At 35.3% G+C, this 72089-nt stretch overlaps 2 protein-coding genes across 3 annotated transcripts; both read right to left on the reverse strand.

Annotated features, from left to right (window-relative positions):
- Window positions 1-3741: 3741 nt before the first annotated feature.
- LOC118276122 (spondin-2) lies at window positions 3742-58580 on the reverse strand. 2 transcript variants are annotated; one of them, XM_035594304.2, is made up of 8 exons: window positions 58364-58580; window positions 31142-31401; window positions 13456-13655; window positions 8475-8579; window positions 7992-8171; window positions 7414-7634; window positions 6725-6909; window positions 3742-5903 (listed from the first exon to the last, which is right to left on the reverse strand). In XM_035594304.2, the coding sequence occupies exons 2-8, from the start codon at window positions 31326-31328 to the stop codon at window positions 5692-5694; spliced, it is 1290 nt and encodes a 429-aa protein (XP_035450197.2). In that variant the 5' UTR covers window positions 31329-31401; window positions 58364-58580; the 3' UTR covers window positions 3742-5691. The 2 variants fall into 2 exon arrangements, with proteins under 2 accessions (XP_035450197.2, XP_035450198.2); XM_035594305.2 differs by having other exon boundaries at window positions 58333-58574.
- Window positions 42446-43624, reverse strand: LOC126912871 (uncharacterized). The gene has a single exon (XM_050707189.1). It carries the CDS (start codon window positions 43622-43624, stop codon window positions 42446-42448), a length of 1179 nt encoding a protein of 392 aa, XP_050563146.1.
- Window positions 58581-72089: the final 13509 nt, after the last annotated feature.

Here is a 72089-nt window from a genome sequence, read left to right on the forward strand (position 1 = left end):
GAAACTTCACCTTCACAGTTTCAATCAAATCTTCGAATCCGACGTGAAAATCGAACAGATATAGGGTGATTCACTTTAGAACAGACAAACTGAATTGACTCTATCTATCGCTTATCTAGACTTCACGGTCTATTACCTTTATGAGATGAGCTGAACTCAGCTTTAGAATCAATCCTTGATAGATACTAAACTGGAGTCTTTGGAGTAATTTTAGCGTTGTATTGATTTTTTTAAGATTTCATTCTTGTTATTCTTTTTATTTAAAAAAACGTTGCCCCACATTAGGATTTTCTCCTGTGTCGTGGGTGCGTTTACAAACATACAAGTTCACATACACATGACACCCAGACCCGAAACAACAATTTATGGATCACACAAAGAGTTGCTCCGTGCGGGAATCGAACCCGCTACCCGTTGCGCGGCAGCCAGTTGGCCAGCCACCGCACCAACCGAAATCATTGTTACTCTGTACGGTCGTTTACAACCAATAAGTATCGCAAAGGACATCATCATGTATTTGCTTAGACTTAAGAAGATTAAATAATATTACCTAATATGTATTGTTGATGGTTTGTTTAAGATTTCAGCTAGAGGACTACTTTTTTATTATATAAGCTGGTTAACAAGCTTACCGATCACCTGATGGTAACCAATGGCCGCTGCCCATGGACACCCGAAACACTGGAGGCGTTTTAAGTACGTTGCCGGCCGTTTTGGGGGTTATGTTAATTTAAGGGTTGTTGGAGAATAGGAGATTGGAAAGATTGGGAATAGGGAAAATTGGGCCTCCAGTAACCTCACTCACACAACGCAAGCGTTGTTTTACGTCGGTTTCTGTGAGGCCGCCGTATCACTCCGGTCAAGCCGGCCCATTCGTACCGAAGCATGGCTCTCCCATACTTCATATCTCTCTACTCAACTAATTAACGGAATAGCTATAAACTTACATTTTCTGAAATATCTCCTCTAGCGCCTAATCACGTGGACGGTGTTCGCATATTTTTTCACAACCTACGAACGTCCGATAAAATTGGGTCGGCTAATTATGTTTCCTTTGATACTGAGACGTTTTTAGAAGAAAATTAGGACACGGAATATAATGAAAAGCTAGGTAATTTGCTAAGTATATACCTAGGTACTTATATTTTTTTAGAAATTTGGATGATATATGGAAAGATTTGTTTTAGTTCGCAGATTGGTCATGCACATTTGCACAATAAGGTAATATATAATTTCATTTGGAACTGTCAAATTTTCTCGCCAAGTTTAGTAAAACTTAAAAATTGTCGGCGCTCTGATTGGCCAGCTCGAATAATAATATAAATACCAGACTATCAGAGCACCCAAATGTGCTTTTGTTTCGATTACTTTAAACGTAAAACAAATTCATACTAAGTGTACAGAAGTACCTAAAGGAACATTGTGTTAAAAACATTAATAACATATGAACATTAACAATATACGAATATAGACTACACACATAAAACCCTATTAAGACAAATATGCGTTCATAAAAGACATGAGAAACTTACATAAGCCCCACATCGTTATAGTAGTAAACATTTTCCCTCACTACGCTAACATCAAAAAGCATAAAGATTATAAAGTTATATTTCTTCACTACGAAACTTCACGAGCTACCCTCATTAAACCTTTTGCTTACAAATTATAGACACCCACACACATGCAAAAACTTTTCATATAAAAATTCTCTAGCATTCTTCCTTAGGGCTGGTAAAAAGGTAACAAAAATACGTTACATTTTATTCTACAGAGTAAAAAAAAAACCTATTAAAAGTTGGGAGTTTAATGTTGTGTTGGAATAGGGCAATTATCCTTCACAAATGAAGATACTTTTTTTTAAAGTGCCAGTTTCGTTTTTTAAAAGAGCGAGTGTAATTCGAGTCGCGAGGTTGTGTCATTCAGGTGAGATTCATTACGAGAAAGGTTGAAAGTTTCTTGGAGACTCGCAATATTTCTTGGGTCAAAAAAAATAAAAACGTGTTTTGCGCCTTTACTTAGCCTTTTGACCGCTTTTGGGTCCCAAGCTGTTTTAAAACAGCTTCCTTGTAACTTGTTGTCGTTTTACGCTATCTTAGAAGTTTTAAGTTCGTCATAACTCAGCTGCGAGTAAGGATGCTTTTCCACCAGAGATGTGCTATGCTACGTTGTTGTGGCTGCGTTTAGCTTCCACCAATCATATTCATTGGTACACATAGCTTAGTACTGGTGGAATAGGACTCAGTTAAGATATGTTTTTTATATGGAAATATGCGTGCTATTGATGCGTGCTATAGATGTGTGCTATAAATGGTTGGTTGGCTTTCATACTATCGATACATCGCATACTCGAGCTGCGCATCTTCCTCGAACAGCTACATAGCTTAGTATTAGTGGAAACGGTCAGCTTAGCTATTACGTCTTCGTAGCATAGCTACATAGCACATCTCTAGTAGAGAGACATACTAACGGTTGGGTGTGTTCTTGAGTATATGACTGTTTTAACATGAAGTATGTTAAAAGCTGCCTTAATGGTATCATTGTAGGCCACAGATGCTTAACTTTAACACATGACAAATGGAATTTTTTTAGTTCTTGTATAAACTTACTGCCTCGTATTTTTAGGTCGGGCAAAGTGTTACTCTGGTTTTATTTCGGTTTTTCGAAAATTTCTGACGGAGTTATTATTGAGTGCTTATTGAAATTGTTTATTTTTTGTCGATTTATACTTACCATTCTTCAAGTGAGAATCGGCAATCAGTTGCATAACTCACTACTCTTTAATGATCATGATAGAAATATACCAGAAGATCCATTCAGAGAATTTATCAGCATAACAGAACGACTCTCAGCTGCAAGACTTTTGAAGTCGTTTAATAGAACAAGATAACACAACTTACTCAAGATAACAGATATCTATTATAAAGTAGTAACAGGTAACAGGTAACAAGCGTGCCCACTTACTCGACCAGGGATGACCTATTTTCTCGAATACTTTTCTTTTATTTCTCATTTCTATCTTTTCCTTTTAAAGTGCATTCATGCCCTGATTCTTTTGTATAGAGAATATTATTCCATTTGTTATTTTATGAGCATTGATGTAAGAATTTCTTTTAGGTGGATGGTTATTTAAAGAAGAGAAATAAAGTTAAGATTTTCCTTTTCTGTGTTTACGGTGCCATTGTGAGTTTATATTTGTTGTTTGTATTATAACTTTCGTGAGACATACTAAATTAATTATTATGTTTTCCAGCTTACTCACGTAATTATTTGAAATCTCTCTCTACTCGGAACTCGACTAGTTGCAAGCCGGGCTAGAGGCTCGTATTCTAAATATATGTTTGAAATCGTCAACTCGCTTTGAATAAGCGTGGTGATTAATGCTCAGGGCTTCTCCGTGCAAGAAAAGGCATTTGGTCAGCAGTGGTCTACTTCTAGGCTGTTGGTGTTTACGTGATAACTGTACCCATAAATATACTCGTGCCCTTCCTCCTAATAAAAAGGAACGAATTGAAAAGCCTCTCCAGTCCCTGTTTTCAAAAAGAGTTCAAACTAGAAAATAAAAATTTTGTGTTACGAATGAAACTTTTCACAAACAACAAAACAACATCATTTTATCCGAGAGCTCGCAACAGAAAAATGCAGTCTCTAAATCCGAGTCCATAAGTCAAGAGATTGACCTATATAAACCCGCCATCTTTCCTCTCGTCAAAGGCAACAATAAAAATAAAACAATCCCCGTTTTTATTCAAGATGTTTTATTACTGAAATCAGAATAATTTACATTGTAAAAAATACACATACTCCAAGTTTTACGCTAAGGTTAACACTTTTAGCTTTTTGGCTCTATTTTACAGTTTAACTATAGCTTTAAATTTAAATAACTAGATGTTTTGACGTTCTCTTTGCTTATTGTAAGAGATCGATTCACACATCAATTAATTTATGATTGGTGGTTGGTTGGTTTATTCGAGCCGGCCAATCAGAGCGCCGAATGCACTCTCGTTTCATTACTTTAAACTACAAAATAATTTTGAGCAAAATAAAAACAGTTTTAGTTGAGTAGAGTTCTTAAGATAAACAATTTATTTAATCACAATGTGTGAATCGATCTTCGAGAAATATCGATTGAAAATTAAGTCTAACTTAGTTCTTTGGCATTCAAAGCAAATCGCTAAAGAGTTTTCTATAATGAGATTTTTTAAACACTAAATTGGTGTAACAGAAATGCTATTACAATCGCATTTTAATGAAAACGAAGCAGAGTGGAGTCTTTCGTACAATATAAAAGAATGATGAGAAATGCTAACTCGTCTTTTAACAATCCTCTGCTTCTATGAATGGCACTATACAACATCTACTAAGCACTGTAATCCCAAATGTTCATAATAATTAAAATCTCAAATGAAATTCATAGTTTCACAGAAGGCTTTGTAAATGTCTATTATATACTTATCTAAGTACAGACTTACTATAATACTTATCAGTAGATAAAAATAAATAAACTCCTCTCCCTCGAACGCGGTCTGAGAAGTCTCTTCATTTTTATTTCTCATTAAAAGATTTTTACACTTATTTGTATGAAAAATAAAAAGCTGCATCTTTGGATATTTTTAACACTAAAATAATTGCTACACATTTTATTGAATTACTGTCACAAAGTTAAATACTTAAGTAAACGATATGTATGTTTTTTTTTTCTATTATTAACTTCCCAAAGTATTGTCAGGGATATAATGTTAAGAGTAGAAATATTGAAAATGGATTATGGATATATTGTTAATAAATTAAAATTGTACATATTACATTTATTATTTATTTATATGTTTATTCTCATTAGTGTAAGACACGACATCGTTTTGTACTAGAGCGAAAATCTGTAATAATTAATTTTACAGAATAGTATTTTAGAAAATAAATCTGTTATAATAATTATGTTTCTGGATAGATAGCATCGATTTAAATAATTTTGGAAGAGGTTTTAGTTTGCATTCTTTTTTTAATTTGCAAAAGCATTCTTTTTTTAAATGATGTTACTAGTTATGTTAGGGCCACATTAACGGAACATGCTATTACTTATAATGGGCATTGACGTAAAACGTTAGTGTGGCCCCACAATGACGAAGTGAATAACGGCATGTGTTTTGTTTTATCCTAAATCTTAGTCACTCTTAACAATAATTGACCAACAAACGAAACGAAAAGAAGCTCAATTAGGTACAGCGACAAAGAATCGAATACTATCTATTATTTTCCAACATTGACAGTCATCTCTTACTATTTTTATTTTATACAACATTTTTTATTATATTTTTACACGCCACACCAATTTACATCCAAAATAAATTGAAATGCGAAACGAATGAATGGAATCGAAACAAAATTATATTTGGACGGACAGACACAGATGCTAAAATAATAAACAGTCATTATAAATAGATTAAAGGAAGGTTTTAATTAATGTATTAGAATGTGGCTAAAGAAGAATTGGGTCTTGTTAATGATATCATAAATACATGGTTTGGAGCCAAGTTTGATCTAACATTTGATTGATGGACCTATCCCATCTTTGGATAGAACATAGATCAAACACTGGCACAAAACAATTTACATCATCAACAAAACCAACTCTAAATAGGTACAATAAATAAAAAAGAAAAGAAAATTCGAAAAACGAATTCGAATTTAGAATTACGTGAGATTAGTCCGCCAGTCTTCGTGTGGTTGTGGTGTGGAGCAGTTGGTGGCGCACCATCTTGTTAGGGCGGTGGGCGGGCATGGCGCACCTCCTGGCCTTTGTCGTCTGATTATTCGGCGTGTACGCATAGCTGAGCCTACACAACCACCGTCACTGCGACATGGGCTCCATTCGCTCCATTCTGATACCCGACAGTCTAACAGTCCTGTGGAAAATAAATTAAACATTCTGGAAAATGTACACAGGAAAATTATCACTTGTTGCTATTTTTAACTCACTAAGAAATGGCTTTACAATAATACCCATCAATCCTAATACTAAAAGCAAAAGTACAAAACTCAAAGATAATTCCAAATTGTCTTTATTAACGAAAAAAATGTTGAGCGTAAAATATGAAAACGTAAATTAACGGGACAGTTCTAAGTAAGCTGAGTGAAAATAAATAAGAACGGAGACGTAATAATGTTCATATCCATTAACACAGTGAGAATATTTTATGAAGAGACAAGTAATTCGTGCCTCTTTACGGATTATAAATGGGCGTAAGTAGGAGAAGCCGACCTCTGCCGTCGCTCACAAGTTAAATGATCTGTGCACCAAAATATTCTGGGTATTTGGAAAAAAATATACGATATTAAGTCAACGAGACCCAGGATTAGGAAAGTCAATGACCTGAGATTAAGTAAGGTCGACTCAAGATGCGTATGTTTAATCCCGACCTTCCTAATTTTCTTCTCTTTTATATTTGTCTCAGAAGCTTTTACGTTGTCGTGGATGTTGTTTAGGTTAATCTTACATTGGATAAGACAAATTACTTTGACAAATGCCTTAAAAAAAAAATGGAATTCCACAGGAACCTCCTGTGGACATTCTAAGAAAAAACAATACTACGATCTGCAGTTTTTACAACATACTCGACATGTCTACAATCCTCTTTCATGTCACTTAATCCAAATTTGATTGACACATATAGCAACTACTTAAAACAATTCCTATAAGACTGCGTAATTATTAAAAAAGTCTCACTAGCTCTTTTCCGCTTCCTCCGCTCAGCCGGGTCGGTGCTATCGGCGCGGAGCTTGCGTCGCCGTCTGGCCCTGTATCTACGGGCCAGGCTCCGAAGGGCTGACCTCTCGCTGGCGGCAGGAGCCGAAGTCGGGAGCTCGTTAGCCGAACGAGGCTCTTCGGTCGTACTCGATGTCGTGTTCGTTCTACAAGAAAAGTGCAATTAGAGTCCATCTTGAGTCTTTCCAGCTTACAGTTCCCTTTAAAAATCATTGTGAATTCAACAAGATGAACCGAAGTGAAAAGTAAATCGATTGATTGCATTAAGGTAACAATGTGTTGAAATAAATATTCAAATAGTGTACAACGGAATCCATTGTGGATGTAAATATAATAAATTGAACTGCACGACGCGACCGTTGTTGACTCCAAATTGCTCTGAAGTAAAAAAACGATTTCTGAATTTGATATTGTAGAAAAATATGCTTTATTGCATTCGTTTTAAAGTGTAGCTACATAACTTTATGTTTGAAATTTTATTCGGAAATAGTGTTTTGTATTATTGAGGAGTCATTTTGTATTTTACATCCACGAAAAGGAATCTTTGTGAAACTCGAAGACCTGATTATTATACGAAGGGTTTTTTATACAATTTTTAAGGTATTATGTTTTATTGTGACCTGTCTCTTAATTAATCTTTGCCAACTTACATAGAATAATACGAATAAGCTCCATCAGGTGTAGTCATGGATCCTTCAGAATATATCCTGGGTGCCTGCTCAGCTCTCTCCACTTCCTCTGCGATGGATAATGCTCTGTTCCCATCCAATACATCTATGTTATTATGGTTCATCTTGTCAAGTTGTAGTACATCGTATCTTCTATCGTCTGTGTTGCGGTGGAATACCTCTGAGAGTTCATATTCGCGTAGCTGTTTGAGAAAAAGATTATAAGTGAAGTTATTACCCATAATGAAGTCTCATTTTCGGACAAGAAGCAGTTGTGTAACGTTATTTATTATTTTAAATCTGGTTTCTCAAAAAGTTGCTGCCCGGTATTTGTAAAATATAGCATCCCTCAGCAGATTCTTACGATACCCACGACAAGAATTGGAATGGTTACCCCAAAGACATGATAATTGTTTATTGGATAGTTTTAGTTAACTATTACATACTCATTAGTTTAATAAGTTAGTTTTTATTCCTATTTTGGTAGTTTTAGGTTGTATATAAATTGTAGTTTATTAATATAATTAAACTCTCATTAGGTATAAAAATACTATAATTACCTTTATAAACTGGAACGTGGCAATAGGCGGTAATCTTCGTAGATGTGGGTAGAAGAAGGAACCAGCTGGGTGTGATGGATATTTGGACGTGATGCGGTATGCGACTCCTTGTGGTGCGGTGGGCCAATTGGGGGCGGTGAACGTAAACCCGTTGTCAGTTCCTGCGTCTAAGGGATCCACCTAATAAAGAATGTTCAATTATTTCTACGGAAAAAAATGTTATTATAACTGTTTTGTAGTCTATTAATTACCCATCTGATTTAGTAGTAGGTAAATCACATTTGATTACAATTGTTACTTTAGCAGATCTTGATGTAGTGCAATACATCACGCTTGTCTGCCATATGGGTAACCGCTAATTGCTAGGAATCATACATACTTCTTTTGTGAGAGTGTAGATGTAGTGCAATAATTTTACAAAGTATTTTTTTATCAGGCTAAGTTAATTTGACACTCCACATTGTTATATATTATTATACTTACCTCAATAGTGATGCTGTCCAGCCAGTTCCCATCGACACAGAGGTCGAAGCTGTCGATTCCAATGAACCAATCAGGAGACGGTATCATGCGAGCCATAACTGACACCTGCGACAAAATATTGATGTTTAAATTACAATGATCACAAAATAAAATAATAAAGAGTGAATTGTACAACATAAGGACATATCCCGTGTTTAAAGGAAATTATTTTTTTTTTGGTCTACTGCATATATTCATATTATAATCATAACACTATTGATGTCAATGGTTTGACTCATGTTTGGATAGGAATATAAATTAACTAAAAAAAGCTCGACTAGTTTCGAGTCGCAGAGGGTCTCTTCCTCATGTGTAGCGTGAGTAGACGCGGCTACGTCGCGCAGTAATTTATAAATATGTAGTTAATTTAGTAGATCTTAGGACAATTATTATAAAAAAATAAGAACATAAATTACAAAATATATTGTAGTTTAATCGTTCACTGAAAAGTTAGGTAAGTCTGTCTGGTATCGATATCATAATTTAGATATCAATCAATCGATCTCTTTTTCTGATGCTCGACCAATTCCTAACTAACCAAAAAACATAACCCCATAACAAAACAAAACACAATAATTCACAAAAATTCAAACAACACGCTAAATTGAGAGTACAACAAAATGAAATTAACCATTTAGCGAAGTTGTTGGTAAAAGGGCAACAGAGCAATTAGTTGTAAGCTCAGTGAGACGTAGTCTGTCAACAGGGTAACAGGCTACAGACCTCACAGACTAACAGGCTACTGTTACTTACGTCTCGTTTGTTAAGAAATTCTTACTTAACTAGAGAATTTAGCAAAACGAGAAAAGCTCTTAATGGCAAGGAAACTGTATTGTACGTTGGAGGAATTGCAAGTCATTGAGTTGTGAAATGTGATTTAGTTTAATTTTTATTGTTATTGTTTGTGAGTTGGAGTTTCTATGTTGTTCCTGTTTTTGGACTGTTTTCTAAGTTTGCTTTTTGGGTTATTGGAAGCATAAATATAAATAGCTAATATTTATACTTATGATGGAAATATTTGCGATTTATTGAAATAATAATAAATGAAGCGAGTACTGAATGTTGTTCGACTTGGCTCCGATTCATTGATCTCTGGTTGATTTATAAACTTATTAGGCAACGATGGGACTGGCATACGCTGTGCATCTCTCAAATTAAAAAGAAAAATATATATTTTTTTCTAGTTAGTGTAGGTTTTTTTAGATCCGAGCTAAAACTTTATGTTCCAAATACAATCACGTGGTTTAAACAAATATATTTAGTATTTTCAAGTATTCGGTGTTTTTAAAGGTTTTAGTATAAAACAAAACTTATACAAATGAGACTTCTACAGCTGAGTAAATACTTCAGCAGAGAGTATTTTCGTTTGCAATAATAACATCAGACCATTATTGAAATATTCTACTGACAGTCTAAAAATAAACACCCACATCTATTCATGGACATGTTTTGCAAAGAAAATTTCTTCATAAAACTTATAAGTACATAATTTGCTAAAGCAGATTTCACTAATGGGTTCTTTAAATAGAAGTATTTTTTCTTCGTTTGTGTTATATGTAAGTAGCATTTATCCGACAGTTTCACTTGTTAGAATTAAAATACGTTAGTCTGAAGTAAGTAAGTAGATACTCGTATTTACTAACCGTTAATAAAATATCAAGACAAATAGAAATGTTGTGTTGTGTGTTACTCCCTAAAAAGCATAATTTCCTATGGAGAACTGTTTTTAAAGCCCGTCCAATAATTCCAATGCCTAAAACTGTTGTTTTAGGCATTGGAATTATTGGACGGGCAAGCGGGCGGACGGAAAGTATAAAGTTTTGTTAAACTTTATACTTTATAATACTATAGTCCCTATATGTAGGTACCTGAGGAAAAATATCAAATGATACTATTTTTGTCAGACGTCAATTATCAGTAGAAAATCCTCGTCAATTTTCAATAGAAAATCCTCATCGAAAACACTAACGAGGTTGTACGGGCGAAAGTTGGAGCGAAATCAGGTCAAACTGATTTGGATCTTCGATATGAAATTTTTAAATATGATATTTTAAAATAGATATTCGATAATGAGGCATTAAAGGTATTATAGGTGATTAGGAGAATATTTCGTCAATATAAAATCCACAAAGAGTTTTTAATAGTTCGATTTTCATAAAGGAGGTTTTATATTTGGTTCTATTGACTATAGATGACATGCTAATTGTACCTCTGAATAACATAACAGCAGGCTCATCCTCTCCTACATTAATTAATTAATGAAACCCTTATAATAATTAACGAATAGTATAAAAAAAACTTTTTTATGGTATAAGCCGGTAAACAATCAGACGGATCACCTGAAGGTAAGCAATCGCCGCCGTCCATGGACTCCCGAAACACCAGAGGCGTTACAAGTGCGTGACCGGCCTTTTGGGGATAGGGATTTAAGGTATGTTGGGGGAATCGGGGATTGGGACGATTCACTCACACAACGCAAGCGTTGTTTCACGTCGGCCCATTCGTGCCGAAGTATGGCTCTCCAACACTTGTTAACCAACCTCGAAATAGAGGGTACCTACGTTTTAGATCAATTTCATAACAACTTCAATGGACCAAAATTACTGACATGAACTACTTCACTAACTACTTATATAAGATACTGACAATTATGAACTTTATCTGGTTATAACTGTTCGTCAACTTAACTTTCCTAATAATAATGTGGTTTGATAAAGGAACACTAGTTCAATTTAAACAAAGTTTAAATCCAAAATATGTTATTTAATATATGTTATTATTATAGGTTATTATAGGCTTTTGAAACGTTATTACTAAATTAATCCAAATTCCCTCATTAACGAAATTCGCATCCGATGTGAGCGAATACCTACGAAATAATTAAATTAATTATTCACGAAACAATATCATAATAAACTTAAATACTTACACGACCGGACACAAAACCCTTCATTAATTAACACACAACAATTACCTCAAATAAATTCATTCGATAAATCGATTCCCACTCATACCGATTAACGAGTAAAGAATCGAAATTAGGCTTAACTGGCTGAACAACAAACATGATTCTCGATTCGATAAAACTCCCCTTTATTGCTGGAATCGATTCGGTTCTTTTATTTGTCCGTATCGTTATTGGTGTTTGCTCTGGAAGCATTAATTAGTGATGAAATACGATATTTTGGGGCATTGTTTGCTGGAGAGGCTACGAGTGCAATTTCACTAGTACAAATAGCTTCGCGCCGTAAAATTATTGTAGGGTGTTCCTTGTTGGGCGACATACTTTACGTCATGGGGTCATTTGTTTGTTTTGTGAATGTGTCCTCTGTTTTGCCCTTTTTTCGTGTTTTTCTTGATATCCCTTTTGTACAACATTTGGTTAGTTTTTTTGTAATGAAGTGCTATTATTTATTTAATGTTGTATTGTTATAATTATTGCTCGTCTTTAAGACTGTCAAGTAAATAATTAATCTCAACGTACACTAAGATTTCATTGACCGGAATGCACGTTTATACCAATAATTACTTACTCTTATAGGTACAAAACACGACATTAAAATAAATAGCATTCAAAAATTCCGATGCCTGGACGCACGAAACGAGAATGTACTCGTAACTGCGGCCTTATCACAAAATTGCGCTGTCCATTGACGATTTTAATTGCAAAATTATTGGAGCTTCATCTTTATTGCATTCGATTACGACTGCACTCGTTCCATGGAATAATGATACTAATAAAATCAGACAATTTGCTGTGATTCGTTTATATATCTGTGCGTCAAATTGTTTCGATAAACCCGGTATTTAATTGGTTTGCGGTATAAATATGAAATTTAAAACGTTGTAAGGCTTAATGATGCTGTTATTGCTGTATATGTTCGGGATATTTTCATTTTAATAGCAATATTGTTGGGATCGGTTCCACCGAGTGTGGTATAAGATTTTAACGACAGTTACCTGGATAGCATTCCATTATTTGAATATTGGTATTCGATTTTGGAAATAGAAATGAATGCATATCAACCTACTTCAGTTGTCATTCTCTATTAGACTTTATAACTAAACATGAAAGTTGAAAATCCATTATAAATATCTATCAAAATGGTGTATGTTGATATGCTGGCTTATGTATGAGTATATTTAAATACATGAGCGTTCGGAATGACATTCAGATTTGAGGGAAAACTAAAAGGAACATGATGTATGGGTTTAGTTTGGACGAATTTACCCTTAGGGAAATATAGAATTGGAATAGTAAATTTTATATAGGCGTTTTCCTGTTATAAGTAAAGTGCTGTGAAAATATTTCCGCGGGTATGTTATACTACGTACTGAGATTGGTACCCACTTAATGTTTATTTTGTGTTACTGGATTTTAATGGAAATTAAGATATTATTCGCTAGAGGTATAAGGAAATTGGAATCTGGTTAAACAAGTGCATATTTATTTATATGAACATTGATTCCGCAAAACTTATAAGGTAAGTTTTTCTATTTATGTTTTACGCGGAGCATTCTGCAGTCGAAAAAGTTAAAGTACGATTACAGTTAGTAACCAAACAAATAACTAAAGTTAACTAGTGTGGGAGACCCATGCTTCGGCACGAATTTGCCTCTATGTAGTCAAGTACAAATCATAGAACATTTAATTTGACTGCACGGTTAGTGCGGTGGCTGAGCAACTGGCTGCCGCGCAACGGGTAGCGGGTTCGATTCCCGCACGGAGCAACTCTTTGTGTGATCCACAAATTGTTGTTTCGGGTCTGGGTGTCATGTGTATGTGAACTTGTATGTTTGTAAACGCACCCACGACACAGGAAAGAATCATAGTGTGGGGCAAAGTTTAAAAAAAAAAATATTCTTCTCTACTAACTATAAATAAAATAAATAAAAATAAATCACCTAAAGCAGCTTACTAAGAAAATGTAACAAAACTTACCCTAGAATGATTGCCATCAACAAAGAACTCGGCCTCAGTTCTCCCAGCCCCCTGTCCAACAGCGGGTGCCCCGAAAACGTCGAGCGTTCCCGGGGCCGAGCCCAGCGCGTCAGACCGGCCCATCTCGGCGAATTGTCGAACGGAGCTCGACACTCGCGTCCCCAGCCGGAACAACGTGTATGATCTGTCATGTGATACACCTGGGGACAATGGAGATAGAAAATTCAGTTATGAGGTTTTTGGACAAGTTGTCAGCATGTCGTATCTTTCTTGAAATCGTGTTTAGTACTCAGTGTAAATTGCGAGCTAAGAGAGAAATGTTTTTTAAAGGTTTTCAGTTGACAACATTGATTCTTAATACCCAATAGCTCGGAGTTTGATAATGTATCTCTTGTTACATGAGACTCATAACAACATTAACTGGTATAAAGTTGACGTTGCATTGTGTATTTAAAATAACAACATTACCAATGTATATCTACCTAATATACGCACTTCTCTAAAAATCCCTTTAGGTTTAAAAGGTGTCCATGACATTCGGTTATCGAAGTAAATATGACGTTCAATATGACGTGACCTTTACAACAATGTTAATAGTAACTAATTCTAAGTAACATTACACCTACGTTCAGATATCGTGGAAATTCACCTACTATGCTATGCGCTATTTCATGGAAAAGCAGCATAAATGAATAAGTATGACTCCCACGCAAGTACAAATGTTTATGTAAACAAAGTTCCACAAAGTTCATTTTATTCATAAACATGGTTGAATGACAGGGTCAAACAATAAGAAAATATTAATAGTTTATTGTACGTGGAATTTCTATTCCAGTTCCAATAATGATGTATTTTATTTACCCTGAATATTATAATACTAAAGTTTTGTTGTTTGTTGTGTTTGTTCATTCATGCCAAAATAGATGAATGAAATGGCAAAGTTAGTTATAGGACTGGATTACGACATATGTACATTTTTTTTAAATATATTATATTTTTAATACAAATATTATTGTGGCGACACATGGCACATGACAAATGATAGATGACAGCTCACTCACAATCGATTATCATAGATATACAATCGACGAACAAATCAAGAGATGACGTCTCAAATCTTACATCACACGTGTGATATTTACATCCGATAAGTAAACAAAAAATAACTTCGGTTAATGTGTCAATTACCACATGCTTAATGCTTATAGAACAACGAGAATAACTTGCAAGGAACCAACTGCGAGAATTGACTTATCGTCATTAGGTAAAAATATACTAACTCTACAACAAAGAGAAATCAAACAAGAAAACCTTTATCAAAAGCATAAAGTAGAATAATAAATAATGTATAACATTTAAGTACGTACCTACACAGCTACCAAACATCCGCGATTGCCTTATTTTTTAACGAAACGGTTTACTTAATGAAGTTTTATGAAATTTTAGATAAACTGTGAAAAGGTTACAAGGGGTAACAAATTACTTTGCAAACAATTTCTTGGAAAAAATATTATACGGAGGGCCTAATGCGAGTTTTTTTACGATACCGCGATTGAAACGTTACCGCATTTAGCTTTCTGATTGGTTGATTGATTGGAGCTACCAATTAGAACGCCGCACGTCTAAAAGTTGTCGATTGTGTTAACGTAAAAGAACTTGCACTAGGCTCTTTGTAGTTATTCCGTATCCCTAGGTAGGTGCCGCACCGGTGCCCATTACAGGTGCCCTTTGTAGTCGTTCATGAATCTTCGTTAAAGAGTTGTAACATTTTTAGGGTATCGCTATCCAAATTGGAAAAGTCATTGCGAGTGTTACTTGAGTATTGTGTACGGGTTCCGTATCTGTCGTTTGCTTAGTAATTAGAAATGGATATTAAGGGAATTGAGATGAAAAGTTTGAAGTTATTTAATTAAGATCGAAAATAATTATGATTTAAAATGAAGTTTGTAAACTTGAATAAACTCTCTCTCTCTTTCTCTCTCTCTTGAAAGACAGGTGTTGTGTTAAAGGTACAATAATATTTAAAAAAAATACTTTTATACTGTTCAATTTTCTTTTCAAATACCATACGAATTACCTATAGATATTAAATTATCTGAGTAATAATTATATGCCTAATAAAGATACAGAAAACCGAATATTAAGATACGTTTAGGTACAATTATTTTAAACACATACCTACATGTACTTACTAACAAGTAAAAAACACGCAATTTATAAAACTTATTTCAACTAATTTTATACTTAATTTACGCAAAAAGAAAGTCCTTAATCGCTGTCAAGAAAGATATATGCGATGGCAATCACTTCATTAATTACTTTAAATCCGAATCACCTACAAAAGAGACAAGAAACGAAATTAAAAATAAAACTGCAATAAACAATACTGAGTCATTGTTCGCAAAAAATACAAAAAAAAGTCAACCTCGCTCTAATTTTGAAGGTGGAAATGCTAATAAACATTTTCTTTGTAAAATACAGAAATGCGCTAGTGTTAAAAATCAATATTTTGTTGAAGGAGTAAGAAAGTTTAGACATAGAAGTTTACACAGTTTTTGCTAGTACGGGTTAAAGTACAAGTTAAAGGGTGTTTAGTTGTGTGAGTGAGGTTAGAGGAGGCCCAATCATCACCCTTCCCAATTCCCGATTCCCCAACAACCCTTCAATTCCTAACCCCAAAAGGCCGGCAATGCACCTGTATCGCCTCTGGTGTTTTAGGTGTCCATAGGCGGCGGTGATTGTTTATCATTAGGTGATCCGTCTGTTCGGCATAAAAATCTCTCTTAATGGTCCAATTCTGCTACTATGAGTAGATTGCAGTATAATCTTGGTGACTGATAACGGCACCACTCGTCGTTGATCCGATTTTCGATGATTTAAAAATTGCTTTCGATTTTAATGTATTAAATAAAAAAAATCGGTCTAGATTAAATATTGTTTTACCTGTACCTTGCAATTTACTTGCAACATAACAAATATATAAAAAAAAAATATTACACCCATTTTTGCCAACACAATGTACCCAAAAATAAATACACCTTTGAAAACCAAATTAAATCATGTATGAAAAGGATTATGCTTGAATTGACGTGAAAAGCTGATTCGTTGGTAAAAGATTCACTATACTATAGAAAATATTTCGGACCTCGGTCGGGAGTGGATGGTCGGTTGAGTAAATTGGACCAATATTTTATACCTCTTTATTACAAACTGTACATGAAATAGGACGACTCGGATATCCAAACGTCACTAATAATAAAAATGTTTTTATTGTATCACTCATTATTTGGAGTTCCATATGTAATTTGTACAAGAATAGTGGTTATTATTTCAGGTGCGGGAGAGCCACGCTTCGATACGAATGGACCTGCTCGGCCAGAGTGATACCACGGGCTCACAGAAAACCGACGTGAAAAAATGCTTGTGTTGTGTGACTGAGGTTAGCCAGGGCCCAATTATCCCCCTTCCCAATCCTCGATTACAACCCCTAAATTCCTAACCACCAAAACGCCGACAACGTATTTGTAACGCCTCTGGTATTTTGGGTGCCCATGCCATTTACCTACTGATCTCATAAAGCAACTGATGACAAATAAATGAGCAAGCAAGCTATGGGTCTAGCAAATGAACAGGTCATAAAGTACAAATTACCTTGACATTTTATTTACTTATTTACATCAACTACTAAATAAATAAACGCTAAACCAAAATGCCAAAACGATTACAAAAAATAAACTTTACACATTAAAAGCCCACGGAACCATAACGTAGTAGCGTACGAGTGATTCATACAAACGTTATCGAGTGTACCAGTAGCAGTTGCCAACTGGCAACCTCGCAACATTTGATAAACACTGCAATACATAATCTTGTACTCTTGTAGTGTGGAGGAATACGGAGACAGGTGTATTTCTGGGATATTGAGAGATTTGAGACTGAGTCAGCGAAGTATTTCGGGGTTTACGGGTTTTGATTGCTGACTGGACTAGACAGCTTGAAATTGGATTTGTGTCTTAATTATTAGATGTTATGAAGAAATTTTTTGCTATAATGTTGAGTAAAAAAATTTGTTGTTAGTCATAGTCAGTTATTGACAGGCCCAGAGCGTCGGAAGTCGATATGTAGGTATATAGAGTGGTTAAGTTCATTTTCTTCACGCATCATTTAATGGAATTATGTGTTTAAAAACAAAACCAAGATGGGTGTGTAATGGCAACTCTATATAATTCCACATAAAGAGAACACGTGCAGTCTCCAGCACTATGTAAAGACGACTGGCAGACCTTTGACTGACAGGTGACCGCCGCCGATTGCCCGAATTGTTTTTGATTGTGTATACCATGTTATTGACTCCTATTTATTTCGAACAAGATACAAAATGCAAGTGTAGCCATTGTTTAGGGCTATTACGCGGTATGCATTATTTATTTATTTACTTAAAGTAAAATTATTAATTTGGGAGTACTGTACATACATAATATGTGTTATTAATCATGAGACATATCTTAGTCTTAGTCTATTAAAGCGAATGTACTAAAGTAATTCAATATTACGAAGCGATTTTCTATTCTGTCACACTCAACACGCAGGCTAGATAATTCCACCGTTTTTATCAAATTTAATTTGATAGAAAGCGTCAAGTGTAACAGCTATATCACAGGTCATTGAACTCCAATTCATTTATTTCGCTGTCTTATGATAAATTGTTTGTGAATGTCACACTAGCTTGTAATGAAATAAATATAAAATGAAGATATATTTTTTTTAATAAAACTAGAGATTCCTTTATTCAGAACCTTGAGTTTTTTAATAAGTAAGTTCATTGAAACTCCAGTAGAGTTTTTATTCGTAGAAAATACTATTACTTGGTCATCGTTCATACATACTTCATACTATATCGTTACATAATTTTCAATCAGTTGTCAGAGAAAATTAATTTTGTCTAATTATTTGTCTAGTTATTAGGTACATAGCTGCGGACTAGGAACGGGGTGGTTTTTAGTAAGTAAATGTCTGAAACTCCCTGTCGCCTCGCCCAAGGCGGGAGAAGTCATTGGATGATTTCTCCCCCCCTCCTTAAAATAGGTACATAGAGTCCAAAATACTAAATTAAGACTTCCGTTATTATTTTTAGTACATACCTACAATAGTTAATGGTTATTACATTACTGTTCATTTTTCTACGTCACCACAGTAAATGTATTATAAATTACAAGACAAACACAGGTCTAAATTACCATTGTACTAACCACGTATCACTCTAAAACCAACTTTACTGTCATGATGTTAAAGTTTATTTTCCAGTCTATGTGGTATATAAAGAAAAGTACCTAAAGTTGAAAGTCTAAAACCAATTGTATTCTTATAGTCTGAAAGGCGACTTTCCTTTGTCTACCTAACATATGAAGAATAGTACATAATGTTAGCAATTAAGGGCCGGCCCACCTTACAAATGGTTTTGTTATGCCTAACCCGACGATCCTTTTCCAATGGAACTATTTTTTTCTCAGAAAATATACTGGCAGCTTAATGGCTACTTTAATTTATTTTGTGATTATAAGAAAAAGGGAGATTGAGTATAATAAGTGTTTTGGTTAGAATTTTCTTTGTTCTCTTTAATGTAGTTTTTGTGTGATTTTTTTTCTGAATATAAATCTTGTGTATTTATAACGTACATTGTGGCTATATTTATTTACTATAAAGTTACTATTATTTCTAAAATCCCAATTCCATTTATTACCGCTCTACTAACGACCAATAGGTGCAATAGTTTAAGGGTGATTTTCCTACGAAGATTTAATAGCTAAGTTATGAAACTATGTGTCAGTTTTAACAGATACTAAGCTATGTAGCTGAACTAGTAAAGTGTGCTACGAAGATGCGCCGCCGCAAGGTAGCTGTATGAGGAAGATGCGCAGCTAGAGTATGTGATGTATCGACAGTAGGGAAGCCATTCATGGCATGCATCTTTCCATATAAAAACATAGCTTAGCTAAATCCGTTTCAACCAGTGCTAAGCTAAGTGTATCAATAAATATGATTGATAAAAGCCAAACGCATCTACAGCAACACATCATAGCACATCTCTGATGGAAAAGCATGCTAACACACACTATGGTAGATAATAAACAAATGAACACCATAATCTGCACGATCACATAAATGCATCAGATACTCACACTAAGGGATTAGCTCACGTAAATTCATACCGTACAGCATATACTAGCACTACAGGTGTGTGGGAGCTTATTAACACATGGCCACACATGCACCTGCCCGAGCCATGATTAGTTTGGTCTATTTGTTTCATAACTCTGTATATAGAGTGGGGAATAAATTAGAATAGACAAGGATAAAAGCGAGGATGGTTGTTAGTGATTTTAACAGGTGTGTGTGTATTTTAGCTTCTTATGTAGGTACTGTTTCATTTTTATTTGACACTGACTATGACTAACAATACCACAATTATGGCACAGATGCTGTCGAAATAATTCTATACTAATATTATAAAGCTGAAGAGTTTGTTTGTTTGTTTGAACGCACTAATCTCAAGAACTACTGGTCCGATTTGAATAATTCTTTTTGTGTTGAATAGTGCATTTATCGAGGAAGGCTATAGGCTATAAAACATCACGCTATGACCAATAGGAGCCAAGCAGAGCGGGTGAAACCGCGCGGAAGTAGCTAGTTTATAATATAATTGGATAATTGCAACTGGCTGCCGCGCAACTGGCTATCGGGTGCATTACCGTACGGAGCAACTCTGTGTGATCCTAAAATTTTTATTTCGGGTATGGAGCAAAGTTTAATAACATAATTTGATTTTAATACTCTTTCGCAGTTATTAACCGTTTAATTGGTGATTATTGAACAGCTTAATCAATGGGTTATCAAGATTAAATAGGGTGGGTTTAAAGTATAGAACAACTGAAATTATACGAATCTAATATAAAACGCAATAAAAAAGTATTAATACGAATCACTGGAATAATACTGTATTTTCATTATCAGTAATTTTCTAAAATATCGTAAAGATAATTAATAAATTTTTATTACAACCAAGGTCGTTGAATATTCAATCAGCGTCCTGAATCTGTCTATAAAACTCTAATGAAGTGATCAAAGCCAAAGCCTAGGTAATTGACTTCAACGATTATGTTTATTATAAGATTTCTCTTGGCCATCCAATTATACGAATGAGCTCCGTTGGTATAATATAGTCCTAGGAAAAATATTATGTTAGGCTTGTTAAAATAAAGGTCTGTCTGGGTTCCTAGATAAATGCTGATTAGTCAGGAACGATTCCATTTCTTTGTTCTCATTAATATCTTATAGTTTCTGCCAGCGGCTTCGCCCGCGTTCCCCGGAGTAAAAATATATGTGTATTATTCCAGACTCTACTACAAATTTCATCCCGATCCCTTCAGCCGTTTTGACGTGACTAAATAAAAAAATATACACTTAAACTCACAAACTTTCGCATAGTACACATACAAGTTCCTAAGAAAAATATTTATGGTGGAAAAAACAAACTGCATAGTTGCGCAGAAGCCTCTATTTAGACTCTATTTTTATGACGTAGGAGGCAAACAGGTATAGGGATCACCGGACAATAAGTAATTAGCGATGACGATGACACACGTAACACTAGACGAGCTACAAATGCAAATATTGAAATATTCTTATTTAGATGCCCTGATTTTACGACGTGGAGGAAAAAGTAGGTATTAGATTTTTATGTATTTCCTAGGAACATTTTCTTAAACAGACTGTAACGTCGTAAAGACTCGGGTTTTATTGTTCCGTACTTTACTGCCTGCTATTTTCTTAGAGTGTGATTGTGATTCGAACATTACATTTCAATTTGGATCGAAATGGAATCACTTTTAAAATATTACTTACTTCATATTTTTTTTAAAGGTTATTCGGTTGATCTTTAATTTGATTGATTCAAATTGATGCTGATATAATTCAAATAATATTTAGTAATTTCATTTAGATTAATTTTGAATGTTATATTTTTTTAAGTGTAAACAGTGCAAATACTATCGTAAGATATGTCAAACAATTTCTAGAAAACCGAGTGATTTGAAAGACAGGTTTAATTATTGATGTAACCTATAACATATTTTGAGCGTGTTTGCAAAAAATATACTAAGTTTGTAACGGCTACGGATGCCAAAGTCATGAGATTGCATAATTAAACGACTACTACAATTTTTAAAAGCAACTGCATATAACCACCACATAAAGACAAAAGGCCAAGACAATCGTAAAAGACAAATAAAATTGTGTTAACCTAAATAAACATCGTTACAATAATGAGAGGTTGTTGACGTCAGTGCGGTCAAATAATCGAATGTGTGGGCGGAAAGTGCTTGGCAAAAAGACGAATGTGAACCTATTTCAGGTTTAGTGTTATTGTCAGTCCGTTTTGTGGTTATAGCTACGTACCTACTACCGAATCTTTGGGTTACGTATTGTAATAAAGTTGGATTGTTAAATTAGGTGGGAATGTCTTCGAATACTGTTGTAGTGATCGATTTACAAGAAGTGTAAGTTAGCAAGCAGTGGAACTGTATTTATTGATTGGCTGTTGGTAATGTTGTTCGTAATTTTGGGTTTAATTTTATTATTGTGTCAGGCAAATATGTCATTTAAGATTCTGTTTTGCTACTACTACTCCTCCTGCTTTTCGAGCCGGAACCGAGATAAACCGGTAATTTTCTATGTTTATTTAAATAGCTAAGCTCATGGTCTGAAATGGTGATCGGTATTCAAATATTTTTATGATATGGCAAGAAAGTGGATGTTCCATAGAAAAATTGCTCTTTTTTAACCCACCTTGGTCATTTAGGCATTTTAAAATCATATTATTATGTTGGGTACAGACACAAACAAACGCACAAAGCTCTCATAGTACCTAACTGCTTCTCAAAACTCCTTAGTTCCTCTAATTATGCAACACAAACACATAGTAAAACTACAATAAACACATTAGGTGCCGCAAATACAACAGAAATAGGAGACCTGGTCGTTAAGTCGGCCTGTCAATTTGTCTTGGAGATTCAGTGCAATTATGAACGGTCACCTGACTCGCTGCCAAGGTGTGAGTAATGGCGCCACGCTGACACATACGAAGTAATTTTAGTACGATGTGCAGATAGTTTTGGTAACAATTTATTTACAGGTGGTATAGGTTTTTTGTACTGGTTTTGGGTGTTTATATATTTTGGTTAGAGGTGAATTCATACTAGTAGGTGTTTAGTGTAGATATCTGTACTTACTATAAATCGATATTATACATATATATATATATATATATAGTATGGTTCAAAAGTTCATCATATTTAAAAAGCTGATTTAGTTTAAGTATGGTTTATGTTGTGTGCATCTAAAGTTCCCGTATTTTCCTGTTATTGCAAATATTTCAGGAAATGCTGCATTGAAAGTCAATTACGCTAATCTTTTTGCTAGTCACAAAATACGTGGAACTTTCTCGAAAATAATAATCATAGCATCACAATTCCCGAACACAATTTCTAGGTATTCCGTTAAAAATACAAAGACACTATTCAAAACAAGTGCACATCTCATATTCAAGAATAACAAAAGAAATACGAAATTCTTGTTTTAAAATAATACTCAAAGACGCACTAGTGACATTTGAATTGAAAACATACTCTAATTACAGTTTCCCATTACCAACGTATGGGGAACTTCAGCACTGTGATCTGTGGTGTTCATCAACGTGTTTAATTTCAAATGGGGTGTGGTTTCATAGAGAAATTAACGGAGATAGTGAAAATTATTTTATAAGAAATTCCTTATGTGTTTGATAACGAAATATTAATAGTTGTATTTTTTATAACTGACTGAAAGTGGCAGTCGAGACAAGAGATGTTTACAATTGGTCTAACGTAGTAGAGATGATAACTACAGAACACAAATGTGAAAGTTTGTTTGGATATTTGTCTGTCAATCACGCTGAAACTACTGAATGGATTTTGATGAAATTTTGTATACAGACAGACACAGACAGAGGATATGAGCTGTATTGGGTGACCGGATACTTTTTATCACACGGGAAAGCGGGCTAAAGCTAGTATGAATAAAAATATTAGGGATTCATTTTCAAGATGTCACGCTTGATAGTAGCATGTATCTATACATGCTTTTATTTGACAAGAGAGAGGAAGGAAAACTATATTGAAATACCCTTCTCTATAATCAGGGTGTGAAAGGATAAGTCCTTGACCAAGTTACGTCACGCGGACCAACTGTTCTTAAGGTTAAGCCAAGGATGTGTTGTCGGTTTCTTCTTTAAAAGTTGATTTTATTGTTAACTTTTTCCTTATAAGTAGGTATTTGTGTTTCAACCTGGTGTTTGATCCTGTTCTTTGATGTGAAAGCAAGATTTTCCATATTTATTTTTATTTCTATAGTTTACTCCTTTCCGTATTTTGCATACGTTATAAACCGGTATAAAATCTGGTTGAGAATTATTTTGCTTTCGATTTGTTGCTGGTGGACGCTTTTGGACCGTGAGCCTGCAAGAGTTGGTTAATTTAGTATGGGGATGATGACGGGACATGAAAATTAAAAATGTATTTAGTCCGTCAGTTAAATAATGAAAAGGTAGGCGTCCATCCGTCCGTCAGATAGATAAAAAAAATAAGTTTAGGAGTGGGAGCAAAAGTGTCATTTCTACGTATAAAACGTATCTAGAAGTGAAGGTACGCAATATTTTAAATCAATAAATATAATACATTTTCAAAAGTATTAATTTCCGTAAGAAAAAAAATATACGTATCTAATGTTTTAAAAAAATCTACCAGACGGACATTAAACTAAAAATATGTTATATACTTACCTAGGATAGGTAAGTATATGACATATTGACATTACATAATTATAATTAAAACTAGAAATAATACAGCCTTACTCTATAACAACATAAACAATCCTTCAATACTACAATAACAAACCCACCACGATAGTAACACCGCACAAATGTTGCGTGAGCTGTTTCTATTCAAATACGTCGTGTAAAGCAATATGAAGTAATGAGACGAGGCATCTAGTTCATTTATCCTAGAAAATGTACTAACAAACACTATTTCATTTGATATTATATTGAAGGAATTTACCTTCGAGTCTTCTAAGGTATTTCGTGTAATGAGTATCTGGTTGATACAAGAGAATTACTCGAGTTCAGCGACTGTTTAGCTATTTAATTAAAGGTGCTAGTATCAGAATGATTGTATTAGGCTTTGATGTGAAGTGGAGATGGAGTTTTAAGAATTTGGTGATGAATGGGATATATTATTTTTAATTATATTAGAATTAAAGAACGTTACGGTGTTGTCTTTATATGGTTATTGTAAGAAATAGAACTTTTGGTTTTAGTTTTGACTGAAATAACATTGGAAAGAAATCACCGTAATATATGTATTATGGTGATGCAATAATAAGAATGTTATATTCATATAAGATCACCTACGAATATGACAAAAGAAAATATCTAGTGAACTGATAACCAATTCTTTTTATTGTAAAACTAAAATATAATAGAAACAACAACACGCTACAGGTATAGTATAAAAAGTAAAGATACTCAACAAGTCATTAGCAGCGAAATAGAAGAAGTCAAGAAATATATTATCGAAAGGAATTATGGATAACTGGTATCAATATCTCCCTCCTAAGCAGCAGTAAGACATTAAATTGTGCGTAAAAGATATAAATCAAATGTGAACGATTTATTTCGCTTTCACAAAATGATTTCGGTCATCCCTCGCTTCGACTACTGTGAAAACGTCCTCGAATTTTATCTTAAGTATTATTTAATGGTTGCAATAAATTATAAAGTCTTTTGAACTTTTTTTTCTATAAGTGGTTTTAGAGTGATAAGTGTATAAGCCGTACTCAGAGTCATTTAACGATTACTGAAACATTTCCTTAGCAACGATTTTGTTTTGAACAAAATTGCTAAGGAGTAAATGATAAATGATAAATGATATGTATTTTGCAAATAGGTTACAATGTAACTCTTTTACACGTCAATGTCTTAAATAACTAGATGAGGCGAATGAATCGTCAACCCTGTATTTGTTAGTGTACTATTTAAGTAAAAATATAAGGTATACCGTTTTTGCGCCGACCCGTTCTTATCTTCTTACATCAAACACACTCTCCAAACGTTGATTAAAATGAAACAATTGTTACAATGCACGACGCTACTGTCCACAGTGACTAAGCTCCACGTCAGTTGCAACATCGAGTGTTCCAAATGACCTGAACACAATTGTTTCACGACAAGCCAACAGTAGTTAATGATGTTTGTAAACCGTCCAATAATACTCAACAAATTCCCCGAAACGAGCAATAAAATATACATAAAAGAAACAAAACTGAACATTTCACAGCAATAAATATTCAAAAGATTACCAAAATTATCATCACATTTTATTTCGGCTTAATCTTCCGTACAAATCTTATGGAGGCGTAATATTTTTATACAAATCACAAAATAATGAACTACGGTGAAATTATCTTTGCGAATTTAATGTTTGAATTAAAAACTGCCCTTTTATCCAGGGGATAAAAATCTTATTTGTGATATTAGACCGAAAACCTCATATATGTGGGTCGTACTAATTATTTTATTACGTTGGATGTCGGTCGCGGATCCGAAGCTTAGGGCGGGTGGGATTATTTAATAAAATAATATTCCGACCGAAAGGAGCCGGAGATTACAAAAAGAATAGATAAGTGAGGGTCTGGATGAATTATTTAGAGCGTGTAAATGAAATATGTTCTGTATGTAGAAAGATGGTGAATTATGGGAATGAATTTTATTATTATCTACTGTTCTGTTACGGGGAAATTTGTTATGTGAGTCTGGTTGGTAATTATGAGCGTGGTAGATAATGATTATGGGCTATTTTATATTCATAGCGGTTTTTGCACGTAATAATTATTATGAATAGTTATTTTCGTTTCTTCCTTTAGTGTAGTACTCTTTTGGAGTTGATGTTACTTGACTCTTTACAGACTATTAGATAATATATAATTTAGAATAACTGGAATAGTATTAAAGCTGTACACAACTAAATTATGTGTATGTAGCTTTCCTCTACGACATCTGTTTTTTCCACACTAATAAACATTGAATTTAATTTCCAAACGAATAAATCAAAACCTGACGACATTAAAATGTTACTAAAACTAAACACAACCCTTACTTACAAAACAATAAAAGCAACTCAAAGGACTAATGCTCATCCGACCGTACAACCACTAAGGAATAGTAACGTAAAGTATCCAAATATTTCAATAAGTTCCTTCACCTTATAAAGGACCCGATACTCTTTCGTAAAGTTTCGAGGTAAGCCCGTAATTAGACGAGCTTGTTGTAAACATCAAAGCCGATTTTATGAGATTCTCAACGAAGCGAGCTTGATAAAACATCTTTTATGTTGATCCCATAACGCGAGTTTGAACAAGTATCTTGCTAATTTGATTTTAATTAAATTTTAGTTAAATTAATTAGGTAATGTGCTACAAAGTTTGGTAGAAGTTTCATGTTCGTGTTTGTTTTTGTTTTGTTTCGTTGTGTAACTGTTATTATGATATTTAATTTTACTTCGAGGGTCAATGTCAATTAAATGTACTCGTCGCTCATACTTATACATAGAATGTATTATAATTACTTATACTGCAGAATAAAAGCCCCATGAAGTGTGAGAGAGCCATGCTTCGGCACGAATGGACTGGCTCGACCGTAGTGATACTACAGCCTCACAGAAAACCGACGTGAAACAACGATTTCGTTGTGTGAGTGAGTTTACCAGAGGCCCTTTCCTAATCCCCGATTCCCCACAACCCCTAAATTCCTTACCCCCAAAAGGCCTGCAACACACTTGTTTGGCAGCAATTGCTTACCATCAGGTGATACGTTCGCTCGTTTCCCTGCTTATTCAATAAAAAAAATATAATATTTTTTTTATATAATACTTTTGCGTCACATCCCTATTTCGTTGACGTTTAAAATAGAACACTCAATATCATTTCATAACCGACGAAAATAACCAAAATATTTATAAATATAAAAATAGAGTTTTTCTTCCGCATCCCTCAATAAGCTGTCTGAAACATAATAGTGTTGTCGATACCACATTTCCTGGGAATGTCGATAGATGGCAGATATTTCTGGCGGGCCGCCAAATTCAGGCGCGCCGTGTCAAAATAAATGGCCCCTTCGTAACTTTTATAATACTCGTAGTGTCATAAAATAAATGAGTTGTATTAATCGTGTCGTGTCTCTATGCCAATTAAATATAACAATATATTCTTGTCACTTTCTCTGCTATGGACATTCATTAAGTTCTTGTTTTTAGTCGCGTGTGTTATTTTTTTTTTTTGGAACTTTGTTTTATTGTCGCGTGATGAATGTGTTCGGTGTAATGTGTGTGTTTGTCTGGCTGGATGTGTAATTAGAATGTTTGTTTTTTTTTTAAAAGCACCTGTTTAGTTTGTATTAACATTGGTCATTTCTTATTAGGGGAAAATTATTAATTGCTTAAGATATGTGTCTAGTTATGTTATTATGTAGGTATTTAATTTTGTCTTATTAACACACAAATAGGTAATAGGATGGGAACTGAACTTGAAATTGTACTCCTCATAAAAGATACCTATTCAAAAACTCAAATACTGAAAATCTTTTGCAAACACTTCCAAGACAAAAGTACAGACTCAATCACAACACGATTTTCAACCTAAAAACTCAAAAAAAAAAGTGTTGGAAATCCAATAAAAACTCCAGGAATAGTTTGACATGCTAGCTTACAAGGAAAATGCAGACGACGACAGACAATTTAAAAACAATAACAGCAGAAATGCATTAGTACCCCTCACACTATCGAGTGTATGAATCATGATGGTATCGCATCGCAGTCAGTCGTTCCAAGAATGGCCGCCCCATTAGGAACAATAGAAGGAACTGAAGCCGACACACTTTTGTTTAAAACAGAAGAATTTATTGAAACGAGTCGTTGTAGGTACTTATTAATACCGTTGTGTAGATTAACTAAAAATCACAGTTTACTCACGCAAATTAATGGAGAAAAGATGTACTAATTTCGAGTTACAGTATTGTAGAAGTTGTGTAGATTGCTTTGACTGCACTTAAGGGATTATTGAGTTAGACAAAATGTGTAAACTTAGTTATGGGATTTTGTAGAAAAGAAATCAATTTACATACATACATAGCCTGACACGTATCTCCCATGGGGGTAAGCAGTGGCTAAGGAACGCCAATAGCTACGATTCTTACATACCTCATGAAATTAATTTATAAGTACGAAATAAAGTGAATTTTAAGCAGCTCTGCCTACCCTATGCCTATTTTTTAGTGCTTAAATGGTAAAGTTTAAATTGAAAATATGCAGCTCTACGCATTAATCATTAAAACGGATAAAGTTATATAGACAATGTCCTTAGTTAGTTATAAAAATAATATTTAAAACTAAAAAGATACCAAATCTCTGCCTTCTCCTTAAGGTAAAAATAAAAGTACTAAATTACGTCAAGTAAGTTTAATATAGCTCTATACTCAGTGTATATATATATGTGTATAAGCCATAAATAAATAATACTCAGACAATTTCATTGTCTTTGTCTTTGACATGATTGACTATAATAACTTCAAGTTATAACTTATTTCGAGATATTTCAGTAGAAAAACATTATGAGTTTTATAGATAAAACAATATAATACATTATTCAATAAGACAATTGACAATTATGTGTAATGGTAGACTTTATTATACTTGACAAAATAAGATTTAGTTATTTGGAAATGATCTGTCTTAATGTATTTTTACTGTAGGCTTTTAAAAACGTTCGGAGCTGACTGCCTAGCGGGTTATCGAGGTTCCGGCTTGAAAGACAGGAGTATGAACGAGGTGATTTTTAGTCAAGTTTAGTTTTTCTGGAACTCAATTATTTGGTCGTAGCTGCGATGGGAATATCTTGTATAATTTTAAAATAATACTTATGAAATCGTTATTATTTTAGTCAATTATAACAGAATCATAGTATAAGTAAATAATATATAGGAAAAGATAAAATCCAAGTGATATTAGTGACAGTTAAATATAACTCCGCAGCTTTTGTAGTATTACCTACTATCAAAGATTTCCGTGGACTAAAATAGGAAAATATCAAACTACTAATTTCTGCCAGCGGCTTCATCTGCGTTCACATAAGAAAAAAATCCTATCAATGTACCAGTAAATATACAAATCAATAAAAATAATGGATAGCAAGTTTTTGTGACTGGCATTTTTTTTTTAAATGGCGTCACTTGCTCGATCTTCTTCCCAAAAACTTAAACATTGGAAAAACTTAGGTACTTTCATTATGGGTCTAACGGGATAGACACTATTATTTAAAAAAAATATATGTGTCTAAAAAAACAAATACCAACCAACCCTAGTTTTCAAACAAACTTATCATAACCCATGAATAAAATAAAGGTTGAAACATTTACAAATTACCAAAACAACGCTTAGAATGTTCGCCGCAGATCTTTTCGAGGTGGGTACATCAAAAGTTTGCCCATTAACGTAACTAGTTGAGTTCTGTTCTGTATGAAGAGTACGCCTGAAAATTTATGAATACATAATTTATTTATTACCTAACTGTTATTGCGAGAACATTCACATTACGAGTACATTGATAAATTGGAGAAAATCAACGGTATTCTGACGTTGATACGGATTTTGGGTTTTTTAAGAGAGGGGGATCATTCAACTACTTGTCATACCTTGGGCGAGGCAAAAGAGAGTGTCGAACTCGTACTGACTAAAAACTATCCCGTTCCTACTCCTGTTATTTGAGCCAGAGCCCCAGTTCACAGCTCGAGGTCAGCATCAGCCCTACTGGGCCCCATCTGTTGTGGTCTGATGGCTCTTTGAGGCGGATTTTAGGGTTACAAGTATGAAATCCCTCCATATTCCATAATATCAAAGTTTTAATAAATAATGTATGTTCATAATATTTAATTTTATATTGAGTGAAGCGTTTCTACAAAAGCATAGATACCTATTACAGAAAATAAAATATTATAAAATAATTCATTGCTTATATTATTCCATTCCACGTAAACCATTACGGTTGTAATTCTGTTAAGTTTGAGGATTTTCATGTGATAAACATAAAAAGTTCCGTATAAACAGAATTTCATTACGAACCAATGAAATGAATATCACGTACCAAATATTCGCGATATAATTTTAATATGGAAGCTCATGTTTTCACGTTACGGAGAAACATCCACTAGTTGGCTCCACTTGTGTTTACTTGTATATTCCTGTCAAGTCAATTTGTTTTCGTTTGATAGGCTCTGGAGACCTAATATAAAAGTATAACTTGTAAATGAAGTAAAACCCACTAACTTGAGCTACTTAAACCAGGCTGAAAATAAACTATACTACCTAATATTTCAAAAAGGTAAACCCGAAGCGTATTTCTTCGGCAACGAGAAACTATAACTCAAAAATGGCCCCAATTTGGACGGCACTGACTAGCAACTAATTTAAAGGGACTTACTTGGAAGACGTGAAACGAGGGCCTCATCTATTTTAAGTGGCAAACGAAAGTGAAACTTAATACTCACCATAAACTTTCGACCACTGAGCAGGCGGTCTCCAATCCGGGTAATGTTTCGGGAACTTTTCTCTCGTCCAATATGTATGCAACACCATTTTATACACAGTCATTTTATCCGGGTTGCACACGTCATTATCACCGGCTGCCGCTGCGGCCAGTGCCGGCAGCAACATCACTAGTAACAACCGCGCCATATCGATATCGGCTATCGACACTGTCACAACACTAAGGCATAGTGGTTGATGTCACAACATTTCACCTTTGTACCTGTAAGAAAACATTTTTCATGTTAATTTGACACGTATTACTGAGTAATAAAGTATTATATTAGATACTGGGTATATTGAAACTTGCTGATACATACATATAGTATGCAGGTACATAGAATAATTATTTAAAAAATATTATATTAATTATTTTCTTTAACTTAAATAAGCTTTAAGTGGGCTTATATTACCAAGTAAACAGAATAAGTATAATTCTATTCTCAGTCTTCAAAACCTCTTCTGCGGCTATTGAACTGACAGGCTCAGCATTATTAAGAAAACACCTAGTTATTAAAAAAACGATCTTATTATAACATCTAAATAAAGTCTAGATTTACTTCTCGTCTTCCATTGTCACGCATATTTACACCTACATTCTGTAACGTCGAACGAATGAATGGACGTGTTCTGAAGTAGATGCTCTTCTCTGGGTGAACGACCGATCTATTTCTGTCCCTTTGAGGTGAGATATTGGATGGATTTCTACACAACTTCTGACGCGTCTCCAAGTATTAGGCACTTGACTTAAAGGTGTCTTATTTTTCTTTAGAAATTCTCGCTTCGTAGTGTTGAGTTCAAATGTTTTGAAATGTTTTTGTTTATTTTATGAGAGTCTCGTGTTGAAATACTTTAAGATTACTTTTGTAAAGATAGCTTTATGATGATTTTGAACTGTTAGATATCTTCTTCATTTATTATAATAAAATTAGTACTGTATTTGTGGTTAATGAGAATTTATTATTTGAAGTGAATTTATAACGGTCCACAATTGCCCTTCCATTTCAATATACCCAACAGAGAATGGTCTAAAAAAACACATTGCAAACTGGAAATAAACTCAGCAACAGACCAACAAAAAAAAAATATAATTTTACAAAACGTCCGTTCCCCATACAATACCATTATTAGAGAAAGAGTTTACTTAAACTTACAAATACAGTACCTATACCTGCATATTTATATAACAAGTCGCTACATACTCTCGTTAAAACCACAAACTGAAAAAGTTCATGAAAAAAAGGCTATTTGTAAAGCAAACTCGGACTTAATTGTTACAGAAGCGATATACGTTACGTTCGACTTTAAAAAAATACACGGACATTCCAGTAGGCATATTTTATATCTCTGAAAACGGGAGCGTTCGGTAGTGTAGTTAATTTTTATTGTACATCGCTATTTTAGTGGCCAGTCACTTTATTCATTTATTTATTTTCATATGGACTTTGAAATGTGTTGCAGTTGTTAATGATATGTTTATTATAATGTTCTTCGCGTGTATCCGTTTTTATGGCTGTTTCTAATTAAGATGTTTGTCTTTCTGTTAGTCATAGTAACCGCGTTTATACTGATTTTAAAATATATCTTTTAAATAGACTTGCTATGGCCGCATTTTCCGGAGCTACGGACTACCTAGCGGGTCTACCTAGCGGGCTCCGGCTCAAAAAGCAGACGTAGGAATGGGGTGGTTTTAATGGTGTGTCAGTAAGAGTCTGACACTCCCTCTCGCCTCGCCTAAGGTGGGAGATGTCGTTGGATGATTTTTCCCCCTTTAAAAAAAAGGTCCCATTTTCTTTATCTATAAGACACGACAAATTGAAGAAAATCGATAGTATTTTTTTTATATGACAGTAATTTACAAAAAAAATAACCTGCACACACGACAAAATATTACTGGCCAAGCACAAAATAATGCTGCATATGGCGAGAGGAAGCTTTGAGTTATCATATTGAGTGATCATAAATATTCGCTGGCCAGTACGTTGTCTATGAAGGGTGGTCGACCTCTTTTTGCCAATATTTCAAAAGGAGCGTGCTGACGTAATGTCACGTCAGTATAGTCCTTTATTTGGAGCTATTCGTTATGCGTTCCACGTTTAAAATAAAGGCGGGACTGTATTGCAGGCTGGAAATAATATGACATGTTTAGTATTGGGGTTGATTTCTGTTTGTGTGTTATAATGGATAACGCTGTACTGTTTCGTACACGGTATTAAAAGCATGAACAACAAAAAAGCTTAACAAGTTTTTAAGTGTTTGACTGCCAATAGAAAACTGTTGAAGGCAAATCTTCCGCTAACGTCGGTCACCGGTGACCACCGCGGCGTTTAATGTGTTAAGAAGTTAAGAGTACATAGGTACACAAAATTAATATTGATCAGTTTGTTTTATTTTTCAGTGCCACTAAAACAGTTTAAAATAAAAGAATTCATGACAATATAAACGTAATCTGACAAAATAAATATTTATTACAAATATACTTAAAGGAAACGAACATTTCCTCTGATATATCTTATATGTAGAAAGTAGGTAGGTAATATTAATAATATAAGCTCTCGTCTCATTTTTATATAACACCAAAAATAAATCTATCACATCGACAAATAGGCCAAACCTTTCAACTAGACACTAAATGGTACAAAATTTAATCCCTGTTTTCAATAGCACATAAAATCCAATGGACGTTGTGTCGAGCTAACTTTTTATTGAGCACCGTACAAATGATGGAGGTTATTGGGCGTAACCATTAGTTCGTGATTACGGTCTAGGTACTGTTAGACTGCTAGTAAATGTGCTAGTGTTTGTAAGTACCTAATTATAGTGATATAGGTCTAAGATTTTGATTTGAGATGTTATTTTCTAAGATTTGTTACATCATTTATGTAGTCTTAAGTACTCGCTCGCTATTTGTTTAACTATGTAGTATTTCAAATTACATAATTATGGAATCAGCCATTATTTTTGTTCCAGAATAAGATTCTTAACTTAAAATTCAGGAATGGCTGGATTATTCCTTATTGAAAAGGTTATTATAAAAATATAAATACTGTAAACGGAATCTGCTTGAGGCCAACCAGTTACTTACCTATCATTGCTTTTAGTACACATAACTTTTTTTTTGTATTTGTTCAGACCATTATCCGACTTCCTACATTAAAAAAGGAACCATGTACGTATGTACCTATATATTATTAAAATAGTAACAGGAAAATTTGGTAATGATACTATTTTTATTAAAATGGGTACCGGGTTATGGAAAATTCTTTTCATATTCCATATTGGGAACTTCGCAAGAGCCTCCCACATAGTTACCTACATAAGGTCAGGAAAACATTTTATAAGTCTACAATACCTAATAATCATTTTTTTACGAAGTAAAAATAACTTATTTTGAACAACAACTCGGCTTACTAAACCTTATGTACTTTTTGAAGTTTTTATTCAGTAAGAGTCTGACTCTCCCTCTCTCCTTACCAAAAGCGAGAGAAGTCTTAAGATTGGATGATTTTCCCCTTAACACATTGAACGCTGTGGTGGTCACCGGTGACCGACGTTAGTGGAGGATTTGCCTTCAACAGTTTTCTATTGGCAGTCAAAGACTTAAAAATTGTTTAAAATACTTGTAAAATAATACAATTTTGCTAAAGAACTTATAATACTGCTCATAAAAATAACCTAAAATATCAAAAAAGGTCAAATATGTTGTTGAGATGTTTCAATTGTTTGCCACATTGCTGTCTAAGTCTAATTAGTTAAATATTATATTCATACTCATACCCAAATTCATATTCATACCCAATTAAAAATAAAATAATGTCACGTGTATGAACACTCCCTTACTTTATATACCGATATAAAAGATGTATCATTACTTCAATAAATCAGTAGGTATTTACTCATCAATTCACCTTGTTACCATTTCGCGTGATTCCAGCCACACAATCCAAAACAAAATAATCCGTGTAACAGTATTTTTCAAAGCAATCGAGATTTCATGTAGACAAAGTAGCGAGTCCGATCTCTAATACCGAGTAATCACCTCACTATATTTTTCAGAACCTTTTTCAGCGAGCGATAACGTTTGCAGTTTCAAAAGAATTAACTCGCGTGATCAGAATATATTTAGAGAACGCTGGAATGTTGGTTTTTTATTGAATTCAATTAAAATGGTTTTTAGGGCAACGTTCTTGTTCACAGTGTAAGTAGAATGTTGCGATTACAGTTTTATGTGTGTTGAATAAGATTTGTTTAAAGTATTTAGTAGTAGATACCACGGCCTCACAGAAAACAGACGTGAAACAACGCTTGCGTTGTTTCGTTGTGTGAGTGAGGTTACCGGAGGCCCGATTCCCCGCTTCCCAATCTTCCCCATCCCCATTCCCGAACAACAACCCTTACATTCCTAACTCCCAAAAAGCCGGTAACGCACTTGTAAAGCCTCTGGTGTTTCAAGTGTCCATGGGCGGCGGCGATTGCTTACCATCAGGTAATACGTCTGCTCGATAACCGGCATGTCTTATAAAAAAAATGACAAAAAGTGTTGTTGTGGTTCTTATATAGAAGTCACTTTAAAATAATTACAAACGTATTCTCCTTATCCTGTGGTCCAAAAAATGGGAAAACGTGATTTTCCTAACAGTCTGCATTAATTTTGTTGTCCTTAAAGTAATTTTCTTTTTCGATCTATTTGACTGAATATTGGTGTTAAATTGTATTGTGAACCTGATTGAAAAACAATAACCTATGGAGTTTCTTCTTCTCCATAACAAATACACGTGTAAGTAAAACATACGAACTATATAAATATGCTAATATTAACAAAAACCGCGCCCAGAACACGTACCTATTTATGTATAATTCCCAAAACGAATTCTCGTATCAGTTATCCTGTATATTTTTAAATTGAGGTTCGTCTAACAAATAAAAATATTGATAGGCTTGCCTCCCCAAGGGACCTAATACTGACGTACCTAGATCGGGTTTTATATTTACTTTTTTTGATAAAATGAAATATTGGTACGATATTATTATGTGTATCCATCGGGGATTCGTACGTGACGGTTATGTTTTGTGGTAAATCACACTTTTTTTTAATGTTAGTCCCAAAATTTAAGGTCCATCCAATCAGTCGGTATTTTTTATCAAATGTTTGTGCGTGGCTGAAATTTGTTTAAATGTGTTTTTTTTAAATTATATTCCTATTTTCATTTAATAAAAAAAAAACGTTTTTTATTAAGGTAACAGGAGTAAGTGGTCAGTTTCGTTTACCTGAACTATTCTAACAAATCATTGTCTTTAAGCATAATAAACGTAAATTGTTTATTGTTGCTATCTGATAATATAACACTGAGTTGTCAAAAGATTTCAATCAACAAATTCTCAGAATCAAAATCATTATCTCTATCTTAGGGTGCTTTTCCACCAGAGATGTGCTATGCTATGTTGCTGTGGATGCGTTTGGCTTTCACCAATCATATTCACTTGTACACATGGCTTATATGGATGGCTTTCCTACTATCGATACACCGCACATTCGAGCTACGTATCTTCCTCGCACAGTTACAAACCTTAGTATTAATGAAAACGATCACATAGTTTCACAACTTAGCTTGTACATCTTAGTAGCATAGCTACATAGCACATCTTAGATAGAAAAGCACCCTTAAACTCAGTATTCAGAATAATAATTATCATAAACAAACTTTTAATATTAAAATTTGCACAATCTGAAATCGTAGTATTAGTTTGTTTCGAAAATTAATCCCTCCCTTAATCTCCCCGCGATACAGATTCTCAAAACTTTAATATTCCGATTTAAATACTTAATTGTACTTCTATGTTGTTATAGACACTATTATCATAATTTCGGGGTAACTTTCAAAGAAGCATTAAACTTTAAGATCGTTTAAGATGATTGCGAACTGACTTTGCAGTGTTGAAACCACTAAATGTATTCAAAATGAATTTATTGTGATATTTTGTTTAGATATTTTAATATAAATTAGTATCTTAAAAAAAAAGTATCAATATCTTGAAGAAACATACTAAGGAAAATAAAACAGATAGCTAATAAATAATAGATACATATTATAGTTTAAAGTCACCATTTTCAAAAACACCTCAGCCCCATCATACAGATAATAGAAAATGATCCATAATTACGATCTTAATTCGAACAATAACCGAAGCTAATCCACCGATGGCATCCACTTTACCCGTAACATAATCCAATAACATCATTTTAGTAATTCCTCACTTTATATTAATCCCATTTTAGGCGAGCCTCCCCTGAACTCTTGTCCAACTTGTTATAACTCCCCCTTTCGTTGTTTTTCAACGAACAGTACCCCAGAGGGTAGTAATTCGATTAAGTTATTGTTTTATACCCTATCGTCACGATGTTGTACGGTTTTGTTCCTACCTATACTTGTTTGATTATTTTTTTATTGTTGGCCTGTTTTACATCATAATTCAATGGCGTGCTTTGTGGAGGTTGATTGGTTTTATTATTGTCATTGATTAAAAGATAAATTTATTATAGATATTTAGTTTTGCAAATAGGTTATAAGATAACACTTTTACACGTTAATCTCTAAAATAATGAGATGAAGCCGATATTTCCAATCGGACTAAAAAATGCGGAAATCAACTAAAAGGTCATAGTCTCTTTTAAAGTCCAAACAATTAATTAGAATTCCAGTTTAGCAATCAATGTTTGTATAGTTGTTATATTACAAATGATAATGTTACAGATCTTGTTCTAAAAAACGCAAACCTTATCCAAACATAGTATTAAGAAAAAAATCTAAATAAGAAACGAGTGACGGGTACTACAACGCTATCTTAATCAAACCCGTTTCTGATAAAATAAACGATAAAATATTTTCACGATATTACTTCGCCCACCCAAAACAATTTTTAATATCAACTCAAACTTAAAGGAAATAGGCTCCTTTTATCATCAAACAGAGAAGCAAAGACGACTTTAATAAACATCTCAGGTGCCTACATAAATTCAGAATATTATTACATAACTTTCAACTAACAAGAGGCCAGCATTGGCAATCGCAAAGGGGCTCATCGAAATATACCACGAGACTACTCAAAGTTACACTGCAGAATTACGTAGCCACCCAACTCCTAATGAAGTTTTAATAATTCAGTGTCTTCCAAAACTGTTGGCTTGTTAACTTGCTCAAGTCAACTCGTGGTCTCTTTAAAATGTTAATTTGTGAGTCGATAAGGAAAAGCTAGTTCTAAAGTAAAGGGGTTTGATGTTGTTATTCATTTTCGGGAGAGAACTTTGTTTATTTAGAAGTAAGAGAATTTATGTACTGAAACATTATTGAAGAGTTCAAATTGTTAGGTACTGTTTTCGTACCTACTTTTCTTTAGGTGAATTGTCGTGAACCTACTTTAAGGTAGCTCTAGCATATTCTGGCTGTATAAGTCATATAGACATCGATAGTAATGTATAGCTACGTAAACATATAATATACATAACTCATTTACTATAGTAAATGAGAATAGCTATTCATGAAATATGCCAATCCTTCAATCATCTTCAATTTGACTTAAGAATCGAAACCTAATCCACATTTCAACCTAATACCCACTCACAATCCCAAGAAAACATCCACAAATGGCTACAACTAAAGCATCTAAATAATTAATGAGAAACGTATACAAGCTGTCATTGATAAAAGCAACGTCATGTTTATTTGAGAAAGATAATTTGATTTCCCAATGGATGTCAGGTAGTCGAGCCAACAAATGAATTATTTAGTAACACAATAATCTAGTTTATCAATATCATTTCCATAACAGTTGATGGACTAGACGTTATTAAACAAATGAAGGATCGAAATTTGGAAGACGTCTGTTTATTTATTCATGGCGAACGCTTCAGTTGATATTAATTTTGTTAAGGAAATGAGATCTCATAAACCAAAGGCATTGTAAGCTGAAATTCTGTTGTTTTCTGATCGTGTACGTGGTACATTAGGATCTAGATTTTTTTTATATAGAAAAGTGACTTTTATTAATATTCGCGTTTTGTTCGTTCGTTTTTGAAGTCAGAAATTGATAAGTTTTATTGAATGAGTACTACACTACTTTACTGGTATTACATTATATTATTTTTTTACTAGGTCTTCATGTAACAACTTTCGATAGTTATGTCTGGAGAGGCAGTTATGAAGCTGAAGAGCTACTTATTTTTGACTTTTTTTCTACACAGATGAAGTCGAAACAGCTAAAGACTAAAATAAGCTTATGTAGTTGAGCTTCTTTTAGTCTCGCTGAACAATGATTATCTATAGTTATTAATATTTCAGCCATTTCCCAACAATAAATAAATAAACTACTCAATTTCCAAAGTATCTAAACGCTCCAAAAACTATAGAATAATAATAAACTTTATTAAAAAGACAACATAAGTCCACAAATGACAATAAGGAGGAGAATAAAATTATAAAATTAAAATTACTAACTAGTACGTAATACTAAGCAGGGACTTAGTCCGCTGCACTAAATTCCACATTAGTGGACAGTCGTACCTGTCAGCTATAGCACTCAGGATGCTGTGGCGACTTCCACGTAGGCGACTGATAAATGATGCCGTCTTTTTGCGCCATAATGCTGTGAAACCATCCGTGTGAGCATCAGCAAACATTGCTGATGCACTACAGAAACGTGGAAGTCGCAACAACGCCCTGAACGCATTATTGTACTGGATCCGCAGAGCATTGTACGCTCTCTGGGTGTAGTTAACCCACAGACTTCCCGTGTACAGTGAGGTGCAATACGCCTTGAATAAAGTGATTTTAACTGCGTCTGTACAGCGAGAGAATCTGCGAGCCAACATATTCGCTCGAACTGACAATGCTCTGCGTTCCCTCTCCATGTCTACATCGTCTTTCAAATCGTCAGTGACCCAGTGCCCAAGATATTTAAATTGACGTACTCTATTTAAAGAGACGCCATTCAAAAATATCGGTTGGATAGGTGGATCCCTATTACCTGATTTGAAGACCATGCAGACAGTCTTTTTTACATTATACACAAGTCCATGTGCCGCCACAAAAGACTCACAAACTGCAAGCAACTTCCGGAGAGCCCCAATTGACGGAGCCAGCAGCACCATGTCGTCCGCATAGCTGAAGTTGTTACAACAAACACCATCAACATAACAGCCCACACGCATGCTGCTGAGCTCCTCAACAAGAGCGTTTACGTACAGGTTGAAGAGTAGGGGTGAGCTCAAACCCCCCTGCCTAACCCCACACTCCAACCCGCCCGCATCCGAGAGTTCACCCGCCCACTTTACACTGTTTTTCTGGTTGAGATACCAGTACCTCAAGAGTGTTGCCAACTCCGGCGGCACCCCAGTCTTAGCCAGCTTCTGCCACAGAACATCGTATGCAACCAAGTCGAAGGCTTTACTGAGGTCTAGAAAACAAGCATACACTGGCGTACGCCTGTCTGTGTAGTACTTGACAGTGTGCTTCAGACTAAATATGGCTGTTTCCGTTGACAACCCAGGCCGGAACCCGAACTGGGCGTCATGTAGGTGTATGTGCTTTGTAAAATGCGAGTTGAGCACACTGTCAAGCACCTTGGCAACAACAGTCGCCAAGGAAATTGGCCTGTAGTTGGTCTTGTCTGCCATATCTCCTGTCCTGTTCTTAGGTATGGGTACCACCAAAGTCCGCATCAACTCATGAGGCAGGTATGCGTGGCTCATACACAGGTTAAACAACATGGCAAGCACTCGGGGCAGGTGCCGGCCAGCATATCTAAGATGTTCAACACTGAGCCCGTCATGGCCGGGAGATCTACCGCCTGTCATTTTAGTGATGGCAATTTTTATATCCTTTGCAAGGAAGACGGTGGTAATGTCGTTATGGCAGGCGTCGAACTTCCGACACGCCGGGCCCAGCGGAGACTTTATGGAGAAATAATCTTTGAACATATTAGCTATCTCCTTTGGAGTGGATAGACCATCGACACCTACAGGAATGCTAGGCTTAATGTTTGCACTATTAGTACATTTCCAAAATTTTTTAAAATCTGTATTAGTATGATGCTTGGCGAGTATATCCATTTTAATTTGATCCTGGTGTTTTTGGCACCATTTCAGCTTACTCTTAAATATTTTACGTGTTACAATCATTTCATTAAAAATTTCACTTTGTGTTGGTTTCCCACTAAGGACCCAAGTTCTAAACTTTAGCCTAGCATTCCTGTAAGCCTCGCTCACATGATTATTCCACCCTGCCAGCACCTTTCTACGACTACTTTTCTTTGGTACATAACAGGAGGCGCGAGCCGACTCAGACAAAATATCTACTATACTACTATATAATTTGTTTATAATTTGCTTATGACTATTTAAATTACAATGCTTACCACTACAGTGCTGAAAATCTATTGGAAAGTCAACATCTTTTAACTTAGAGTTACATAAATTATAATATAAATTAATTTGAGATCCATTTCTATCCCCCCAACATACCCTATTCCGTGGTGCGGGCTTAACTTCAGTTTTACTTAATGCTACATTAAAATTACATTTAATAACCAAGGGAAAGTGGTCAGACCTATATGTCAGTTATACATGGAGCAGCTGCCTGAGTAACAATACAATGGTCCAACCATCTCTCAGTACAATGTGCCTCACTAATAAAAGTAAAAGCGCCTTGGGGACTGAGGTAGTTTAAATCTGCACAAATCCACAATTGCTCTTGTGAAAAGTTCAGGAGCTCATCACAAAAACTTTCACCAGGATGCGCATTAAAATCACCTAACACAAATACTGATTCGACATTATTATCCTGTATTATTGCACTAATAGCACCTAAGCAGTCTGTAAATTCAGGTAAGTTCTCACTGCAGTCGACGGGCATGTAAACACTAAGCACTAACACATAACAGTCTTTCATTGCAACACGTATTGCTGAGATAACACTGACACATCTTGAAACACTGATTTGCGCCATAGCAGCGCAACTCCACCATACGGCCTGCCCCTCAGCATGCCAGCCGCAGTGTCCACCGCCGATGTACCGGTACTCGCGAAGTCCGCATGAATTGAGTCAAGGAAGGGAAGGTCGTGCGGCATAAGCCATGTTTCTTGCAACGCAATAATATCAGCGATATCACACAGTTCCCTGACGCCATCAACTGATCGTTTTATACTTTTACAATTAAATGATATGAAGTTCGTGTTGTGATTATCCATAGTGATAAGTTGATACTTGTCTATTTTATTCGCCGACTTTGACGGTAGTTCTGTATGGTCTGAAACGCCGACAAGTAACACCGTCGGGCCAGACTTCTGTACTCAAAAACATACTTAGGGCGTCTTTATTCACAATTAACTTGTACGCGTTATATGGTTTTTCTATTTTCATTTTAATCTTCTGTATAGAAACCGATTCCTTTGTTTTTGCAAATATGTAGTCAATTATATCATTTTCCGATGTATCCTTGTGTACATTCGATAGAAACAGACTTATTTTTATTTCAGCTGGCTTAAATTTGTCATCTGGTCTGATGGCTGCCTTGCCCTTAACACCTTCCTGTCTATTTTTATGTCGACGCCGCTGAACCTCCTTCCATTCCAGGTCAGGCTGTCCCACCCTCCATTCGCATCCATGACGAACCACCTCCGCCATAGACATATTACTTACTTGGATTGTAGTATCATTCATATTATTATTTTTGTGCGCTTCAACATTTTGAAACAAGCACTCTTGTTCTACAATATTATTATTACTTTGGAAAGTACTTTTTTGTTCAACCAGATTATGCAACGGAAACTTAGTCTTTATTCCATTCGTAATAACATTGGTAGTCGTGTTTTTGTTTACATCTGGGTTCCCATGCGCAGTGCTAACATCTATTGGTTTCGCGCATACTGCTGTGCTTGGGGGCGGGGCCACCTCGCTCGAGCATTGCAATGTCGCGTTCAAGGTCACGTCACTGGATGCGCGATCGGCGCGTAATAATTTACGCGCACCTACATTTTGTGATAATTGTTTTGACGAAACATCGAAGTCTTTGTTTCTCGATTGGTTGCAGGTGGCTTCAGTGTTAGTTGTTATGTCCTCAACATACTGTATTGTAGCATAGGTGTCTTTTATGTTTCGAACCTCCGATTGTAACAGCACAATATCCTTTAATAATCTTGTTACGTCGACATGGTCGAAAGTAACCGGCGGTAATTTCTGCAGTTCCCGCGCCACGAAGATGGGAGTTTTATCCGGATCTGTGCTCTTAAATAAGCAAATGATATCTTCAATATCTTTTTGTTCTTTGTTCTTGCGTCTCGAAATATTACGTGTAGTGGTACTAACCGAATCAAATAACAAGTTTTTAGCTTCAGTTATTTCTGCACCAGAGAACGCACTCACTATTATTCTTATTAAACTTTCTTCGTCCATAACGTCTATTTTGTTTTGCGTAAAACATAACAACTCGTTAATCACTATATTGCACTGTGTACACTTTAAAATTTGCGCGCTTTGCGCCGCCATTATTTCTGCGCCCGCTCGCTAGCGCGGGCGGGGGGAGTCTGAATACCTCTAAAAGTATTTATACTGCTACAATAAACAGGGTAAAGAAAGCGACTGTGTATTTACCGTCTCGAATAAACCCAAATGCGAAAATACAAAATAGTTTCTATAATATTAAATCTATTTTGGTTCAAAGTCAAAGACACGTTTATTGAAATAAGCTTTCCGTTTCAGTTATTTTCGTTATTTTCAGTGTATAAACAGATAATTTTGAGACGATGGAAGATAAAGGAGATGTATCAAAGAGTTGGCTGTGATCGATTTGAGATGTGAAAATATCTGAGCGAATCAAGTGTGTTGTGATCGTTGATTGTCGATGTGTGTGTACGAGTATTTCTAGTTGGATGCGGCTATTTATCAATGTTGGAGTGTTTATTAGATTTCGATTTTTTTTTTATTATGTTTGTGGTAAAATGTAATATTGCTTGTACGGTGTGGCTGTTAGCGTGATTTCACAGTAAAGGATCTCGACAATACAATTTGAATTATTGTTATTATTCAACTAAATCTCGATATCTGACATAATCGATTATTCACATAATAATATATAGTAGGTATCGATAGACTTATCAATAAATTAATCAATTTCGATTTCCAATAACCGTCTCGATAAAATTCACATAAAAACAAAATGACTCAGCAATATCGAAACTTACGTTCAACGGGCTACCTGAACTGCGCACTACAGCACTCGAAATATATTCGTGAAGGAGGCACGAGGCAGGACTTCACATTAAACAATCGCTATGGACCGTTATATGGGTCAAATTGGGAAAAGGGTTAAGTGTACAGTTAAGGGGTTTATTGAATACTCGATAGTGACTATAAAGGAATTTCTCCAAAAGTAATGGTGGATTATATTATATCCTATTTCTGTGTGATTAAATTTAAATAGACTCCTGATTTTAGTGCGTACTGTATATTGAATGAGTTTTGAAAATTAAGCTTAATTAGTCGTGACTAATATTTCATGAAGCTTAATTTGTCATGAGTAATATTTCAGTATAAAGTTATTGACCGACCTCATCTAGACTTTTTTTATATTTTATTTTTTTGACGTGTAATCCTGTTTTTGTAGCCTATTTACAAAAATAAATTCATCTCATTTCATTGAAATAATCTGATAGCAAGTTCCTACAAGAGCTACCATCTTGATAATTAGACCAAAAATATTTTGCATAACTTGATTAAGCGTCTCGATATTTTGTGTGCAATTTCGAAAACAATTTCGCCATTTTCGTTATTGTTTTTGCAAAAAGGTCCTACGCATCTCCATCGAAGTTATGAACCCTAACTAAACAGAACTGGGCATACACATAACTAAAATCGCTCCTCTATTTACAGACGTAACTCATGGGCACACCCACGCTTTAGAGCTATTCATTCAGTGGAAAGTGGGCTCATGAATAAATTATTACACCAGTTGAACTGTACCGTACAAAACGTTGGGAAAACCGTATTGATGTGTGTGTAGCCCAATGAGATTCTTTTTTCAAATGACAACAGTTTCGTTTTCTGCGTTTTTTTTTTATTTTGTGATTTGTTTTGTTAGTTGCCAGTGTTATAGATTTGTTTTACTTTGAATAGTTATTTCATTCTGTTGTCTGTTCAAAATAATTATGTAATGATGATTAACTGAGTCAACATTAAAGCAGTTTGAGAATACCATGGAAAATACGCTGCAAATATACAACAACAAACATTTTCAAATGAAGGAAACCCCAAAATTGGCAAGCGACCTTATGGAACAATTTTAACCCAGTGACACAGAAACTCCAGCGTTTATTTCAGAAGCGAATGTCCCGGCAAACATAATTATTACGTGCTACGTAACCGCTGGATTACGGCTCCGTATTTATTTTTAAATCCACACGTGCTTTTACTTATACAGTATTTTTTGCACGTGCACTTTTAAGCAGAGCTACTTTTGTGTCGTCACAATTTCCAACCGGCCTAATTTTAAATGTGGAAAATTAAATCTTATTTTTATTCATAAAGTAATCAGATCAATGACCCCTCAAAAGTACAATAACAAACGAAAATAAATCACGAAAACAATCGAATAATTAATTGAATTGAAACCTCATGACAGGCAACTCGTTCGTTCGTAATATCGGAATAACTGACAGCTATCATAATCAGCCTGATATAACATTGCACATTGCACCGCACAAAAGCAGCTAATCCTATTTAGTACGGAACACCAAACATTAGTAACTGGAATTCAATTTGTCGACTGACCAATTTATCTTTGGGGTTTAGTAGCGTCGGTGGTCGCCAGTTGTCAACGTTCGATGACCTGGTTTCAAGTCTATTTTCGTGGACACGAGAATATCGAGCGGGGATCACTTGGCTGTAAGCGAAGTTTCCTATGCCTCAAAAAGTTGTGTGACACATGCATCGTTTAGACGTTTTTTTTTTATCTGTGACGTGTTTTTGACGTGGCGCGCTTTTTGTTGTACTAAAATGTTTACTGGATTTTTTATTGACACGAGAAGAGACGAAAGCTCACCAATTCCATACTATATACATAAGATATTAGAAGTTTATGTGCTAATGTACCTTTTCTAATCTGTTATGAGTAAATTACGAGTAATACACCTAGTGATGCTACCTTTTCTAAATGTTGTAAGGACTAAATATCGTAAGGTCCTTTCCTTACGAACTATAAACATAATTGATTACACTACACTCTTAAAATACCGAATAACACTTATTTCCTACTAAACTTTTTTAGATGAGAGCAGTAAATAAAAGCAACAAGTTAATTTTAATGATGGCAATATAAAATGTACTGGCCTTACTAAGTCTACTCTCACAGAGATTGAGAGCACTAGAACTCGTCGAGAACTGGCCAATGTAGGTCGATGTTGCCATAATGAAACGGTAAACAAGAACAAAAGATAGTAAATAAACTCGTAAATTGTTTATTCTACAGATACGGCCTCATTTCAGCTTCCTTTATATATTGTTAGCTGGTAACACTCATTGTTACCGCGGATTTGTATTCAATGCAAATCTTAGTTTGAATATCGAGATTCTAAATATTTTAAATTCGGTATAATAATATGATTGTTCTTCACTTAAACAATCCCACACGGACATTCGATTTCTTCATATTATATGAAATACGCGACCAAGTATTGTGTTATGTACAGAAAATACAGTCATACATTAAACATACGATTTGAAACTTTATTACAAAACCAAAAGGTATTAAATAATTCAGTAACGGAGCGCGATCTCATCTGTACAAGTACCATTTCTCAGGCCAAAAAATCGTAGAGATTATCGCTTATTCCCACAAGATAAAGCGTTCAGCCTTTCACCTGGTGGTACATTATTAATTCAAAACACATTTGGTGAAACAAAGACGTTTAAGGTGAAAGATACTGAGTCCATCGAGGCGTGTGCTGACAGCATAGTGGAATACATTTGTCACTACCAGCTTTACTCTTCCCGCGGGTATCATAAGAGCTGACTGATGGTACTTACTAGATACACATTTTGATAGAGACTTAGACGCGGCGCTCTCTAATAAACCAATTTTTTGTGTGGTGGAAGAAAAATTACCAATGACTTCTATCACCTAGGGTGGGGCGTGAGTGAGTGTCAAACTCTTACTAACTAAAAACCATCCCGTTCCTACTCCTTCGAGCCGGAGCTCCGGTAATCTACTAGGTAGTCCACAGCTCCAGGGTTCTCTAATAAACGTGAACTTTCCAAATACGATCTCCGACAAGCTAAGCCTGCCAAATGTGGAGATTATAAAGACGTGGAAGATCTTTAATCCAGCATTGAAATAAGAGTGAAAGAAAAATCCAGAAGTAAAATTTAGCCTTTTACCTACACAATCAATTCGCAGTACATTCGGTACAAATACGTTTAGGTAGTACTCGTAACTGAGTCGATCAATCCTTCTTTAGACGACAGTGCTTATTGAGGTCGACCGGTGGCTGATCTTGGGTTTACCACGTAACACACTAACTTGAGGGTTTCTCCTAAATGGCTGGGCTTGGAAAAAAGTAAAGTAAAGTACTACGTATGTTTCTAATCAATACTTTCCCTCTACTTGTCGTATATACAGAACTCGTAATGTTTAGGTATACTAAAATAACATCCTTATGTAATTGATAGCAGTTTCTATAATTTATGATAATATAAGCTGATCAGTGTGTTATTATAATTTATGTCGAAACAAAGAATTGATCGTTATGATATACTAGCAAACTCGGCGAACTTCGTTTCGCCAAAAATGATTTTCCCCGTTTTCTTGCGTTTCTCTTGAATTTTTTCACAATTTTCTGCTATTTTTCACAATTTGCTATAAACATCACGGAGCTCGAGACCTTTCCAACGAATGCAAACCCGTGGAAATCGGTTCGTGCGTTCTGGAGTTATAGCGTCAGGAAGGAAAACCCGACTTATTTTTATACTAGCTTTTGCCCGCGACTTCGTTCGCGTGGAATAGTGACTTCCGGCAATTTTTGGTTTTAACCACATAGTTCCCGATCTCGCGGGATCTCTTCAAAAATGAGATGTGGAAGATATTCCAGGGAACTCTTCAAAAATCAACATAATGAGCTCTGCGTTTGAATTTAATAGATGTATACTCACTTAGGGCATTGAAAAAATAGTTTAAAAACGGACTTAAACTAACTTAAAACTAAAGAAAGCTACGAATTACGAATTTATAACAATTAAAAAAGAAACTATATTACAACCTATCCTCTATGCTATAATAACCAAGCTTAAACTAAATAATTTAAAAGAAACGACTTAAATCTAATCTAATTAAAAAAAAAATTAGACTTACAATTTTATTAAAAAAACTAACTACAGTAACTACTAATAATCGATATCAAACTAAACCTACGTTAAATAGTTTAACCAGAAAACCAGGAAAACCCAACAAATAAACTTATTAATTGACAAATACAACGAAACCAATTTAGAATATACGAAACAGCAGGACCACTACAGACAAATAATCATACGACTGATAATACACTTTTTCTACGATAGTACCGAAGCGCTCGGCCGATACCCAACCAAATGAATGTAACGAAACCATAGCGCGATCTATTTCGATCCCAACGCCATCTATCGAGGATAAAGACAACTTGGATTATTTATTTATACTCCGTTCGGGCATTTTCTTTGTACTAAAAGTTTAATTATATTGATATTATTTTTTTCATACCTTTTTACTATTTATTTACTTTTTTTCGATGAATTAAAACAATAACATGAACCGAAGTCGTGTAACGATCGACATAGAATTATCTATACTCCGTTAGAGCATTTTCTTTGTACTAAATGTTTTATTATATTGATATTATTTTTTTCATACCTTTTTACTATTTATTTACTTTTTTTCGATAAATTAAAACAATAACATGAACCGAAGTCGTGTAACGATCGACATAGAATTATTTATAAATAATTTATTTCTTATTTTTATTTTTTGATTTTTGAAATAAAAATATATCTATGTCCTTTCTAAGGTTTTAAACTATATCTGTACCAAATTTCAACCAAATCCGTCAAATAGTTGCGGAGATTAATGGTATAAGCATAGAATGTTCGACGTGATTCTTTAATTTGACATAACTTTTTTATTTATGAACCGATTGACATGAAACAAACACTAAATGTAAATTTAAGCATCCCACAATATATTCGTGAAAACCGCATCCAACTCGGATCAGCCGTTTCTGAGATTATCGCGCACAGACGAACAGACAAACAGACAAACAGACAAACAGACAAACAGACAAACAGACAAAAAAAAAGTTAATTACATTTTTGGGTTCGACATCGACATAACAATAACCCCTGCTATTTTTTTTATTTTTATTTTCAATGTACAGACAGCACTTTTCTACGATTTTATTATATGTATAGATAGATTTATTTCTTATTTTTATTTTTTGATTTTTGAAATAAAAATATATCTATGTCCTTTCTAAGGTTCTAAACTATATCTGTACCAAATTTCAACCAAATCCGTCAAATAGTTGCGGAGATTAATGGTATAAGCATAGAATGTTCGACGTGATTCTTTAATTTGACATAACTTTTTTATTTATGAACCGATTGACATGAAACAAACACTAAATGTAAATTTAAGCATCCCACAATATATTCGTGAAAACCGCATCCAACTCGGATCAGCCGTTTCTGAGATTATCGCGCACAGACGAACAGACAAACAGACAAACAGACAAACAGACAAACAGACAAAAAAAAAGTTAATTACATTTTTGGGTTCGACATCGACATAACAATAACCCCTGCTATTTTTTTTATTTTTATTTTCAATGTACAGACAGCACTTTTCTACGATTTTATTATATGTATAGATTATAGATTATTCTTCATTCTTTGCAAATCGACAATGGTGACAAAACAAAAGTGTTTTACTCGGATGTAATTACTAATAGTTTACATAATATGTATTGTTCCGGATAGGATTTGTCTGATTACCCACATATATTACATAAGGAAGCTAAACTCTTGTTAAAAACCGGCATCAACACTCATGATACCAATTCTAATGTAGACAAATTATTTTTACTCACGCACATACTAATTCTAATCATCATTTAATTCGAAATCCAGATACCTTCCCTCAGTAAACCCTTTTAAGTCTTATTGGCTAATTTAAATACTTTTACTCTGTTATTTATATTAACATTTAACCTAACCTATAAAAAAAATGTAAGTACAGTACACCCAAAAATATGATCTTTAAAAACAGTACTCGTTTTAAGCATCAACGATTTACCAAAGTACCTGAGTGCTGCAGAATTATGAAGTGCCACATAAAATAGGTTAACAACGGTACCACAGTTTTGGCATGACATTTATTTTTTACGCCGAGTGTACCTACCTGACCTATTGAAATACTTCGTACATAATTGGAGTTTATAAACTTAATGTTATGTTATGAATTTTATTAAAATTTCGTAATTTTAGACGTTTGACCTAAATGCCTGTTTTGTTTAGAGAATGTATTATGTATCCTAATTATTATAATGTAGGTTATTGTGTTCTAATATTAATTATATTATGTTCGTAGTAGCCTTAATTAATGCTAACGTACAATTAGTAAGGCATATTATGTTACTGCAATTATTCAGGTGTCATGTTTGAATGCAAGCTCTATATTAGGTATATAATAATCATGATAATTTGCCACTGATAGCGATGAAGCTAAAAGGCACGAAAATGCAAACGTTTTTTAGAACTAACAAAACTATAATCCAGCTCTTTATTTCTCAAATATTTGTAACAACACAAATACTAGAACCTTTTAAGCAAAACCAGTCTTATCATCCCCACATAAAGCACAATTTACCTTCGAACATATTGGAACATCAACAAAAGATTATCTTTTAAAATTGCCCAAAGGCCTTCGTGAACATATTCAATATTCTGGTCATCCAATCCATTACGTCACGATAAGATCGCGTCTTCGATAGGTTGATACTAGTAGCAAAAGGGTTCAGTAATTTATGTGAAAATAAAATCGCTCAACCATTGTGGAATTCATGGAACGTGAATTTCAGGACGTTTTTGGGATTAAGAGGCATAATGTTCAACTGTTAAATGTCCCATGAAGGACCTTTAAGGACTTAATTTAGGTCTCAATCCACTCTTTGAAGGCAAATCGTTGTACACTGATTTACTTTATGGAACAAATCGTTTGTGTTCTATAATTTTGTAGGTTAATGTACCTAGTGTGTGATCACGAGAGTATTGAAAATGGTAATAGTAGTCATGACCTCTAGTGTCATGGCACTACTTGTGGCACATATTTTAAAACTAAAAATGAATTAATATTCAGGCATTTCCAGCTCATCAACTACTCATGAAACCCACTTATAGCTTGGTTATAAGAAAAACTTCAGGAAATATACATAAAAGCGCTGCGAGCGCTGAAACCTGAAATTGATATTTTCCTCGTGCGTTTCGCATTCACCGGTACGTTTTACAGCTAAAGTCACTTTCAATTTTCAACGTAAAGCGCTTTATAGCTGGCTGGAAGCGTGACGGGCATAAAACCTCTGGAGAGAAAGCCTCAACTTGTCTCTATCTAGTATCTACGTGGAAGCCGCGAGAGATTTACCGATTTCCTAATCTTAATGAAACGCGAATTTCAACGTTATACCGTTGTTATACAGCATAAAATACACTGGTTACGGTAATATGAAATTTTCTTAATTCATCTCGAGCTATTTCAATTTTTTTACTTGGACAGATGTTACCTAGATGTAAACGTGGAGTAAAAGTTTTCGTTTTATTTTTTATGACTTTAGCAAATTAGATTGCTTAGGTCACGCCTTCGCGGCGTTTAGTTCATTTGAATTTTACTGACGTCACGAGGGAGTTTTTTTAAATGTTACAACTTTTTAACATAATTGTTTAATTGTTTCTGTAAAACTTTTGATGATGAGGGTGTGATAGTTGGGCATGAACAAATGGAACAGACTTTTATTTAATTTATCCATTATAAAATTCCTGATGTAGAGTTTCCATATTTTATATTATCAAATTCTCCTAACAAACTATAATGCTGTAAGTAGCTGAGTTAATTAATCATAACTTATAAAACACAGCTACCTATTTCAATATAATTAAGCGCCAGTTACCACTAAAGCGCCACAAAAATCGCTTCTGTCGTAAAAAGTCTAATGGAGCAAGATAACTATACAGTATATAACGTATGTTACTAGAGTTTATAAAATACGTGTCCATATACAAGCCCTTTTATGACCATCACATAATATTTTAAACAACTTTAAAAATCCACTTTACATAAAAGTATTTTATCAAAAACGCCCCAATAAATCCTCTCCATTGAGACTTCACGATATTAAAGCTAGGGGTGCCCACAATAAAATTCCACTCGACTAGAGCTATCGCTAGTCGTCTCATAAAGAAAATTACGCAGATAATAATTCAACGAGTAACAACCCTAAATCACTGCGTGCCAGCGGCAAATGGAAAGTGGTTGAATTTAAACATTTTGTTGGCAATTGAAAAAAACTCCGCCATCATAAATCCGAGGACAAAATGCTGGAAATGAAGAGTGTTTTTGTATCGCCATTTTGTTTTGTACATTTTTCCCTCTTTTTACTGTATGTCAATTTAAATTGAGATTAACAGTGAGGTTTTTATATGTGGCATGCGTTGGAACAATCAAACAAACATTTTGTACACAGCTAAGGATTTCCGCCGTCTTTTTTTTTAAGGGGGAAAATCATTAAATGGCTTTCCCGCCTTGGACGAGATGAGAGGGAGTGTCAGACTCTTACTGACTAAAACCCACCCTGTTCCTACTCCTGCTTTTCGATCCGGAGCCCTGGATGCATATTTTATTTATTTTGACATAATACCTTTACTCATATTCTAAACAATTTTTAACACATTTACTCTATTTTAATTCCACCTATTAAGACATAATCAATTACATTAAAAAATAACGAACGAAATAATTTCCATTCTTAACAATAAACGGAACAATTGAAATCTGCAATCAGAGCCAACTTCAAAGAAATCGCAAACTTACGCCTTTTATAACAAGATACATATTCAATTGATATGGAATATGATTAAATACACAATGTTATGATAATTTTAAAACAACGATGGCGGCGTTCGTATCAATGTCATTGACATTGCATGCATTATTCACGACGGAGTTATCATTACACGTCCAATGTGGGAGCAAGTTGAATAACTGAACGAAAATTGAATACCATATTTCTATTACAATTTTTGACTATGTAATTTTTGGTGTGAAAATAAAATGTTTCGTTTGCGAAACGTGATGAGCGTAGTTAATAAAGCAAATACTCAACGTCATTTAGAGGTAGGCAGAGGTGTATTAGTTCAACTTTTCAGTAATTATGATACTTTTTAATATAGTTGGTAAGCCTATTTACCATAGGTACATAGGGTACAACTATAGACTATATGCTAAAACGAACAAAAAATTTTAAACTGTCCCGCGAATCATAGACCTTGCTCACACTTGCAATCAATTCAAGTTACATTAAAAATGTAAGTTAATCTCAGTCTACCCTTTCGTGAATAAATATACGTAACGTTACGCTATATACCATATACTAATGTATGAACAAGTAAATAAGGAAAATGTTTGAGGTAGACTCGACATCAAATAATCAAATCCTATGTAACACGAGATTAACATCATAAAAGCTAAGATATTAAGCACGATTTTCCTTTGAATTAAGTACACAAATGTACGCAATTTATTCTAACCTTGACAATATAGGTATTCAGGGTTTCTTTAAGATAAATCTCGCATGTGTAATGTAATCTAAATGGTCGAGTGATACAATTTATATGAAATAAGGTGCAAACTACAAAGTGAGAGGATTTCTAAATCATGAAAGACTTTATCGGTTATATATGACCGAGTCAGAGGTCAAAGACCGTCAGAGAGACTAGCTTTTGCCGACGGTTTTGCCTTAATTCCCTTGAAATAAAAAGTATATATGTTATTCCAGACCTTAATCTAAGCTTGTTCCAAATTTCCTCCCGATCCCTTCAACCGTTTTGACGTAAAAAGTAGCATACTAACTTACCTGTTAACTGTTACCTGCGGCTTTGCTCGCAAAGTAAAAAAAAAGAGCAACCTATATTCGTATCTCCTCTCGAGCTTAATTTTAACTAAACCTATCAAATCCCTCCGTTATTACGATTTAAAAGAGAGACAAACAAACACACATCCACATTTAAAACATTAGTAAGCATTGGTTCCAATACCGTGATATTGCAAAAGTCTGTCATGCGAGTGAACGATTACCTCTATTGGTTGCGTTTATTGATTAACTCGGAGTCTGTAATATTTATGTTATAAACGGTTCTACTCGCGTTCTTAGAGAAGATCGCACATTTAACAATACTTTATATTCTGTGAAGTGATAGATTGAAGTGCATGTGTTACACAGGAGGCATTTTTAAAAATATTTTAATGATTTCTCCCGCCTTGGGCGAGGCGAGAAGGAGTGTCAGACTCCTACTGACTAAAAACCACCCCATCCCTACTCATGCTCTTCGAACCCGCAAGGTAGTCCGCAACTCCGGGATCACACAGAACGCTGGAGATATGTTCCATTGACCACTAAACAAATTCGTCTACTACTCGTCCAATTTCAATAATTATTTTTGTTTTGATTAGTGCATTTATCAAAGAAAGTTAGGCTATAAAAAACACGCTATGATCGATAGAAGCCGAGCAGAGCGGTTGAAACCGCGCGAACGTAGCTAAGTCTGAGGTAAAATAAAAGATGAAATCTTAAGACAGTTATGTAATAGTATCTACAATTTTATGTCACGTTTCAATAATGTATCAGAGAGATAAATAAAACATTTTTTTGAACAGAATAATGCTGGAGTTGCTTGCTCGTTCTTCTCCATTGGAAGTTACAATTTGAAGCAACCCAGCTTCACTGACAGACAAACTGACGGACAACAATTCAACATATTTCAAAAGTGCCTAATTAAGGATTAATTGAAATAAATGTTCAATGTTCGTCAAATAACTTTAGTCAGTATTTGTTAAATAGTTAACTTTGTAACAACAAATAATCACAAAAGTAATACATGTATACGTCCACAATCCACAATGTCTATCATATACGTACAGACCGCAATTTCCTTCAAAAGCGACGTGTATTTAAAGTCACTGCGAGCCAAATCACAAATAACTTAATGTCATTTACGACGTAGATAACCGCAAGAAGAAAGCTTATAGCTCTGCGAACAATTTAATGTAATAAAAGCGAATTGCAGCAATTACGCGAATTGTCCGGAACCGCGCAATTTGCCAGTAATGCTGATACTTGCTGGTATATAACTATTATATACACTTATGTACTACTTTTTTACATTTTGAAATAATTTGCTCCGAATTACTCAGTCTTTATGCTTTTAATGTATCTACCGCACCGACTTTGTAACTTTTTTTTACCACAACGATGGCAAGAAAGCACACGGATGGTAAGTGGTTACCGTAGACTATGAACGCTACTATATCTGCCTTATATTGCATATTAAGGAGATTGTTTTAAAGAATGCATAAGCTTCATTTTACGATAATAGACTGTTAGCAAAAAATAATACAATGTCAATCATTGTATTTTTTTTACATTGAGTTTTTTAAATTGACTTTTTTATATTTATTTAATATAATTTGAAAATAAAAAACATTTATCTCAACACCCTAACTAAGTATACATCACTAAACTTAAGCATATCAAAAACTTAAGTCTTAGTAGAAATACATAGACCGCATAACTTTCAATACATAACGTCGAATGCTCCACTGAGTCTCGCTCGCACAATTAATCCGATTCTGAGCCCACCTTGTCCAACATCTCCGAGTTGTAAATGAAACCCAATCGATTGAAATTATCATCAAATTGACATTGATTTGAATGAGATCTGATTTCAGTTTGATCTCTAGTATTGGAGAGTTCATTGAACCGCGACAGCTATGTAAGTGTGCTTTTACTTTGAGATCAAATGTTTTGTTCTTATTTAGCTTTTCTATTTTTATATATGTAATGTAATATAGAACACATATAGAGGTGTCGCGTCTCGTAATAGTTATAACGAAATGATATGGAGGTGAATGGAGTATCAAACATCAACCAGTCCCTATTTTTCTGAACATTATTGTTTTTGAAGTGAAACTCCATCGTCATCGAACGCCCTAAAATTGATAAAGTTAATATCGCTTTTCTTAGGAATCGAACTTGAGACATTTTGGTTATAACCTCTCGGTCAAGAGTTGGTTGGTTATATTATTATATACTGTCTATATAATTCTGTGTATATATAAATAGGCTACGAAACTCGAGGTGGTAGAAATTTCGTGTTGTTTCCTAAAATTTCGAAAGTACTTATAATCGTGTTACAAGTTTGCTTTCATACTTAGGTTTCAAACTAAGCGGGAACTAAATTTAGATCCTGTAACGCTTGAATATTGAGAATTTAATTTCCTAGAATTTAGTCTATTATAATTCCGAAACCTAAAACTTTAATATATCACTCCTCCTTCTCTGTCTACCAGGTTTACTTATAACAAATAACATTGATAACAATATTCAAAATCGATTAGGAATTCGATAAATGGTTACCGATGTTTTTTATTTGACTTTTTCCTCTAAAATTGTCTCAGAATACATACAACGTAGAGTACAAACAAACATCAAATGTATATAATGAATGTACTCGTATACCTATCTACTGTTACTTGTGAAAAAAGACACGCTCTAATGAGCATTTCTATATATAGACCCAATTTGTAAAAAGCGTCTGATAACTGAAAGCTGTTCGTCTGTTCTATATAAAAACTACAAAAGAAAATACATCCAAATTTCCCATTTCCTATATCCGACGAAACTATTCACATTCACATAACGAGCTTATATAAACAAAATAAAGCGTAGCAATGTGAGATATGACACAATACGAAAAGGGTTGAGGCCTATAATAATAATAGATTCCGGCGTAGCGACGCGCTACGGCGTAGCGTTCGTAGCGTCGTAGAATAAACAAGTGCTGCGAGAATTTGTAGGCTTAAGTAAAGAGCCTTTGTAGGTGCGCGAAGGTTTATTTAATAAAACTGTATTTCGTTCCGTTCCCTTTGACAATGTAATTTATATGGAAAAAAGTGAAATTGTTACATTGTTAAAATACTTTGAAGATTTTTTTTTTTCGGTACAACGGAGTTCCTTAGAGAATCGAAAGTAAAAAGTAAAGTATCACTTAGCCTTAATGGCCGTCTTAACGTGATATACTTATTTGCAATTTATGAAAGGAAAGAAAGTTCTTTTCCTTTTTTCCTGGTTTTACAGTCAAATGTTAATTTTAATTTTTAACATCGTTGTTGAGGTCATTCATAAATTAGGACAACGTTAACAACATTCTTCGTTTAAAAAAAATAGGAATCCGTTCTTAGTAATACCATTAATTTAAAATTAATGTTTCAGGTTAACAACTCTAAAGCAATAAATAACATTTATTCCTAGAATCTTCAAAGCTAACCTCATTCAACATAATATCTTTTCTCATTAATATCGAAATATATCAAAATGTATGATAAAGCAAGTTTCACAAAACGTAAGAAAAAATAAAATTATGATCGAAATATCTACGTGTGATTGATCATATCGAATGTCTACGGCAAGAAAAAAGTACTTCAAAAGCTTTTTATCGCCAGAACATAATTTAACTGTAATCTTATAAGAAACATTTTTATTTACCAAATATTCAGCGTTATCACATGATCTCAGATAGAAAGCTTCATTATTACTGAGAAAAGCAATGATTATGAGAAATGATCGTACTTCATCAAGTTTATACAACAGGTAGACGATTAAACATGAATGAAATGATCAAGTTATAAAAGATATTTACATCACAAAAGACAACTGAAAAGAACAATACAGAGCAAATGAATCAAAACGAAGGGAACCGAATAATCGTCTTCGACGTGAACGCGACGAAAGACAATTTTCAGTCACGTTATCTACCTGAAATTGGCACTGAAAACGTTGCACTCACCGTGTTTGCAACGGTTTCATTATACACTCAGATCCTTGTTCCACACAAAGTTTAATTAGAGACACAGTCTATGCCCGTGTAATGACGTACGGTGCCGTCAAAACGGAGTTTTCATCAAATTTTCATTAATACCCGGTGAAAACACGCCTGTATCGTGTCGGCGGGAGACCGGCTCACAGACCACACGTCCGCACGCCGCGAGCTCGCGGACAAAACTAGGAGCTCAAGCCGAGTGTTCCAAGCCCGAATCGAGCCGGAGGGAGACGGAGCCATTTGCGGGAAAGAGATGCAGAAGCATGCAGAGGTGCGCAGGAAAGAATTAGATGTTTATTTGGGCTACTGGTAATGGGATAACAGAAGCTCGTGCGTGCTTTTCTAGTTTCAAGTGTGAAGTCTCTTTGGTTAACGTACCTGCGATACACCAAAGCTGTTATCTCGTTCCGTACGATACTACGCTCAATAAATAAACGTTCAAATGAATTTATTTTGTTTTCAATAAAATATGCAAGCTTCACTAAAAACGTTCAGTTATAAAACTAAATTCGGTGCGATAGTGTAATAGCGTTTATGAACTAAATATTCAGAATATTTTTATGTGATCAAAAATGTATGTTGTTTAAAACTGCGAACGCAAACATTTTAAAATTGCAATCAACACATTTTGGTACTGTGAAATTCAATGTTCATTGCTAATTATAAAATCTAGTAGCAAAACCGCAGATGATTTAAATACAGTTGCGATTCAATTTATTCGAACAAAAAGGTGCCAATGTTACCGAATTTAATAAAGCCCTGAACTAAGTCAACAGATTCAATAAAAGAAATCGATTTTAATACAAAAGGTGTCTGTGGCGCTCTGAGGTCCAAAAATTGAAATATTTTGCTGTTACTTTGAAATAGTATTAAACATTATTCACATAACTGTATTATGGTACCTACATTTTATAGGTATTTAGTCTTTAACTGACCTAAAGAATGTTCTCAGTTTAACCTGTATGTATGTAGGTATGTTTGTGCCCGATTTTCTCGTGTTTCGCTAAACCGATTTTGATGTAGTTTTCAGCTTATTTCTAATTTGACAAAGTTAGACGAAGGATTTAAGGATATTACCTGACTAAAAAAAATGGTAGCGGAACAGAAAATATAAGGTGGTTCCCATTAAAAAAAAAAATTGTAAGTCGCTGGACAAGTTTTTCAACTTACTTATTACTTATTTCTTTATATACTATGTCAAAAGGCTCATCATGTATTTGTAAAAAAATCGAAGAATTGAATTATTTGGCTTTTTCACAAGATAATAAGTACATAAGTCGACTCATGTTAAATACAAAAAGTAATGTTGTTATTCCTCGAAGGTATAGTCACAGAGGATAGTTTACAAGTATCAAATCTGTGACACATTTACCTCAGCCGATAGTTGCCCACACATTGCGGTATTGTGTAGTTAATTTCAAGATTCAATCAAAGTACCGTGAAGACAAATAAAAAGACTTTTCCACACCAATAACTTAAGTACTTAACAAACACCCACCTATAAGCTATGTATCAAAATAAAAGTAAAAACAGCTTATTACAGAACACCTGCTGAATCATGAGCCTTCTCTATAGGTATGGTATGGGTTTACAATAATCTCTTGGTCGATAAGACATCGTAGTTCAGGATTATCAGAGAGTACACATCGTCACATCACATCAACAAACTATAAAAGTGGCTGCTGACAAAAATCTCTTCTTACATGGAAAAGGTTTAAGTATTAATCACTATACTTGCTGAATGCGGGTTAGTGATTTCAAACTTATAATTAGAAATCATAATTTGCTTACGATGTTTACCTTTAACGTTTGTCAGAGGTGTCTAAATAATCTTAAAATCTCCGGCCTGAACGACATTAGAGAGCGATATCAGAAAGTGCTGCTTTCCAATCTTTAAACATGTGAAGCTTCTTTCGGGCTTACATGACACCCGCGGCAAGAGCAGGCGTGGTGACAAATTCACTGCACGGTTGGCACCGTGGTTGGGCAACCGGCTGCCGTGTAACGTGTAGCGGGTTTGATTACCAGATCAATTCTTTGTGTGATCAACAAATTATTGTTTCGGGTCTGGATGTCATTGTGTATGTGAAATTGTATGTTTGTAAAGGCACCCGCGACATAAGAGAAAATAAACGTGTAAAAAAATACTCTGCTATCAACACATGACTTGAACTTTTCGACAAGACGTCCTTAACTAACACCCACGCTCAATATCCTTAAAATAACATAAGTACCTATTTACGTCTTAGTAAAAGTAAATATATAAATAGACATCTGAACCTCATGTTTTTACAACTTGTAACGTTGAAAGATTTAATATGTTTAGTGACTTCATTTTGTCGGCAGTTTGTTCGTTTATTTTAATTGTTTTGGTTGACATATTACTTGTGTATTTCTAATTATCGCATACCAATATATAACACATAATGTGTTTTCATAATTAATTAAGCATGCTTTTACTTACATTTCATACACATTTTTTTACTAATTAGCTTTATATTCGAGCTAAACTACATACACGTTTGACTACAACTAATTGGCCGAGGCACCGTAGTGCGACTGCCGGGCAAGGGGTTTCAGGTTCGATTCTCGGGTCGGGCAAAGTGGTAACCTATAATTGTAAATACACATAAGCGTAAGGTATTTTTAATGTTACTGTTATTTTAATTTTGCAGCATTACTGTATTTACCTATGTTGGTGACACTAAATAAATAAATGATCAGCGGATTAAATAAAACGAGAAATAAATATTTAAAAAAGATTTTGCTTTATTAAAAAAGTGTCACGTTTAAACTAATGTTCTAATAACTTCTAAAGCAATAAAACTAAACTAATTTCAAGATGTTAAAATGAAATACATAAATAAAAAAAATGTCTTAGTTCTCAGCTGTTTAGAAAATATAATTTGAAGTAGCTAGAAGCTCAGACACCTGTCACAAATAGTTTAATTGATATTAAAACTGTTAATTTAGCAAAACATTTGCGTTCTTAAAAGAAAAAATTAATACCATAGTTACTTTTTTATCAACTCCCTATAGGTAATAAACTAAAGAGATACGAATAAGAATTTAAAGCGAGAAAGCAGCCATAGGGTTCCATCATAAAAGTATCATCAGAGGTAATATTTAGAGGTTGGCAGAGTTACCTATTGCGGCACGTAATGCCACTGTACAGTGTACACCTACTTTTCACCATTTGTATCATAAGTCCCATGTAATAGGGGATGACCCTATTTCCATATTCTGGGTACAATTCCAGACTCCGTGCTACTAATGGGCAATTTTCGAAAAACAGCACAAATTGCCACAATTTCAAACTTACTATAAGTCAATTTCATGTGAAATATAAACATTCAAATGAAAGTCAGTCTAGGATATTGTCTATGCCAACAAAATATCGAAGGGAAATATCTCAAATATCTTTAACATCTGACCTTTTTAACCTCCAATTCAATAACAATTCAGACTAATAAACAAATAAAACTATTCAGAAATTCTATTTGCAAAGTTCTGCTTGTAAATTAGGCTTTTTTATTTATTTAGTTATCGCTTGAATCCAATAAACTGTGAATGATTTGCATTAATTGTCTAGTTAGGCATTGAATTTTATGATCAAAATAATTTTGTTATTGACATTGTGAGTCATTGTTTGGCAAATAGTCTGAGCCTGTCTTTATTATTCTTGGCATGTTTACGTAATTTGTTATGTGTAATTCAATAAAAATGAATGTAAACAAGAGAGATATTATGTTAAGCAGTTCCGTAAGCAACTACCTGTATAATATTTCTTTGACATGTATGAGATTATCATAAAGCTAAGGACACACTAGGGGGTATATATCGCACGACATGTATTGGCGAGTGAAGTTGGCCGATTTGGTCTAACATATAATACGGTGACAACGCACGAAGTATGTCCACAGCGGCGTTGGTGCTGCCAGACATGTCAAGTAAAGTCTGACAAAGTCGCGCAACGTCGTAACACCTTCACGCAATGTCGTTGGCGACACGTGTCGTACTATGTCATGAGTGTCATATCGTATCGTGTCATATATAGTGTATGTTATCAGTGCGTTTAGAAACGTATACATTCAGTTTCTTATTCCCTCACTGTCTTTTTTTAAACCTAGATTTAGCAGTAACAACCACGCAAAAGGTGCCTACAGAAGACAAAATTGTACAAAATGTGTCCGTCTTCTTTGATTGGCTCACTTAATTTAGGAGAGAAGATTAATTAATGAAAGTATAAAGTAGATCTTTTGTGATACGGACCGTCAATTGCGACTTTTTCCTTATCTAAAACTATGGGAGCTTTTATTGTTTTCGCTTTCATTGTGTTAAAGCAATTAATTTTCTTTTTATTTTGCGGTAAAGTGTAGATATAAAGGAATAAATTGTGGTCCTGTTTATATATTTGTTTACAGGTCAAGTGTGGCGTATGTAGAGTATTTGACATATTATTATGATACATAATTGGATTTGCGTTGTTTGCAAATCTTCGGCGGTTAAATCATCGTTATTTCTATAATGTGATTCCTTCGCTCTGTTTACCTATATGATACCTTACTGTTACCAAATAATACATACATATCGTGACGCCTTTAATCCCCGAAGGGGTAGGCAGAGGTGCACATTATAGCACGTAATGCCACTGTGTACATCCACATTTCACAATTATTATGTTGTAAGTCCCATTGTGAGCCTATTGCCATATATCGGGCACATTTCCAAACTCCGTGCTACCACTGAGAAATTTTCGAAAAACCGAAAAAAGCCCAGTAATACTTCGCCCGACCCGGGATTCAAACCCGAGACCCCTTGCCCGGAAGTCGCACTTGCAACCACTTGGCCAATGAGGCAGGCAGAGGCGTTACCAAATAATTTTCTCCTAAATCACCTTCTTTCAACCAGACATTCTTAACCTATTAGCTTTTATAGACATGTAAGTAAACATAAAACAATAATCCTTTAACCAATTCTAACTACCATCAACAAAGTAGTTGGTCGTAATAAATATTGATGGGTAAAGCGTCAAGAAAAGGCATCGCTCGTTAAACGACCCTACAGCTGCATAAATATCTCATGATCTGCGATAGAACGGTCAGTTATCTCCGCTGAGTGGTGGAATATCTTACAGGAGAGGGATAGTTTAGTCGATCGATAGGGGTTAAGTTTGTATAGTTTAACGTTGGAAGAAAACTGTGGTAATGTGTTGATAGTGAAGAGTTTTGTTGGTGGAATGTTCAAAAACAAACACGGTATCATTCATTAGATTAATTCTAAAGATTGTTCTAAGAGTTGGAGACAGAAATGCCAATGATATTTTTAACGTTATCTCTGTTTTTCATGTTGCTTCACACTATGATTTTCTCCTGTGTCGTGGATGCGTTTACAAACATACAAGTTCACATACACATTACACCAAAACTCGAAACAACAATTTATGGATCACACAAAGCGTTGTTCCGTGCGGGAATCGAACCCGCTACACGCTACGCAGCAACCGCGCCAACCGTGCAGTTAAGTCAGAGTAGATAAACTTGCCACCATTTATGTTACAAGTCTCGTGGTAACTTTAAAAACTGTTTACCATATAAGGTGCTGTTATACATGTTCTAAAATAGCTTGCTAAAAGGCATTCTATTGAGCATGCTCAAAAATGTTCAAAATTCGAACGTCTTTTGATTCGCAAGTATGCTCGATTAGCTTGCTAATTTTGAGCAACATTCCGACATACATGCTACTAAGTGATGCTTGAAAGTAGAATGTGTAGTACCTATACTTTAGTTACTCAATCTTAGCCACGATTAGTCATAGGTCCATCAACAAAACTGTTCAAGTCAGTACATTTTCTGATATGTATTTGTAAAATCACATCAAGCATTCCCAAATATTGTAAACTCACGTAAAATACATGGCTTTATTTAATTCTATTGTCCTAACAAAATGTACCTCGAAAGGAATCTTCCACGATTCACGTAGCAAGCAATTCACAAAAGATTTTCTTTCTAAAATTTTCTTTCTAAATGAAGTAATTAATGCATCTCACGTAGAATACTTATATCAAGTCACGAGAACATTCCAGAAGCAATTGTCTCAAATTTATCACCATCCCATTGTGACCAAGGGAACGTTTTCCTCTCGAAAGTACTTAGGGCTCCTACACACACCATACTATTTGCTTTGGTAAGCATTTTTGGGTATATCATAGGTTTAGGGTTAAGGTACGTGTCTTCCATTAATGATATATCAATCTTGTTGTGTTATGCAAATATCAAACTTCGATACTTATCAATAATATTTTGTTAATTCTTAAAATTAAGCGTGTATGCAATACTTAAAATCATTAATTACCTTTTAGGCATGATCAAATTTAAATCGAGTGGACTCCAAAAATGGTAAAGCTTTTTTTTTAACGTGCCCACGTTAGGATTCTCTACTGTGTCGTGGGCACCCAAGACACAGTAGAAAATCAGTTTACAAACTTACAATTCCACGAAACAAAAATTTGTAGATCATACAAAGAGTTGCTCCGTGCGGGAATCGAACCCGCTACACGTTGCGTGGAAGCCAGTTGCCCAGCCACCGCACCAATCGTGCATTCACATATGACATGTGTTATTTGATTTTTATTATGTTTTACAATAATCACCAGATTCAGACTTCTGTAGGAATATTTAACCCTCAACAATGACCTTCAAAACAGCAGTAGCAAGTATACTACGACCCTTACCTTACTCCTAATTTGATTGCACGTAAATTCTTAAATGCCGCCACTAATATTCTAGTGTTATGGAGGTATAATAAAACTGTGAAGTATGATCGTGGTTATGTCTCTGTCGTAATTACTTGGGGCTTGATGAGTCTCATTTGAGAATGTAATTATAGCTTATTTACCTTACATTTCTGGGAATGTTTGATGCTTATGTAATGAGTTTGTATGTAGGCCTTTACTTGTAATATGAGTTCGTGTGATCTTTGTTTTAAATACGCACCTGGTGCCTTCTTTGTGGTGCTTTTTGTCATGTGAGAAAATTTTAGAGAGGCGCGGTTTAGGTGTAAACGGAGATGGAAGGAATTATAATTGTATTTGTGTTGTTTTCTGCAGATATTTTAGAGTATAACAATATTCAAGAACTGAATCGAATATGAAACACAAACTTTACTGCAACCAAATCCCAAAACAAAACGTATTTTCCCTACAAAATGTTTATTTGTATTCGTCCCCAAACATTACAAAACTAAACCCAGTTTACGAGGAATTCGTTTAACACATCACCATAACTACTGACTAAATAATATCATGAACATCACAAATTCATACATATTAATACGGACACAGAACATCGCCGGGTTTTTATTACACGCGTCAAAATTCTATGACCAAAACGAAAATGAAATGGTCCATATGATATTCGGTATTTTCGATGGTAATTTATGCCCTTTTTAGTCCCAAAAAGTAATTACAATGTTCATAACACTTGGTTTTCATCCCTTTTTATGGGTGTGTGTTATATCCAGGGGAGTCAAAGGTTATTTCGGTTTGAATGTGCGAAATTTTTACAAGCTTGCTTTTTGCTTTATGTTTTTTGTGTTTTTATGTTAAATGAGTCGGATATTGCATTTGTTTGTTTCGTGTGTTGAAAATGAGGGTGAGTTTAACCGGCTTTCTAATTGGAGCTTTTGATATTTTTTCTATTTCTCTCCCTCACTAAGTGGTTTCTACATAAGTATCTCTCTGTACTGTAGATACAAATTACTAGGTAAATAGAAAATAGTAACGTATGGTCTATTCACGACCAGCTATTCCACTATTTCCACATCAATTTTCCATAAAAATGTCCATTAAAAACCGTTATATCAAATTGCTTTTTACCCTTAAAAACACATATTGACCAGAAAGGACATGCGTCAACTCCCCAAATTCCGGCCAGTGCCAATAAACGTAGAGGCTCTCGATCATTTTACACAATAGATAAATCATAATCGTGTCAGACATGACGGGCTGGCCGGATATAGGGTAAGCGTAATGCCGAAATTCAACTCTATACAAACTCGGGGCTTTACCGTAAATCGGTGCATGGAAAAGGATAATCCGTTGTTTAGTGTGACTGGAATTAAACATGTTTTTTGTCGAATGGTAGAAATATTTGTTTTAGCGAATTGTTTTACGTTCCTGCCACGTTATTTGTTTGTAAGTTGACTTTTGAATTACTATTTTGTAATTAACGGTGATGGAAATTAATGTTTTACCTAAGTGGTATATTTTAAAAAGATTTTAGATTAATTATTATATAAGTATTGGTCATTTTATGCTCATAAATGTAGGAGGTGCATATGTCTATACACCGTAGCAAAACAAGTGAGCGCCAAAACACCGCACCCACTTTAACTTCTGCTATGCACGTTGGGGCATTTTATTAAAGTCCCCATTCTCGAACAATAGGCCACGTTAATGACTTTATTCAATAAATCAATTTATGTATACAATAACTGGGTATTTCTGTAGGACAAAGGCGTACCAGGTCACTATAACCACCGAGACAGGCATTGTGTGTGCCTGTATTACATTTTTACACGTAACCGACTACACAGATGATGGAACTGTACTGGTATTTTTGGAATGAATGCTTTTAAAGGCTTATTGTGTTTTCATTGCACAAAAGCCGGAGTTAAAATGACTTTTCGTTGAAAAATTTTTGATCGAATATCGGAATGTGTTGGTATTTCGATTTTTGATTTATGCTTTTTTTATTGATGATATGTACACACTACGTTCTTCCATTTGTGTTTTTTTATTATTTGAATCACAAAACTTTGGTACCTATCTAAGAAAAAACGAAAGTCGGATCAATGAAGCTTATCTATTGGTCAATTGCAAGATGGTCAAATTAATAGGTCTTCCACTTAGGACAGAAAGAGATACACAGTACCTATGAATGCACTTTATTGATCTAAAAATCGAGGCAAAGCTCTGAAGACTATTCGAAAACAAGAGCTAGCAGCCTGAGAATGTTTACAAGTTACCTATTTTAAGCAGCTTTAATAATTCAGTTTGGTAAGACACCGACAATTCAGAAAAATGACATAATCTCATGTCAATAACCAAAACAATCCTTCACAAATTTAACTCTCAATATTATCTTTCCCAATTAATTAAGACGCAATTAAACCTAACACCATTCGTTAATAAACATGAATAGCAACAATAATTCCGATTCCAACACCAAAACACCGAGGCATTATCAACACACATGGTAATAGTCACTTGATTGCAATTCTGTGCACAACAACCTTATCTCAAGTCTGCTTTGTCATTGCAGATAGCTTTGAGCACACACACACAGACACAACTGTGTAGTTGTTTCAACTGTGTAGTTTCTATGAAGACACTAACACAACACACTCACACATAAGGCATACTAAACGTCATTACGTTGCATCAATAGATTGTTATAGGCTGGCCCAATGACCAAGGAGTTTGCAATCTATGTGTGCCTTTTTTTTTTTTTTTTTTTTTCAGGGGGGAAAATCATCCAATGACTTCTCTCGCCAGGGCAAAGCGAGAGGGAGTGTCAGACTCTTACTGACTAAAAACCACCCCGTTCCTACTCCTGCTTGTCGAGCCGGAGCCCCGGTAAACCCGCTAGGTAGTCCGCAGCTCCGGATTAAGCATCAGCCCTACTGGGCCCCATCTGTGGTGGTCTGATGGCTCTTTGAGGCGCGCGCGGAACGCAACGCGCCGCACGCACGGGTCTGGTTCTGGTCGGGCGGCGAGCTACCCTTGCTCGCCGTCCGCAGACCCGCACTTACGGTGGCCGGAGATCGTCACGCGATCCCCGACGCCCGGAATGTCTTTCGCGTCGGCTGGGGCGTGAGGAAGTTCGTTCCCTCACGCGTCCCGCCTCCTCCTTAGCTAGCATGACTGCTTCGCAGAAGGAGGAGACGGCATCCCAGTCCCCCTCGCTCCGCACCATGGCCTGAACCAAAGCCGGACGCGAGAGGTCGCCGTCGCCGATCACTTCCCTGAGGGCACGGCGGTGTTCAGCCCACGCAGGGCAGACCGCAACCGTGTGTTCCACCGTGTCCTCCGGGCGGTCTTCGCAGTGATGACACCCGGGCGTTTCCTCCCGCCCAATCAAAAACAGGAACCTACCGAAACTCCCATGTCCGGTAAGCACCTGCGTCAGGCGGTAGGTGAGGACGCCATGGCGCCTCTCTAGCCACTCCTCAAAGAGGGGACTTACCGCTGCAATGACAGCGAGCCCAGCCCTCGGTTGCGACAGTCGTTGCTGCCAATCCGCCATGAGATCGCGCCGGAGCTCGTCCCGCCACGCACTAATCTGGCGCGGCAGCGGAGTTTCGCCCCGGCGACGCGCGTCGGCGCGCAGACTAAAGACGCGCGCGAGCACTTTCGCCTCCAAATCCCACGGCGGTAATCCGGCAAGGAGGTTCGCCGCCTCCCCGGAGATCGTGCGATATCCGCGGATCACCCGGATGGCCATGACCCTCTGGGACGTGAGCAGCGTCCGAGTTGGCCGCCGCATCAAGTTTGGCGCACACACTGGGGCGCCGTAGAGGGCCATGGACCGCACGATCCCCGCATACAACCTCCGGCAGGAGGCATTTGGCCCCCCGAGGTTGGGCAGGAGCCGCTTAAGCGCAGCCCCCGTCCGTTCCAACTTAGGAGCCAAACGTCGGAAGTGTTCCACGAAGTTCCATCGACTGTCGAGGACGAGTCCTAGGTACTTCATCGTCGTCTCGACGCCGATGGTAACCCCTCCTGCCGTTATTTGGGACCCACCTGGAGGTGGCGCGTTCCCGCGGCCATGAAAGCACATGGCCTCGGACTTGTGGAGCGCCACCTCGAGTCCCAATTGCCGGATCCTTGCAACGACTATCGCAACCGCTCTCGCCATTAAATTGACCGCCGCCTGGTGCGACCTCCCGTGCGCTAGCACCAGCGTGTCGTCGGCGTAGCAGATTACGCTGACGCCGTTCGGGAGGTCAGTGCGCAACACCCAGTCGTAACCGATGTTCCACAGGAGCGGCCCCAAAACCGAACCCTGTGGAACACCGCGCGACATTTCTCGCCGGTTCCACTCGCCCTGGTGACCGGGGAACGTAACATACCTGTCTGACAGGTAGGCCTCGATTACACGACGAAGGTAGGTAGGCACCCGGTGGTACCGAAGTGCCCCCAGTATGCAGCTCCAGGGTAGGGAGTTAAAGGCGTTGGCGATGTCTAGAGACACCGCCACGACGACCCTACCCCTGGACACTGCAGTCCCCGTCGTGAGGTCCCCTACGCGCATGATGGCGTCCACCGTAGAGCGCCCTCTGCGGAAGCCGAACTGGCCATCCGCGAGGTCCGGCCCAAATTCGGACAAGTGCGCGACGAGGCGGTTCGAAATGATCCTTTCGAAGACTTTTCCCACCTCGTCGAGCAGCACAATGGGCCGGTACGCGGACGGAGAGTCCGCAGGGCGCCCTGGTTTCTTCACGAGGACCAGTTTCCCCGTCTTCCACTGAAGTGGGAACTGGCCCCTCTCCAAACATGCGCTGTAGAGACCTATCTATGTGTGCCTGGCCCAATGACCAAGGAGTTTGCAATCTATGTGTGCCTGGTATTAGCTGGTTTTGGACGTGTCTATACCAGAGAACTCACGTCTTATCCAGAGACGTGAGTTCTCTGGTATAGAGGCTTTGTAATTTAGGACTAATTTGGAAGTGGTCTTGATAACATAAAATAACATTTAGTATGTGTTCATTGATTTGTACAAATAGCTGAATTACATTTAGTGTTTGATACTTAATCCCAATCTCAATCCTATCCCAATCTTTAACGTCCGATATAATAAATACAAATTAATTACCCTCTATAGATGAGAGTTAAAAACAAGTGAGACATTTTTAAGATAATAAAATCTTTCAGATTTTTCGTTACCTACAAAATAGAGATGAAGAGTTTGACTAATAGAGAGACATTTGCCTGAACACAATATATCTTATTACATTAAAGTATATGGCAAAAATCTCAACAACAAAATTAACCAAAAAGTCACACCTAGATAGACTAGGTCCCTCTCGCCTCACCAAAAGACATTGGATGATTTCACCCCTTAAAAAAAAAAGATCAATAGATACATAAAGTACAATAGTACTTTATGTGTTCCCACATCACACACACACACACACACACACACAGAGTTCTAAACAGCTCGTAAAACACACGAGAACTTTACACCACTGAACTAGAAAGAACAAAAACAATCGTGAACTAAAGGTGGTGAAGTCGTTTGTGGTTTTCAGTGACAACCGGGTGTTTTCACCTTTCTTTTGTGTAAAAATAAACAGTTTTAGTTACAAATACATTAGTCCATTTGTTTTGTGTTATTCTAATACATGAAGTAAGTAACTAGTTAATTCCCTACAAACATAAACATAGATTTTTATTCCGGAACTGCGAACTACCTAGCGGGTTTACCGGGGCTCGAAAAAAAATAAATTAAATAAATAAATAATAAAATGCTTTATTTGTTTTTAACAAAATTAAACATCAAATAAACCCACCAAACTGTTAAGACAGTTTGACGGCGGAAAGCAGGAGTAGGACTAAAAATCACCCCGTTCCTACGAACGGGGTGGTTCTAACACTCCCTTTCACCTCGTTCAAGGCGAGAAAAGCCATTGCATGAATCACACCCCTTAAAATAAAGGTTTTTATTTCATTTGTTTTTTGCCAACCAATATCTATGGACAAGATTGCTACCACAAATTCGAATTTCAAGCTTCTACAGAAAATCCTAAAAAAAACATCTAACGTAATAAAACTTTAGACTCAGTAGTTACAATCACTACTAGTATTCAATAGACTCAAGCCAATTAAAAAAAAAATACAATCCAATCACAACAAAGCGTAAGCTAGAACGAATTATTGTAACAAAAAGACAACCAAATCGCTGCTTTTCCTAGCAAATAGAAGTTTTTTGTAGAAAAAGCGTTGCACAGATATACGCAGACAAGTTGTTGCAGTTTGTTCGCGACTGTACCCCAGACTCCTTGGGGAAATCTCGCGCTGAATACGTACAGTCGAGTCCAGTGACGCCCTACAAATATGGGAATTAGTATGATAGCTTTTATAGCTGGCTGTTTGATGGAAATATGGAATGCGGATTAACTTTTTTCTTTCATCGCTACTTAATACTTTTGTGGTGTACTTAATACTTGTATAATACCTACATTTACTATAGATTGGTCTGGGGTTCTACGGCTACAACAAAGAGTTTAAGTCAAAGTCAAATGTCAAGTATAAGTGTATTGTAACAGCTGTTCTAGTAGACCTTTGCAATTAATAAATAATCGAAATAATTGTTGACTAACATCAAAAAGAAATTAATTTTAAGACAACACACAACAGATCTTTGACGGTAAAATCACTTCAAACCGTGGTTCAAACCGAAACAATGTCACTAAAAATTCTTCGGTTCGTCTCTTCAATGATACATTTACACATCAAGCTACTCAAAACGTGCCTGACTTCTTCAACCGAATTTCAACTTAAACACCTAACAATGAGATTCAAAATCTATTAGCAGATAAGGTAACTTGATCTGCTGGTATCTCCGACTCTAAAAGCCACCTGAAGCTCCCCTTCTTCCATTTCATCCCCATTGTCACGTTCCCCTACCTT

The sequence above is a fragment of the Spodoptera frugiperda genome, chromosome 31, assembly GCF_023101765.2.
Source record: "Spodoptera frugiperda isolate SF20-4 chromosome 31, AGI-APGP_CSIRO_Sfru_2.0, whole genome shotgun sequence".
NCBI classification, from domain to species: domain Eukaryota; kingdom Metazoa; phylum Arthropoda; class Insecta; order Lepidoptera; family Noctuidae; genus Spodoptera; species Spodoptera frugiperda.

Excerpts from the sequence above, each read along its gene's own strand:
- LOC126912871 (XM_050707189.1), bottom strand. The coding sequence starts at position 43,624 with ATGGACGAAGAAAGTTTAATAAGAATAATAGTGAGTGCGTTCTCTGGT.
- LOC118276122 (XM_035594304.2), bottom strand. The coding sequence starts at position 31,328 with ATGGCGCGGTTGTTACTAGTGATGTTGCTGCCGGCACTGGCCGCAGCG. Across the intron at positions 13,656-31,141 it reads TCAGTGGTCGAAAGTTTATG|GTGTATCACATGACAGATCA; the intron begins GTGAGTATTAAG and ends CATTGTCCCCAG. Across the intron at positions 6,910-7,413 it reads GCTTATTCGTATTATTCTAT|AACGAACACGACATCGAGTA; the intron begins GTAAGTTGGCAA and ends CTTTTCTTGTAG.